The sequence below is a fragment of the Erigeron canadensis genome, chromosome 2, assembly GCF_010389155.1.
Source record: "Erigeron canadensis isolate Cc75 chromosome 2, C_canadensis_v1, whole genome shotgun sequence".
Lineage (NCBI taxonomy): Eukaryota > Viridiplantae > Streptophyta > Magnoliopsida > Asterales > Asteraceae > Erigeron > Erigeron canadensis.
In genome coordinates, this window is record NC_057762.1 from 22,169,056 (window position 1) to 22,229,438 (window position 60,383).

Below are 60,383 nucleotides of genomic sequence, written 5' to 3' on the forward strand. Positions count from 1 at the left end.
ACAAATCTAAGTGGATTCCACACACTTAAATGTTGTTAGATCGTGATTTAATTGGTCCAAACCGCACTTTGAGGTCGGGGTTCGAGTTTCTTAATGGGGATTGGGTATTGGGTCGGTTTTGGGTAATATTTCATCCCCGATAAGGTACCCGATGGGTTTCAGGTAGACTTTTCCTTTTCGGGTTCGGGTAGACAAAAGTCCTATGCTGATAAACGCCGTAAACCTTTAGAGTTCCAAGTAGGCGATAAAGTCCTATTAAAAGTTTCCCCATGGAAAGGTACTGCCCGTTTTGGCAAGAAAGGCAAATCGGCGCCTCGGTACATCGGACCCTATAAGATCATTAAACGTATTGGACCAGTTGCGTACAAACTGGAACTACCCCTAGAACTTGGCAATGTTCATGACACATTTCACGTGTCCAATTTAAAGAAGTGCTTGGCTGACGATCCGACCGTCATTCCTGTTAAGGATGTTCATATCGACGAAGGGCTTGAGTTCACTGAAGAGCCCGTTGAGATCATTGACAGAGATGCTAAACAAACTAGGCAGAGCAGAGTACCACTAGTTCATGTACGTTGGAGTGCTAAACATGGATATAATGACACCCGGGAACGCGAGGACTTCATTAAGAAGAAGTACCCTCACCTTTTTGATCGACAAGACTCTTAATTTCAAGGATGAAATCCTCTAAGTGGGGGAGAATGTAACAACCGTCTTAGAAATGTTCTAAATAAGTTCCTCAAATCGTACTTTCGCCATTAGAACGGCTAGACAGTTCAATTTATTTAAGTTCTTGACGTACTTTAGACCCAATTATGTGCTTATATGAAGGTCAATTTGATCTTAAATCTTGATTTATATGACGAGTTTACAATTAAATACGATGAAATACTAAAGTTCAGTTCGTAAACGTTCGTGTTCATGAAAGTTCTAGTTTAAAATGTTCATAAGTAGTCCTTGCACTTATTAAGTTCATTTATTATGGGAAGACTATAAATAGATGAGTTTAGAGAGAGAAGACCCTAGTTCATCATCTTCTCCATCTCTCCACTCTCTCACTAAAACACACACCAAAACACCATAAAGCACACACTAGAGCATCTCTTGATTTTGGAACGTTTAATCGAAATCGTTTGTACTTTTAGCATCCTTGTGATAATCAAAACACACTTCTTGAATCATTTCTCAGGTAACAACAACATTTGATGGGTTTTTAAGCAATTTAAAAATGTACTTTTTCAAGTTCATGTTCTTGATGATTTGGTCCAATTTTTGAATGAAAATTGTGTTAAAAGTTAATGGGTTTGTGTCTAAATGTGTTTAATAACATTTGTATGAACAAATTTGGGTCATAACATGCTTTAATCTACAATACCTATTTTTGAAAATGAAGGTACAACTTGTTCTTGAAGGCCACGACTTGTTCATGTTATATTCGATCTTGGAATCATTAAAAGTGTTATTGGTTAGTGTTATTGAGTATATTGTACTAGTGCTATGTTCCAACAAGTCCTGAAAATCGATCTAGACATTCATTATTGTGCTTGTACTTATTAAGGCTGTTCTTGAGCTAGGACGATCTCCCCAAGATCGTCCCAGGCTCTTGGTGTGTTTGGTTGTTCATTCGAAGTTGTTGTGTTTGGGGAACACACACTTCTTGGGTAACTAATCTTCTAGATTGGTTTTGCTCAAACAATTGATCTTGGCACCAGGAAGATCTTGGCGCCAGGAAGATCTTGGCACCAGGAAGATCTTGGCACCAGGAAGATCTTGGCACTAAGAAGATCTTGTCCCTAGGACGATCTTGGTCTAGTTTTCCTAGGACGATCTTGGTCCTAGTGTTCCTAGGACGATCTTGGTTCAGTGTTCCTAAAACGATCTTGTTCTATAACTTGGCATGCACGAACTTAAATCAACTAGATCTTGTACTTAACCACTAAACCAGTTCTTAGCTTCATTACATTGCAATAATATACGCCAAAGGCTGTACAAACATCATTGCTCAATCCTTGACCAAAGTACATTAAAATCATGATTCATCTTAATCATTAAAGTACAAGTTCTATGAACAACCAAACTAAGTTCTTAAGGCTAAAGATCGTTATTAAAGACATGTTCAACTACTTAACATTATAATTACATGTGTGTGAGTTCAAAGACGTTCAGATCAAGTCCAGTTCAAGTACCTAAGTTCATTCAAACTCACTTTGAGTCAAAACATTCAAAGATCATCAAGGGCCAAATCATCAGTTCATCAAGGACATTTCAATGATTAATTAATCACATGAACTAATATGTGTACTTATTTATGATCAATGACTTGTACTTAGGCTTCCATCAAGACGTGCTTGGATTTTGATAGATATAACTTATCTATCTCTATGCTTGATGTGACTAATTTATACCCATTACCCACATCGTTATTGGCCATTTTACTATATGTTTTAAGTCGTTTTTGTATGCATTTGGCGCGTTTATGGTGTGTGTTAGTGTTTACAGGCTCTAAACAGGATACGCGTTCATTTGGTACATTTTCGGATGATTATTGGCCCGGAAGTGCGTTATGATGATGAGAGTTGATTTGAGTGGAAGAGATGACAGAGTTTGGCAAGTAATCGAGATCGAAAGGACTTGGCTCTGTACATATTTGTGACTGCGCCGCAGTGGAGGTTGCCATGCCCACTGCGCCGCAGTCCTGATCCACGGAAATTAATGGACAAACCCCCACTGCGCCGCAGTGGGGATGGCTAGGAGTGACTGCGCCGCAGTCTGGGTAAGAAGAAAGGAGGTCGTGGAAACTGGCTGCGCCGTAGTGGTGGATACACGAGCTACTGCGCCGCAGTCCCCCTGAAGTCAAAGTCAACAACACCTCACTGCGCCGCAGTGAGGGAAGGCTCAACCCCACTGTGCCGAAGTGGGTGCACGGGAAAACAAGACTTTCCTTGTTTTTGCATCAGATTTTGGAGGAGTATATATAGCAAACCCTAGGTCGAAAACCAGGCATCAAAAATCTTTCTAGGAGCTGTTCTACAAGGGTTCTTCTTCCTCCAATCAAGATTATTTCTTAGGCAGATTCGTTGAAGATTCACGGGCACCCATCTAGATCGTATCTACTTATTGTCTTGCAATTTACTTTTCATCAAACGATTGGTACATCATGTTTCTCTTCTATTTTATTTATTATTGTGGATTGATCATGAGTGGCTAAACGTTTAATCATCCACCTTGATGAAACTAGACGGATAATGTGATTGCAATATTTTTAATTCAAAAAGGTTTATTTAACTATCGTTGTTCTGTGATCTTGATGATGTTAATTCTTTTCATTAAATAATTTTGATATTGGTTGCATATGATTCTTCGTTGGTGGTACCAGTTGAATATGTATGTGATTTTAAAACGGTTACTTGTCTATAAGTAATTATCACTAGTTCATGGTATGATAGTGAATATCATTTTAAGAAAAGATTAATTTTGTCAACGTGATTGATATTGGTTGGTGGTACCACGCTATTGTCACATAGGTTCAATTGATAATTTGATAGTCAATAAAACTGATTGTTAGAAGAATTGTCTTAGTTTTGGTGGTACCGGCTTGGGTAATTTAACTGGCAGTTAGGTGATTCGATAATTTGTTCACGGTTGGTGGTACCACGTGAGTATCTTAATCTTGTCACGATTATCTTTAAACTCTAGAGAATTTATTCTTCATTAAATGCAATCACATTTGAAGTTGAGGGAAGTCAAGGTGGATGACTTTTAATTATATAGTTTGAAATCTTTTTCAGTTTATGCAATTATTTTGCAAACCAATTTACTTTATTTGTCAAGAGGATTTTCGAAGCAACACCCGTTTTCCAAACCATTTCATAAGAAACTAATCATTTCCAATCCCTGAGAACGAACTCAGACTTATCTCTTAACTATATTACAAACTATCGGGTCCACTGCCCGTGAGTGCGTAGTAGTGAGTTTTTGGGTAGTTTTAGTTTTATAAATTTAAAGCTCGATTTTGCACATCAAGTTTTTGGTGCCGCTGCCGGGGATTGTGTGCCGATTTAGTTGTGAATCTAGTGGTTTGATCCTTCCTCACGCGTGAGGGAGTTATTTGCTTTATAAGTTTAGGTTTGTTTACTTGAATTATCACAGGTGCATTTGACGTGTGGTGTTAGTTGTGTTTTGCAGGATTCTTTAATAGTTGATGATTTTGCATTCTTCGTGACAACCTCTTTTTAGTCCATTGAAAACTCCACCTAGACGCAGGATCAACTTCACAGCACCACTCGATTCGGACGAAGAAGGCTTCTATCTAGAGGAATTCTTTGAGCTTGCACTTGTGAAAGAAGAAATGGATGACAATCCACCAAGAGACCCAAACGACATCCGGTATGGTGACCGAACCCAAACTATTCCTACGGCTCGTGGTTCCGCTATTAGACCACCGGGTGTTGATCAAAATTTCAACTTGAAGCCCAACCATCTCAAAAGCATTGAAGAGCAAAAATTTGATGGTAAGAAGAAATGGGATCCTTATAAGCATTTAGAGTGGTTTGAGAAGTTAGCAAGGCTTTATCAATATGGCCAAAACCAAATGAGTGCAGTCAAACTTGAAACCTTTCCTATTACCCTCACCGGAGATGTTGATGAGGAGATTGTGATGGAAGATCAACCGACTGTGAAGACTCCGGTTACTCCACCGAAACCGGCTGTGACACCCGAGGCTAAGCCATATAAGCCTAAGGTTCCATTTCCATAGCGGTTTAGGAAAGCTAAGCTGAAGGAACAGTATGATAAGTTGGTTAACATGATTAAAAATGTTCATATTAATGTTCTGTTAGTTGATTTAATACAGGGAATGCCAAACTATGCCAAGTTTATCAAAGAACTTGTGACAGATAAAGGAAAGATGGATGGGGTGAATGCAGCTTATTTGAATGCCGAGTGTTCTGCTATCTTGCAGAGCCAACAGATTCCACCCAAGCTTGAGGATCCAGGGAGTTTCCTTATCACTTGTTCTATTCGTTCTTTGACTTGTAAGGCACTTGCCGATTTAGGTGCTAGTATAAACTTGATGCCTTACTCGGTATGGAGTAAGTTGGCTTCCGGAATTTTGAGACCTACTCGCATGAGTATTCGTTTAGCTGACCATTCTTTTTAGTATCCCATTGGGATTGCTGAAAACATGACTGTCCAAGTAGGTCATATAGTTTTTCTGGTTGATTTTGTGATCCTCGAAATGGAGGAAGATACTAAGGTACCTTTGATTTTTGGTAAACCATTCCTTAACACCGCGGATGCTATCATCCGGGTGAAAGATAAGGAAATCTCTTTGGGTGTGGGTACTGATAGAATTGTGTTTAATGTTGAAAGATCTATTAAGCATTCTTATTCTAATGATGAGTCTTGTTTCAGGATTGATGTCATTGATGATGCTTTGGATCAGGAATTTGAAGAATTGATGGAGACTGAGGTTGATGAAGAGCTCACTTGTTTAGGAGCTAGTGATATTGATGATGATGAGCTGTTTGCAGAGGTTATGGCACTGAGTTTGGATGAGACACCTCCAGAAAATGAGAGCTTTGAAAAAGTAGTTGCTGATGGAAGCTCAAGGGTACCAAATTCCGTTGATGTACCCCCTACTGACCTGGAGCTTAAGCCATTGCCTGCCCACTTGGAGTATGCTTACTTGGCAGGTAAATCCTTTCTACCAGTTGTTATCTCGTCTTCACTCTCGAGTGACGAGAAAAATCTTCTTTTGGTCGTGCTCAAAGCTCATAAGCGGGCTTTTGCTTGGAAAACTACCGACATTCCAGGTATTAGTCCTAATTTATGCATAAGATAGATTTTGTTGATGATGTTAAGCCCATTGTCCAGAGACAAAGGAGGCTTAATCCAAATATGAAAGAGGTAGTTAAGAAAGAAGTGATTAAACTGTTAGATGCAGGGATCATTTTCTCGATTGCCGATAGTTCTTGGGTAAGTCCCGTCCACTGTGTTCCCAAAAAGGGGGGCATGACGGTAATTGAAAATGAAAACAATGAACTTTTGGCTACTAGAACAGTTACAGGTTGGCGGGTTTGTATTGATTATCGTAAGCTTAATGATGCCACCCGTAAGGATCATTTTCCCCTCCCATTTATTGATCAAATGTTAGAAAGATTAGCAGGCAATGAGTATTTTTGTTTCCTAGATGGATTTTCAGGGTACTTTCAAATACCCATTGATCCAAGAGACCAGGAAAAGACCACTTTCACATGCCCTTTGGTACTTTCGCCTACCGGCGAATGCCTTTTGGCTTGTGTAATGCCCCGGGCACCTTCCAAAGGTGCATGATAGCTATTTTCCAGGACATGCTTGAAACCTCAATGGAGGTTTTCATGGACGATTTCTCGGTATTTGGGGATTCTTTTAGGTCTTGCTTGCATAATTTAGATAAGATGTTGACTAGGTGTGAAAGGGCTCGTCTAGTTTTGAATTGGGAGAAATGTCACTTCATGGTGACCGAGGGGATTGGTCTAGGTCATAAAGTGTCTAGGGCCGGGATAGAAGTTGATAGGGAAAAAATTGATGTAATAGCTAAGTTACCCCCGCCTTCCAATGTGAAAGGGGTACGTAGTTTCCTTGGCCATGCCGGTTTCTACCGGAGATTCATTAAGGATTTTTCTAAGATTACTCGTCCGATGACCCACTTGTTGGAGAAGGACGTCCCTTTTGTTTTTGATGAATCTTGTTTAAGTGCTTTTCAGGTGTTGAAGGAGAAGTTGACTAATTCTCCCATTATGGTTGGACCGGATTGGAATTTGCCTTTTGAGCTGATGTGTGATGCAAGTGACTATGCTGTTGGAGCAGTGCTTGGGCAAAGGGATGATAAGCATTTCAAGCCAATTTACTATGCTAGTAAAACCTTGAATCCCGCCCAGCAAAATTACACTACTACAGAGAAGGAGTTGCTTGCGGTAGTCTTTGCATTTGATAAGTTTAGGTCATATCTAGTATTGCGCAAAACTGTTGTTTTCACTGACCATTCTGCTTTGAAGTATTTCTTTTCTTAGCAAGATGCAAAGCCTAGGCTTATTCGATGGATTTTGTTGTTGCAAGAGTTTGATATCGAAATCAAAGATAAGAAAGGTGCCGAGAATTTAGCAGCTGATCACTTGAGCCGGTTGGAGGACCCAAACCGGGAGGAGTTTTAAGATGGGGAGATTAAGGATAACTTCCCCGATGAATATTTAAATGTCATTTCTAACTCTGATGAAGGTCCTTGGTTTGCTGATATTGCTAATTATTTGGTTGCAGGTGAAGTACCAAATGATTTCTCGGGTCAACAGAAGAAGAAGCTCATATCGGATGCTAAGCACTATTTCTGGGATAACCCATATCTGTTTCGTACTTGTGCAGATGGTATGGTGAGAAGATGTGTTGTAGGAGCTGAAACTAGGGAGATATTGGATGCTTGCCATTACGGACCAACCGGAGGTCACTATGGTCTGTCGGTTACAGGTAAAAAGGTTTTTGATGCAGGTTTCTATTGGCCTACAATTTTCAAAGAGGCTTAAACGTTGGTCAAAACTTGTGACATTTGCCAACGACAAGGAAGCATCACAAGACGGGATGAAATGCCGCAGCAAGGAATTCAGGTATGTGAAGTTTTCGATATTTGGGGCATAAACTTCATGGGACCATTTCCACCGTCTAACAAGTTTCAGTATATTCTAGTTGCCGTTAACTACGTGTCTAAGTGGGCCTAAGCCAAGGCTTTGCCTACAAATGACGCGAGGGTAGTCATTGAATTTTTGAAACAGTTGTTTAGTAGATTTGGTTGGCCTAGAGCCTTAATTAGTGATCGTGGAACACATTTTGCTAATCATCAACTAGATAAGGTTCTTAAGAAGTATGGTGTTTGTCATTATTTTTCAACTTCTTATCACCCACAGACCAGTGGTCAAGTGGAAAACACCAATAGGGCATTGAAAAGAATTCTAGAGAAAACAGTCGGGGATAACCCCAAGGTTTGGTCAAAAAAGTTAGATGACGCCTTGTGGGCGTTTAGGACCGCCTTTAAGACGCCGATTGGCACTACGCCATACAAGTTGCTCTATGGTAAGACTTGTCATTTACCAATTGAATTAGAGCATAAGGCGTATTGGGCGTTGAGAAATTTGAACCTAGACATGATGGAGGCCGGTGAACTTAGGTTATTGCAACTTCATGAGCTCGATGAGCTTAGGTTAGGTGCATATGAAAACTCAAGACTTTATAAAGAGAAAACCAAAGTTTACCATGACAAAAGGATCCGTAGAAAGGAGTTCAAGGGTGGAGCAAAAGTTTTGCTATTTTTATCGAAATTTAAAATTAAACAACCAAAGTTAACTTTTAGGTGGATAGGTCCTTTTGTGATTAAACATGTGTATCCGTCCGGTTATGTTGAACTTTTTAAAAGTGATGGAAATGGGTCTTTCATTGTCAATGGTCATAGGCTCAAGTTGTATTTGGAAGAAGAGCAGGATGAGGGGATGGTTGAAGAAATCCCCATTTTTTATTCACAAACTTGAATATGATGATCGAGCCTAGCTCACGACTCGTAAATAAATTAAGCGCTTCTCGGGAGGCAACCCGTGTTTAAGTTCGTTTTGTTAAATTTGATTTTCATTTCGTTATATAGGTTTAATTTGTTTTGTCAAGAATGTGCAGGTTCAAATGTGGTGTGAAGCGGATTGAGGTAAGTTTGTGTTTAAAAACGAAAAAACCAAAAATTTTTTTTTTTCTGGAAAAGTCCCCCACTGCGCCTCAGTGGGGGTGGTGACATCGACTGCGCCGCAGTCCGTTTCCACGGCCTATATTGACCATCACCACACTGCGCTGCAGTGGGGGTGTGAGGAGAGGACTACGCCGCAGTCCAAAAGCTCGGCACTAGTAAGCCTATGACTTAACAACAAGTAAGTCCTATAACTTAAATTACAATTTATCACTATTTTGGATTTCTAACATTCTCCCCCATAGTGATATATTGTAAGGAATGAAGTACGTGTTATTTTGTCTTGTAGGAATGAATTTGATGAGCCAGGTGGTGAAGACAATTGGTGTGTTGAAACAAGTCTTCAAAGGTTTCTCATTGTCTTTGGAGAACTTGATTCAGTCTTGGTCTTGGACTTCTTGAAGTTAAATCATTTATTGATTCTCAATGTTCTTTTTAAACAGAGAATGATGAGTGTGTGTGTCTTGAATCTTAGAGGATTGGTGAATCATGAATCAGAGTTGTCTTTTGAAATGCGGAAGGTATAAACTTGTCTTGGATTCTTCAATCTTCGATTCTTGAATGAAATTCAGCTTCTTGATTCTACAAGGAGAACAATGAATTTGAACAAGTCTTTATGCTTTCTTGAATTTTGATTTCTTGGAATGAATTTTTCAGAAATATGTACTCTCCCCCTTGATGTATGCATTGGAGCTTCTTGGTAAGATGTTATTGTATGACTTGAGGATCTTGAATGACATATGTTGATGGAGACTCTTTTGAAGCTTTACTTCTTTGACTTGAATCTTCAATCTTTTGACTTTTGAAGTTTTGATCTTAGTCACATGATTTTGAACACTTTGGAGAGTATACATTTGAATGAGATTTTGAAAAGTCTCTTATGAAAGTAATCATGCTCCCCTTCAATTCATGAGTAATCACAGTCTTTGATTGGAGCATCTCTGATCTCATTCTTATTTCTGAACTCAATTCGGATTTTCTTTTTCAAGTCAAGATCTCATTTCAACTAAGATCTAGTGAAAATTTGAGCTCAATTGACTGAAATATTATAAATTGAAAGAACAAATGATCTACTTTCGAGATGAAAGAACTTCAAGTTGAATTTGGAACCCTTTCAAAATAACTATACGTTAACGATCCAAAGAGGTGTTTTTCTTTTCTCCCCTTAATACTTTTAAAACAACCAAACACAAATTTTTCTCCTTGTTGTCCTTATTAATCATTCTAATTTCTTCCCCTAATCAATCATAATATTCTCCCCCTCATAATGACAAAGTTGGGAACCAATGTCATTATGCACACATTGATCGATTAAATGTCAAAAGAAATAATATGACCAAAAGTTAGATATTATGCACACGAAGAATTATCAACCATCAAAACTACAACCTAGACCATTAAGCCAACCCAAATAATCCTATGGGTGACTAAAATATAAGATTGAAGTTGTTGATACAAACGTTTTTGCATGGTGTTGGTGTTTTCTGTGTTGGGGTGAAGAGAAATAAAACCGGATAATAATAATCCGTTAACATTTGCAAAAATCGAAAGGATTAATGAAATGACCGAAAGAAATGAATACCATTTATCGGATTTCCTATGTATCATTGAGAAATGCACAAAGCAAACTCTAACATAGTTCGGTCTTTTGGCTTTTCAACCTTAAGATTGCTTCAAAGAATGTATACCATGCTCAGTGTCACCGAAGCGTTCGATAACCATGTTCTACTATCCTTAAAGACTTTTTAAGAAAAAAACCAAGGTCACAATAGACTTCTTGTTAACTCTATAATCACACTAATGTAATTATGAGACCTACGTTCAAAGTTGGCAAAGACGTTAACAATGGTAGGATTTCCATTTGATCATCGTGAAATATCAATTAAGATATCACTACAAATGTTCTGGCTATATCACAAAGATAAGCAATTATATCACAAAGATATGACTCGATTGTGTCCTAAAGAATGAATAATGATCAAAGGACTGATCAAACAATATAGCTCTAGACACAATGTGATCAAATGAAGTCGGGGACTGGAGCAGAGTGTCGCCCTTTTTCAATATCAACATCTTCCAAATGAAGAGTCAATAGAAATAAGACAATCTCCGTGAGAAATAAAACAAGCATTTGTTAATAAACACTTGAGTGGTTAGATAAAGATGTGCATCGCTTCACTGGGTCCATAAAGACTTCTTCAATATCGAGATATCAACAAATGACATCCGATAGAAACGTGTTTAACCCGGAGATTTGAGAATTTTAGGGAAGGGTATCATTTCTTTTAATCCTTTTCTCACAACATATCACCATAACCTCTCACTTTTCGACTTAACTCCCTCCATCCTATTTGCACGAAATCATCATCACTCTAAATACCCTCACTATCTAATGAAGAAGTGAATACTCCGGGGTTAGAACTCATCGGTGATGATGAAGTTCATGGAGTGAATTTTGAGAAAACCTAGTCGCTCATGTGCAAATTAATCACCGAACTCCCATTGGATAAAAATCATTGGAAAATCATCAAATGTGAAAAAATTGTTTTAAAAACACATTTGAAGTTTGGAAGAGGTTTGAAATCACTAACACCCCCTTAATCTATGGAAAGGCGGAGCAAAAATGAATTTCACAAAAACCATAATGATTTTACTCATGTTAACTCAATCAATTGTTCAAGATGAGACAACTCGGAAGTACACAAAGGCGTTCGATCCTTCGCTTCTCATATCAATAATTGAGAGTTTGAGAATTTATTGTCGGAAAAATTTCATGAATTGTTTCATTTCAAGTCACACCTTTGTTCAACAAACTGTCAAAATTACTATTACACATATATATTCATATAAGATCACTTGGAAGTACACAAAGGCCTTCAATTCCTCGTTATCTTATATCAATCTATATGTATAACAACATGAATTTATACCAACTTTGAAATATAAATAATTTCAATTAAGAACGGGTTATGCACTGAGTATGCATAAGCCATTTTGAAATAAATAGCACAATGAAGAACGGGTTACATACATAGTATATGCAAGCCATTTTTTTTAAATTTTTTTGTTCCTTTTGAAAATTTATACTTTTGTATTTGATTTTATCTTTTCAAATTTTTTTTTTAATTTTTGAAAATGTGTCAAGAATTCCTTCAAGGGTAAAGTGATTTAAGGATCAAGATTTAGCATACCAAGTTTAGAGATTAGAAAGTTAAACCTCTTTTCATCCAATGGTTTTGTGAACAAATCAGCAAGTTGATAGTCAGTTCCCACGAAGTAGAGCTCGATGTCACCTTTCTCAATATGATCCTTGAGAAAATGATATCTAACATCAATATGTTTTGAGCGAGAGTGGTTTACTGAGTTGACTGCAATTGCAATGGCACTTTGAGAATCACAATAGATAGGGACACGATCATATTTCAGACCATAATCAGTAAGTTGTGTCTTCATCCTTAACACTTGAGCACAACAACTAGCCGCAGCCACATATTGCTTGGTAATGTAAATCAGTTGGAGCAGCTTGATACCTAGCACACATATATGTTGCAAACATTATATCTGGGCGAGATGTTGTAAGATACAACAACGAACCAATCATGGTTCTATATCTCTTTTGGTCAAATGGTTTCCCATTTTTATCAGCATTAGTGTTTGTTCGAGCAGCCATTGGGGTAGAAATTGAAGAACAGGAAGTCATGTCAAACTTTTTCAACATATCTTTAATGTACTTACCTTGTGATATAAAAATACCATTTGGTAATTGTTTGATTTGAAGACCCAAAAAGTAGTTCATTTCCCCAATCATGCTCATTTCAAAATGATTGACCATTAGAGATGAAAAGTTTCAGCAAAAAGTTTGACTGGTCGATCCAAAGATAATGTCATCAACATATATTTGAACAAGTAAAACATGCTTACCTTGCTTGTGAATAAACAAGGTAGGGTCTATCGTGCCTTTGGTAAAGCCACCTTTGAGTAGGAAAGTAGTTAGGGAATCATACCATGCTCGGGGTGCTTGTTTCAGACCGTAAAGAGCCTTGTCTAACCTGTAGACATGGTTCGGCCTCTGAGGATCAATAAAACCTTCTGGTTGCTCCACGTAAACTTCTTCTTTGAGATCACCATTCAAGAACGCAGTCTTCACATCCATTTGAAACACAATGAAGTTTCTGAATGCGGCATAGGCTAAGAATATGTGAATGGCCTCCACTCTTGCAACTGGAGCAAAAGTTTCATCGAAGTCAACACCAGGTTGTTGGCAATAACCCTTCGCAACTAGTCGAGCTTTGTTCCTTACTACGACTCCATTTTCATCCTTCTTGTTTTTGAAAATCCACTTGGTACCAATTGGTTCTTCTTTCCTCGGATTTGGAACTAATCTCCATACCTTCAGTCTTTCAAACTGTACGATTTCATCTTGCATCGCCTTAACCCACTCTGGATCACTAAGAGCTATAGAGACTGTTTTGGGTTCGATATTGCTAAGAGAAAGCGCAACAAGACACTCATTGACTGAAGTACGAGTAGTTACTCCAGCTTGTGGATCTCCAATTATCTGCTCTGTAGGATGATCTTTCCGCATACGTGTCCATTTGTTGTCATGAGGAAGAAGATCTTGTTGATGAATGTCAACATCATCATCATTAAAACTGGAGTTTTGTTGAGAGATAGAATCATAACTTGGAAGAACTCTTTCTTCAAAATCTGGATGATCAAAGTCCAGTGGCACATACACATTTGGAGTATTTGATGGGTTTGTTGTCTGAGTTATCTGAGAAGGTTGTTCTTGAACATTCTTTTGAGAATAAATATCAATTGAAGGTGATTCTTCTTGCTCTGAAGAACTTGATGATGGTTCATGATTGTTGTCAGGAACTGAATCATTGGTCTGAATTGGTTCATTGATTGGAATAGGTTCATTGATGACTTGAGGTTCCCTTTCATGAATCGGTTTTGAATTGTAGAATTCTTCGAAAAGAATATCTAATTCTTCACTTGTTGGAGTCGGATACTTCTTGAAATTAGAAGCTAAGGTAGACGTCCTTGTAGGAGCACTTGAAGTACTTGGATCACTGATTGTTGGTAGCAAACTTTCTTGTTCAAAAATCATGCCAGACATCTCATCAAACCAAACATTCATTGTTTCTTGAATTGTGTTTGTTCGGCGATTGAAGATACGATAGGCAATTGATGTCTTAGAATAACCAACAAAGTAACCTTCGTCACCTTTCTTCTCAAACTTTCCAACATTTTCTCGATCATTCAAAGTGTAACAAACACACCCAAAAATGTGAAAATAGTTGATGTTGGGTTTGCGTTTGTTAATAACCTCATAAGGAGTCTTCTCATGACGCTAATTAATGATAGACCGATTCCGAATATGACAAGCAGTGTCAACAGCTTCATCCCACATATTCGAAGGTAATTTGGAATAAGCAAGCATTGTCCTTGCTGCTTCTACCAGCATTTGGTTTCTCCTTTCAACGACACCGTTCTGTTGTGGGGTACGGGCAGTAGAGAATTGGTGAGTAATGCCTTTTGATTTGCAAAATTCATTGAAAACGACATTCTTGAACTCAGTACCGTTATCTGATCGGATGTAACGGACTGTAAGTTGAAGATTTACTTGAGTGGAAGTGATGAAATCGATCAAAATTTGAGTTGTTTCATCTTTGGATGCAAGAAACTTGAACCAAGTATATCTTGAAAAATCATCAACGATAACCAAGATATATCTCTTCCCGATTCGGCTTTGTACTTTCATAGGCCCACAAAGATCCATGTGAAGCAAATGAAGAGGTGCCAAAGTGTGTGGAATTTTCTTTGGTTTATGAGAAGTTCTTTTGATCTTCCCAACTGCACAAGAAGGACAAACATGCTCACTTTCATACTTGTAGTCAGGCAAGCCTTCAACAAGCTGCTTGTTGACCAAAGCATTGATGGTTTGAAAATTCAAGTGAGAAAGCCTTCTATGCCATAACCAAGAATTCTTCGAAGTAGCCTTTGAAACGAGACAAATGTTATCAGTTGGTTGGTTATCATCGAGATTAACGGTAAAAAGATTATCACCATGATCTCGGCAGAGGATATCAACTCCATCTAGAGTTTGGACTTTGCACAGGGATTTTTGAAAAAGAACTTGAAGGTTGTTGTCACAGAATTGTCCAACGCTGAACAAGTTATGACTTAGACCTTCAACATAATGAACTTTCTTGATGACAATTCCGTTACGTTCAATATCTCCATAACCTAGAATAGGAGCGAAGTTGTTGTTTCCAAAACGAACAGTTCCCATGAATCGTTCAACAAAGTTCTTGAGCAATGCTTTATTGCCAGTCATGTGTTTCAAACACCCAGAATCGAGTATCCAAACACAGATGGTTATTTCCTGCAATCAAAAATTTTAACCGACTTTAGGTACCCACTTAAAGACGGGTCCTTTGTGGTTAGTTAACACAGGCAGGGGGTATAACTTAGGAAATGCATACAAACATACTTTAGAATCAATATGAGCATTAACAAGCACACCATCAATAAGCACATTTGTATAAAAGGTATGCACATTCACATTCGAATCAAAAGTAACATGTCTAACATCATTCAAACAAGCACGAGAATTAACATTGTTTACAGACCCACAAGGCATAGCCTTGGAATTATTAACATTGTTTTCCAAAGATGAATTGTTTAAACCAACAGAAACTTTCTTTTTTTTATTCCCAACATTCTTTCTCCTCCTCCTCTTCTTCTTTTCCTCAACATGCTTACTAGTGATCTTAGGTTCTAATGACTAAGGAACCCATTTGGTCTTTCAACCTGTTGAATTGAAACTAAGAAGATTAGAACGAGGGGTTTTAAACACTTCCATCTTTTTGGTCTCTTTTGGGGGTGAGGAAACTTCTTGCTTCTTAGGTTTATCATGAGAAAACCATCCATATCTATCCCTATATCTAGTTGAACCATTCGATGTGTCCTTATTTAGCAACACTGAGCTAGACTTAGACACCTTAGGTAAAGAACTAGATTGAGAGTTAGACGAAGAAACATTGGGATTGTCTTTTGGAAGTTTCACTTTTTGATACTTTGGTCTTGGTAAGGTCTCAGCTTGTTTCTTCTTGACATGTTTGACAGGGGTAGGAGGGGTAGGACTCTTTTGTTTAGTCTTGACGAGTTTGGGTTTAACTCGTTCCTTAAAATAATATGAAGTTGGGGCTTTGGAATTTGATTTTTGAGATTCCTTTTTAGTTTCTACTTTGATTTTGATAGATTCAATCTTTTTCTCAGTTTCTGAGTCAAAAACATATTCTCCTTCCATGAATTTGTCAAAATCATCTTTGGTGAATTCTTTTGAAAATTTAGAAAAATCAGGAATCTTGTTGTCCAACTTCACATCACTGGTAGTCTCAGAAATTAGGTCAACTTGGATTGACACATCTTTGGTTTCACAGGAGAATTGAGTAAAAGTTTCAACACCTATACTAGCACTAAGCTTAGGGTGAACAACTAGCTCATCAACACTATTGCATGTGAAAAACTGATAAAAGTACCATATCAAAACTAAACTATGAGCAAGATCTTCATCAGATAAATCAGATTGCACATAATTTTCAGCTATTGAAGTAGCAGTAGTTTGATAAGTACATGCAAGAAAATCAGTCAAGGTTTGGGTGGATGAATTTGTAGATGAATCACCGGTAGTCTGAGTGGAATGGTCTAATAAGGAATTTAGGTCAGTTTGAGTAGAAACATTCACACAAACTTTCTTGATATCAACAACAACTGATTCATCCTCTGAATTCAGACTTTGAGAGTTTAGGTCATTAATGAGTTTTTGTTGAGAATCCACCTTTTGTTGTAAACCTTCTATTTGTTTTTCCAAAAATGTGGATGGAACATACAATTTAGTTGGTTTAGGTGGAGACCTGACAGATTCTTGGTTTTGAAAATTAGATGCAATTTCTTCTAATTCAAAAATTGATGATTCTTTTGTTTCGTAAGAAGTATTTAGAGCATCATAATTAACCAAAAATTTATTGTTTTGAATTTTCTCAACTTCATCAGTCTCAAATTCGTCATCCAATGGACGAATGAATTGTTGTACCATACCAAGTCTCAGAAATTTTTCATCATACAAAGGTTCAATTTTTTCTTTGGCTTTTTGCAATGGAGTGATATTCTCAAATCCCAACCCGAGAAGAAGTTCTGACCTATCAATTTTTGACTTATTGAAATAGGCAGTGAAGTCCAAGAGAGGATTTTGTTCAACTTTATACAACTTTTCTTGATAGAAATGTATATTCTTTTTAAGTTCCTCAACTTGTTTTTCAAGATTTTCGATCTCAATGCCTTTTAGAAAGCAATTGTGATTTAAGTCAGAAACTTTTCTTTCAAGTTCAACAGTTTTTGGTTTAGCTTCTTGGAGCTTTTTATTCAGAATATCAACATCCATTTGTCTAGCATTTGCCCGAAGCCATTCATTGGTCTTTTGAATTTCAAGATCTTGATTGGCCTTTTCAAGATCAAGAATGGTCTTTTCAAGATTATGACACTTTTCTAATAACTTAAAATTAGGAGAGGCATTCATCTCACATTCTTTAACCAACATTTTTTCTTTATAATTTTGAAAATCTTGTTTCATAGCATCATATTCAAAAAGTACTTTTGAATGTTCTTCAAGAAGTTTTGTATACTCACTTTTAGAAAATGAAATGCTATTTTTCAATTTTTTGATTTTGTTGGCTAGAGAATTGAAATGTTTTATCAAGTTTGATAAGACAATTCTACAAGACTCTTTATCCTTAAATAATGAAAAAGTAGAGTCGAGATTTACCTCATCATCGGGATATTCCTCATCAATGCTTTCAGCTTCCAACACTTTGTCCTTGCTCAACCTCGCCATGAAACACACATTTGCAGACAAATCTTCATTTTCATCATCAGAAAGCAATAGCCACTTATCATCCTCAGCAATTAAGGCTTGTCCGGCTTCCACTTGCTTGGCCAAAAGCATCTTCTGCTTATAGTATTCATAATTCTTCTTGCCAGGTAGCTTGCAATCCACAGCAAAATGACCAGGAACTCCACAGTTATAGCACTTTTTGTCAAATGAATTACCCTTCTCCACAATTTGTTTCTCACTTCCTTCCTTCTTGTCCTTATGCTTTGATCCACTAGATTCACCTTGCTCAAAGTTCTTGTGATGATAGTGTTCCTTCTTTGGAAATGCACTTGTTGATGAAGTACGGAGATTGTTGTTGGTTGGCCTCGCTTTGTAATACTTTCTTTTGAAATGCTTAGTTACCGCGGCAAGAGCTTGATATAGTTCATCTGAGACACCATCTCTTGTAGCCATCATATCATCTCCCTCCTCATCAGATGATATCTTTAAGAAGGTGACCATTTGGTTTACATTCCACATAGTCCATGAATCTTTTCTTCCATAGTCCATAAGAACCACGGTAGAGAACTGGAGGTCTTGTATCGGAACCTAATGCCAATGCTTCACGAGAAGTCATTTGAACTTGATTTGAATTAAGAATTGAATTGAATTTGGTTGAAGAAATGAAATGATCTTGATTAGATTGGAGATGAAACGATCTTGAATGGTATGAAATGAAACGGTCTTGTAAAAGAGATCGTTTTAGGTTTCTTGAATTTGAGAAAAAAATTTCTAAGTATTCTGAAACGATTTGGGCAGAGTAACGGTATGAGATGGAATGAAATGAATTGAGCAAAACCAATCATGAAGATCAGTTACCCAAGAAGAGTGTGATTCCCAATCACAACACTTCACAAAATCAATCAAACCAGAACTTGTTCAAAGAAAACTGGGACGATCTTGAATGAGATCGTCCTGGTATCAACAGGCTAAGACGATCTTGATTGAGATCGTCTTGGTTTTTCTTTCCAAAACTTTCAGTAACACAGCTATTTCCAAGTAATTGAATTGACCAAACCAATCCAAAAGGATTAGTTAGCCACAATCAATACTTCACAACACAACCACACTTGTCAGAACGATCTTATGAGGATCGTCCTACAAGCCACAACACTGAAATGTGAAAAACAAGTATGAAGACTGAAACGATCTTTGCAGGATCGTCCTTGAGTCATCTTCTTCATCAGTTCAGTTTCAACATAAAACTCCATTGATGAACTTGAAAAACTTCAATAACTTTTGATTTTCTGGGAATTAGAACATGAAACCACTTGCAAACAGTTTGAAATCACTTTAACTACGATCCGATTAACAAATATCAACACAAAACATAACAGAACCAAATCCCAAATTTTAGCGCCAAAAAACTCAAAATTCGAACTCGTGATCCAGATCGAATTAGAACTTGAAACTTGAAAGGATTATGTTATCAACTATCACGAATCTAATGGTGAACAAACATTTGTGATTTTATGTGAATTATGAGGTGAATTTTGAAATTTCAGTGATGAAAAATGACGAACAAAAAAAAAACAAAAATAATTTTGATTTTTTGATAAACTGTGATTGAATTCGGTTATGGATCGATATCAAAACGATATTATGCTCTGATACCACATGTAATAACACGATTTATATCACCGAATTCACATTAACAATGGCAGAATCAAGGTGTTTGGTTAGTGTGTGTGTTCTTGGTGTTTGTGTGTGTATTGAGAGAGAATTAGAGGTGAAATGGTATTAAGTGTGTGAAAAATGAATCAAGGATGTGTGTATCGTTATGATTCCTAAGGTGATGAGGGGTATTTATAGGCTAATTTAAACAATTATGCTAATTATCACAATTAGCCCCTCAACCTTAGTAATCATAAGCCTATGACTTAACAACAAGTAAGTCCTATAACTTAAATTACAATTTATCATTATTTTGGATTTCTAACACATAGCCTTAGTTTAACTAAACAACCACCCTTAATGCCTATTTTGACGATGTACTTGATCCTTGCGCCTTAATGGTGAAGTGACGATCCTGGTTCAAGCCAATGGTAAAAGAGTATACATCATGACTGAGCTATGAGTGATTCTTCATATATTCAACCCCGAAAGTAAGATTGTTGGAGTAGAATGATGTTGATAGGATCGTTTGTTTTCTCTTATGCTTAGTTGATTATCGTGGCTTGCGGATTGTTCAGGTATTGTCAAACATTTCGAGTTTTCATTTAAGATTAAAACTGCTTTACCCGTTTTTGTCATTTCACATGCTTGGTGTTGCTTCTTTTTAATACTTGTCACTTGTTTAATGGTTTGATTTTCAAGGATTACTCTTTCTTAAATTCCGGATTTGCTTGAGGACAAGCAATGCTCAAGTGTGGGGGGATTTGATGTGACTAACTTATACCCATTACCCACATCGTTATTGGCCATTTTACTATATGTTTTAAGTCGTTTTTGTATGCATTCGGCGCGTTTATGGTGTTTGTTAGTGTTTACAGGCTCTAAACAGGATACGCGTTCATTTGGTACATTTTCGGATGATTATTGGCCCGGAAGTGCGTTATGATGATGAGAGTTAATTTGAGTGGAAGAGACGACAGAGTTTGGAAAGTAATCGAGATCGAAAGAACTTGGCTCTGTACATATTTGTGACTGCGCCGCAGTCCTGATCCACGGAAATTAATGGACAAACCTCCACTGCGCCGCAGTGGGGATGGCTAGGAGTGACTGCGCCGCAGTCTGGTTAAGAAGAAAGGAGGCCGTGGAAACTGGTTGTGCCGCAGTGGTGGATACACGAGCCACTACGCCGCAGTCCCCCTGAAGTCAAAGTCAACAACACCTCACTGCGCCGCAGTGAGGGAAGGCTCAACCCCACTGCGCCGCAGTGGGTGCACGGGAAAACAAGACTTTCCTTGTTTTTGCATTAGATTTTGGAGGAGTATATATAGCAAACCCTAGGTCGAAAATCAGGCATCAAAAATCTTTCTAGGAGCTGTTCTACAAGGGTTCTTCTTCCTCCAATCAAGATTATTTCTTAGGCGGATTCGTTGAAGATTCACGGGCACCCATCTAGATCGTATCTACTTATTGTCTTGCAATTTACTTTTCATCAAACGATTGGTACATCATGTTTCTCTTCTATTTTATTTATTATTGTGGATTGATCATGAGTGGCTAAATGTTTAATCATCCACCTTGATGAAACTAGACGGATAATGTGATTGCAATATTTTTAATTAAAAAAGGTTTATTTAATTATCATTGTTCTGTGATCTTGATGATTTTAATTCTTTTCATTAATTATTTTTGATATTGGTTGCATATGATTCTTCATTGCTGGTACCAGTTGAATGTGTATGTGATTTTAAAACGGTTACTTGTCTATAAGTAATTATCACTAGTTCATGGTATGATAGTAAATATCATTTTAAGAAAAGATTAATTTTGTCAACGTGATTGATATCGGTTGGTGGTACCACGCTATTGTCACATAAGTTCATATGATAATTTGATAGTCAATAAAACTGATTGTTAGAAGAATTGTCTTAGTTTTGGTGGTACCGGCTTGGGTAATTTAACTAGCACTTAGGTGATTCGATAATTTTTCACGGTTGGTGGTACCACGTGAGTATCTTAATCTTGTCACGATTATCTTTAAACTCTAGAGAATTTGTTCTTCATTAAATGCAATCACATTTGAAGTTGAGGCAAGTCAAGGTGGATGACTTTTAATTATATTGTTTGAAATCTTTTTCAGTTTATGCAATTATTTTGCAAACCAATTTACTTTATTTGTCAAGAGGATTTTCGAAGCAACACCCGTTTTCCAAACCATTTCATAAGCAACTAATCATTTCCAATCCCTGAGAACGAACTCAGACTTATCTCTTAACTATATTACAAACGATCGGGTCCACTGCCCGTGAGTGCGTAGTAGTGAGTTTTTGGGTAGTTTTAGTTTTATAAATTTAAAGCTCGATTTTGCACATGCACTATAAACTGTGCTTGTACCAGATCACTGTGAATTCACTAATCCCCCTTTCGTACATTTTGTTCAAGTTCTTTTATCGGGGACTGAAAAGCATGAAAACTATTTTGTACTTATATATATGTCCTTGAACTATTTTACGCACTATTTTATGATCTTGTAAGATACTTATGATATGATTCTTAACTATTTAAAAAGGGTATTTAAGTCTTGAATGGGCAAGATCCTTAAATACATTTATACTACTGTACTTGTTCTTTACCATGTTTTAGTTCTTACTTGTTCTTGTTCAGTTCTTATTCACTGCTATCGATTCATATCCCACAGTTCAGGGATTGAACCGTAGATAATTATGGACAGCGCTGTTTAGGGTAGGCCCACCCTCATTCTCCGAAGTTCTGGAGGATGCATATTATCTGTTCTTGTTCTGATCTAGATCTTACTTGACTTACTTGATTATTATGAGCATATTGTCACATTACAGTTCAGTTCTGGCCAATCGGGTTAGCAATGACAATACATCTATAGTTCATTAATTGTTTTTGTACTGTTCTTACTATTGTAAAGTACTTTTGTTAAATGTACAGATCTTATGAACTTGTTCTTACTCTACATATTAATTATATGTATACTAAATAGTACTTTATGTGAATCTCACCAACTACTTTCGTAGTTGACCTTTTGAACTTACATGCTTTTCAGGCTAGACTAGTAGATCTTTTAGAATAGGAGTCTTCCTCTTTACGCTCATCTCATTTGGCGACTATTCGAGCATTCAAGACCAGGAGCTGTGAAGGCTTTCCTTTGTTTATTCAGTTCAAAACTTCGGTACTTTGAGACAATTGTTCTGTCTTCTGAATATTATCTATTCTGAGTATACCCCCTATTCTGTAAGAACTATTATACTTCTTATCTTCTTAATGTTATTGGCTGTGTTGGAACTTGTACTGTGTGCAATTGTGCTTATCTGTACATCCCGTATATTCCGCTTTAGCGGGGTGTGAAAGTTGGTATCAGTAGCCATGGTTATAGTGAACATCGAGCTTTTTCCTAAGGAAAACTCGAGCAATAACTTGAATCCACTCTGAGGTGATCCTTTACATGACCGGTTTGAGTAGTAAGTACTCTTGCCCTAATTAGATGTAACCTGATCAACTACATCTAATTACGGATAGAGTACCTAGGACTCAAAGTGTGTCATTAAAGGCGTCATCCTTTTCTTAGAGCTCCACTAAGAACTTCGTGCAATCTCGTTCTTCAGTTATATCAGTTCTAGTTCACTCGTCCTCTTAAGACATACGTTCTGGTAAATCGATTATAGGCTTTAGAGCTAATACGACTATAGATACTTATCGTGCGATCAACGACTGTTCTTGTTCATATATTGTGCTAACGACGATCATTTATTAACGTACTACGTGCTTGGAGCTATAGAGTTGTGCGAAACGTAATCGAGTTCATATTTCTATCTTATTAGGGGGTATAAGGAAGAATGTCGGCTAAACGTGGACGAAAAGCTAAGGTCGCACCAACTATTGAACCTACTGAACCTAGTGCTAATGTTACTCTCAACTTTACCTTGGAAGATGTAGCAAACCTCATCACTGACCGCATGAATGCGATAATGCCAAATCTTGCTACTCAAGTTGCTCAAATCCTGGAAATCCCACTAACTGAAGGTACTAGAACTACCAGAGCCACCAGAGTTACTCAGAATAAGAGAACTCAAGAAGAACCTGAACAGAACCAGGAAGTGAACAGTGATTCTAATGGTGCTAGTCAGATCAACACTCGAGCTACCACCGAAGGCAGAGCCACCCGAAGCAGAGGGTGTCTATTCAAGACCTTCACTCAGTGCAAACACCCAATCTACACAGGGGAGAAAGGAGCTGCAGAACTGTTGATGTGGTTCGAGAATATGGAAGAAGCCCTGTACCACACTGAAACTTCTGAGGATAAGATGGTGGAGCACGCGACCAGCCAATTCGATGGAGCTGCTAGGTCCTGGTGGACTGGCATCGTCACCATTATTGGCAAGAAGTCCGCTTATGCTTACACCTGGGAAGAACTTCAGAAGATGATGAGAGCTGAATTCTGTACAAAGGATGCATTGCAAGAATTGGAACAAGAATTTTGGGATCTGAAGATGGAAGGTTTGGAGATTGAGAAGTATATTTTGAGGTTCAATGAGCTCTCCAGACTTGTACCACATTTAGCTTCTACTGAAGAGAAGAGAATTGATCGTTTCATTTGGGGCTTGATTCCAGAGATTCGCCGTGACCTCACTAGTAAAGGCCCTAAGACCATGTCAAGAGCAACTGTGCTGGCTAAGACCTTGACCAAATACATAATCAGATCAGGAGGTTTGACTGAAAATGCTGATAAGGGGGAAAAGGAAGGCTGAAGAAGTAGTGGAGAAGAAAGTTGAACCCCCAAGCAAGAAGGGGAAGACCTTGAAGAACTATGTGGTGACCACAGCGACTGAACCGACAAGGTACTCTGGAGCTTATCCCAAGTGCACTCGCTGCAATCTGCATCACACTGGTGCTTGTCTTGTCTGCTATAAGTGCCAAGGAATTGGGCACATGGCCAAATACTGTAGTGCTATCACAGCAAATCTGATCAGGAACAACCCACCGCCAGTCAACAGGAATCCACCAGTCAGAAATCTTCAAACCTCCACTACCACCTGCTGCCCCAGTTCAAAGGAACCAGAACCAGAACGCCCAAGTTCAGCGTGTTGCTTATCCACGCGGGCCAAGGAACCAGAACCAGCAGAACAATCAGCAACAGCAAAACCAGCAAGGCCTAGCCAACGCCCGTGTTTTTGCTTTGAACGCTGAGGAAGCTCGTCAGAACCCTCGGGTTGTGACAGGTACCTTTCTTCTGAACGATCATTATGCTTCTGTACTATTTGACTCCGGTGCTGAACGTAGCTTTGTTGCATTAGACTTTAAAGCTAAGACTGACATGATAACTGGCAAACTAAATGACAAATATGTGGTAGAGTATGCAAATGGCCAAAAGTACGGTACCAACGAAATTGCTCTAGATTGTCCTTTGACCTTAGTAGACAAGAACTTTACAATTGATTTAATCCCTGTCGAGATTAGTAGCTTTGACATTATCACGGGAATGGATTGGTTATCCAAACACCACGCGACTATTTGTTGCCACGAGAAATCAGTTCATTTACCGCTCCAGAACGGCGAGATCTTAATGGTGCAAGGCGACAAGTCCACGAACGAACTTAAGATCGTCACAGCCATGAAATTCTGTAAGTACTTGGACAAGAAAGATCATCTAGTGTACCTAGCTCACGTCATCGATAAAAGTGCTAAAGAAAAGAAAGTTCAAGACATCCCCATTGTACGGGACTTTCCAGATGTCTTTCCTGACGACTTACCAGGTATCCCACCTGTTAGACAAGTCGAGTTCAATATTGATCTAGTTCCCAGTGCAGCACCAGTCGCTAAAGCACCGTATCGTTTAGCTCCTCCTGAAATGCAAGAACTGTCCAATCAATTACAAGAACTTTTGAGCAAAGGCTTTATTCATCCTAGTTCATCTCCTTGGGGAGCACCAATCTTATTCGTCAAGAAGAAAGATGGCTCCATGAGAATGTGCATAGACTATCGTGAACTGAACAAATTAACCGTTAAGAACCGGTATCCCCTACCTCGCATAGACGATCTGTTTGATCAATTGCAAGGTGCTTCGTACTTCTCTAAAATTGATCTACGTTTGGGTTATTACCAGATCCCTGTTCAGGATGGTGACGTCCCAAAAACAGCTTTTCGTACTCGTTATGGTCATTACGAATTTCTCGTTATGCCATTTGGTCTGACTAATGCTCCAGCGATCTTTATGGACTTAATGAACCGTGTCTGTCGTCCATTCTTAGACAAATTTGTCATAATGTTCATCGACGACATACTCGTTTACTCTCAAAAAAACACTGATCATGAACAACATTTACAATCCATTCTTCAGCTCCTTCGCGATGAGAAGTTGTACGCTAAGTTCTCTAAGTGCGAGTTCTGGCTTCGTCAAGTACAGTTCCTTGGCCACGTCGTAGACGAACAAGGCATTCATGTCGACCCGGCCAAGATTGAAGCAATTAAAAAGTGGGAGGCTCCGAAAGCTCCTACTGAAGTTCGTAGTTTCCTTGGACTGGCTGGCTATTATCGTCGTTTTATTGAGAACTTCTCTAAAATCGCACTACCCTTGACTCAACTGACTCAAAAGACCAGAGACTTTATTTGGGGTGAACAATAAGAACGGGCATTCCAAACCCTAAAGGATAGATTGTGTGAAGCACCCGTTCTAACTTTACCTAAAGGCACTGAAGACTTCGTCGTGTATTGTGACGCTTCACATCAAGGACTAGGCTGTGTACTGATGCAAAGAGGCAAAGTGATCGCCTACGCATCTAGACAACTCAAAGGGCATGAAAAGAATTACACCACCCACGATCTAGAACTTGGAGCAGTTGTTTTTGCCCTAAAGATTTGGAGGCACTACTTGTACGGGACTAAATGTACTATCTTCATCGACCATAAGAGTTTGCAACACGTGTATAATCAGAAAGAGCTGAACATGAGACAAAGGCGTTGGGTGGAGTTACTAAGTGATTACGATTGTGACATCAAGTATCATCCTGGAAAGGCGAATGTAGTAGTTGATGTTCTAAGCAGAAAAGAACGAGTCAAAATCTTATCTATCAAAGGAGCAGATCGTACAGACTTAAGACAACGTGTGATCACAGATCAAGAGATCGGATTGAGGCCAGAAAACCTAAAGGCAGAACGGTTAGGCCCAATCGCTCAAGAATTTGAAGTTGATGACGAAGGAGTCAAGAAGTTCAGGAACCGAGTTTGGATCCCTGCAGTTAATGGTGTTAGAGAGATCATCATGCAGGAAGCTCACAGTTCAAGGTACTCGATCCATCCGGGTGCAAACAAGATGTACAAGAACCTGAATCTAGACTATTGGTGGCCTGGCATGAAAAGAGAGGTCTACGAGTACGTCAGCAGATACCTGACATGTTCTAAAGTTAAGATCGAACATAAGAAACCTTCCGGTTTATTGAAACAATTGAAAGTCCCGATGTGGAAGTGGGAAGATATTACCATGGATTTTATCATGAAACTACCTCGTACAAAAGACAATCATATCTCCATTTGGGTGATAGTAGACAGACTCACGAAATCAGCTCGTTTTCTTCCAATTCGTGATGACTACTCATTGGAGAGACTCGCTGAGATTTACATAGAAGATATTGTGACCAAGTACGGCGTCCCTTTATCAATCGTGTCAGACCGAGATCCTTGCTTCACATCTGACTTTTGGAATCATTAAAAGTGTTATTAGTTAGTGTTATTGAGTATATTGTACTAGTGCTATGTCCCAACAAGTCCTGAAAATCGATCTAGACATTCATTATTGTGCTTGTACTTATTAAGGCTGTTCTTGAGCTAGGACGATCTCCCCAAGATCGTCCCAGGCTCTTGGTGTGTTTGGCTGTTCATTCGAAGTTGTTGTGTTTGGGGAACACACATTTCTTGGGTAACTAATCTTCTAGATTGGTTTTGCTCAAACAATTGATCTTGGCACCAGGAAGATCTTGGCACTAAGAAGATCTTGTCCCTAGGACGATCTTGGTCCTAGGACGATCTTGGTCTAGTGTTCCTAGGGCGATCTTGGTCCTAGTGTTCCTAGGACGATCTTGGTTCAGTGTTCCTAAAACGATCTTGTTCTATAACTTGGCCTGCACAAACTTAAATCAACTAGATCTTGTACTTAACCACTAAACCAGTTCTTAGCTTCATTACATTGCAATAATATACGCCAAAGGCTGTACAAACATCATTGCTCAGTCCTTGACCAAAGTACATTAAAATCATGATTCATCTTAATCATTAAAGTGCAAGTTCTATGAACAACCAAACTAAGTTCTTAAGGCTAAAGATCGTTATTAAAGACATGTTCAACTAATTAACATTATAATTACATGTGTGTGAGTTCAAAGACGTTCAGATCAAGTCCAGTTTAAGTACCTAAGTTCATTCAAACTCATTTTGAGTCAAAACGTTCAAAGATCATCAAGGGCTAAATCATCAGTTCATCAAGGACATTTCAATGATTAATTAATCACATGAACTAATATGCGTACTTATTTATGATCAATGACTTGTACTTAGGTTTCCATCAAGACGTGCTTGGATTTTGATAGATATAACTTATCTATCTCTGTGCTTATAAATTATGCTTGTACCAGATCACTGTGAGTTCACTAATCCCCCTTTCACACATTTTGTTCAAGTTCTTTTATCGAGGACTGAAAAGCATGAAAACTATTTTGTACTAATATATATGTCCTTGAACTATTTTACGCACTATTTTATGATCTTGTAAGATACTTATGATATGATTTTTAACTATTTAAAAAGGGTATTTAAGTCTTAAATGGGCAAGATCCTTAAATACATATATACTACTGTACTTGTTCTTTACCATGTTCTAGTTCTTACTTGTTCTTGTTCAGTTCTTATTCACTGCTATCGATTCATATCCCACAGTTCAGGGATTGAACCGTAGATAATTATGGACAACGCTGTTTAGGGTAGGCCCACCCTCATTCTCCGAAGTTCTGGAGGATGCATATTATCTGTTCTTGTTCTGATCTAGATCTTACTTGACTTACTTGATTATTATGAGCATATCGTACATTACAGTTCAGTTCTGGCCAATCGGGTTAGCAGTGACAATACATCTATAGTTCATTAATTGTTCTTGTACTGTTCTTACTATTGCAAAGTACTTTTATTAAATGTACAGATCTTATGACCTTGTTCTTACTCTACATATTAATTATATGTATACTAAATAGTACTTTATGTGAATCTCACCAACTACTTTTGTAGTTGACCTTTTGAACTTACATGTTTTTCAGGCTAGACTAGTAGATCTTTTAGCATAAGAGTCTTCCTCTTTACGCTCATCTCATTTGGCGACTATTCGAGCATTCAAGACCAGGAGCTGTGAAGGCTTTCCTTTGTTTATTCAGTTCAAGACTTCAGTACTTTGAGACAATTGTTCTGTCTTCTGAATATTATCTATTCTGAGTATACCCCCTGTTCTGTAATAACTATTATACTTCTTATCTTCTTAATGTTATTGGCTGTGTTGGAACTTGTACTGTGTGCAATTGTGCTTATCTGTACATCCCGTATATTCCGCTTTAACGGGGTGTGAAAGTTGGTATCAGTAGCCATGGTTATAGTGAACACCGAGCTTTATCCTAAGGAAAACTCGAGCTATAACTTGAATCCACTTTACATGACCGGTTTGAGTGGTAAGTACTCTTGCCCTCATTAGATGTAACCTGATCAACTACATCTAATTACGGATAGAGTACCTAGGACTCAAAGTGTATCATTAAAGGCGTCATCCTTTTCTTAGAGCTCTACTAAGAACTTCGTGCAATCTCGTTCTTCGGTTATATCAGTTCTAGTTCACTCGTTCTCTTAAGACATACGTTCTGGTGCTTCGATTATAGGCCTTAGAGCTTATACGACTATAGATCCTTATCATGCAACCGACGACTATTCTTGTTCATATATTGTGCTAACGACAATCATTTATTAACGTACTACGTGCTTGGAGCTATAGACTTGTGCTAAACGTAATCGAGTTCATATTTCTATCTTATTAGGGGGTATAAGGAAGAATGCGGGCTAAACATGGACGAAAAGCTAAGGTCGCACCAACTATTGAACCTACTGAACCTAGTGCTAATGTTACTGTCAACTTTACCTTGGAAGATGTAGCAAACCGCATCACTGACCGCATGAATGGTTTTTACGAAGTCTGTTAAGAAAAAAATCCAAGAAAACTCTAAAAAAAGGAGTCAATGTTAAACAAAGGACGTAGAAGGTGAAAGTAGATGTTCTTCCATCTGTTAGGATTAGGACATCTCCTAATTTGCTTTTTGGAGTTTTGGTAACCTGAAAGAACCACAGAAAAAAGTTATAAGAGATGGGTTTTGGTAGGTTTCTTGATATAAAATTGACAGTTTTCCCAGTTCTTTAGGCTTTTTTGTTGTTGATAAACTAGATGCAGAAGGGTTGAAGATGAGTTTTGATTTTGGGTCCATCAATATTGATCGTGAGGCTGTTCGTGATATTCTTGGGATCCCAATGGGTGAGACAAATCTTATGTCGTTGCCATTAAAGCATGTTAATGATGGTGAAGTCTCTTATTCTGATCGTTGGAAATCTGAATTTGATTTGGCGTACGTGTTGGAATATGATCACGTTAAATAAATGCATGTCCGGGAAATATTTAAGCCTACGGGGTCACACGTATTGACATAAATACACTATGTAATTAATTAATATGTTAATGTAATATATTAATTAATATGTTCACGAAATAATTAAATAAACGTTTGTTAAATTGTAACACCCATAACTTGTTTTCCCGGGAAAGGGTTCAGATCTATATCGCAATACAAAGCCCGTAGTGGGGTGGGGAAGGCTGTTTGGTAAAGGCGGATCCTCCTGTAGGTACGTAGACGGATCAAAATGCAGGCTCTGTCAAGACCTGTTGATCCCTTCTTTTCATACCTGGTCTAGTCTCTCTTTCTTAGGTCGATTCCATCCGCAGTAGAGGGTGAAGTTGACCTGGCTTATTCAGCTTGTCAATTATTGGTGTAGTGCTAGACTCCTCCTCTCCTCTATTTTTTTATGAATGGAAAAAAGAGTCGATTGTTACTAGCCCCTTTTTGCCCACCCACTGAGTTGAGCCCTATGACTAGAGACAAGAAAGGCAGAAAGAAATTCCTATTAGCTGAAAGTGGGTCTACAAGATGAGGACTCTCTATGGTCAGATCGTTGGCAGTCTGGTTCTGCTTTCTCCTATCTTAGTCAGTCAGTAAACTCGGGGATCCCAAACTTTTTAATTAATGATTGACTTGAGTCATTAAGTCAACACAACGTGTCCATTAAGTCTCTAGAAGATTTAATGTTTAGATGTGTTTGAAGTGCTTAATGTGTTGAAAGTATTCCCTATAGGTATTTTAGCCTAAAATGAGCCACAAGGAAGTCTAGGGACTAGTTTTGACGTAGGTGGGAATAAAAAACGGGATTAAGGGTTAATAAAGCCCTAATTACAATCAAAATTAGTTTCTCCCTCATTCTTATCAAACCCTAACCGCCTTGATCAATTCTTGTGCAATTCTTCCGATTTAAGGTGATTTGATAGAGTTTTGGCCTAGATATTTCATCCCCGTAATCATCTACAGGTATATATGATGTTTCCCTTCTGATTTAACATTCTTTTGATCTAATTATGTCAATCATTTTTGGTCAAAGGGTTTCGGTTTGGATTCGATTATGTTTGAGAGTTGATTTAGGTCAAATCGGGTGTCAAATCAATTGTAAAATGTGTTTAATGAATCCGTGAATCAATATATGATTTCTTGTGTCAATTGAATCATATTTTGGGTGTATATGAACTGTAGGTGTCATGGTTAATTTCCATGGATGTTTGGTAGTCGAGATCTTTTGAAAATCAAAGAGTTTATAAGTCTGAAAATTCAGTCATATTCCAAAAATCGCATCTCCTTTAGAATAATGAGTTAGCAGATGAATCTTATATTTTTGAAAAGTTCTTTGAGTCCCCTACATTTGTTAAGAACTAAGTTTTCTCTCATTTGGTCGTCTTGTATGCCAAAAGTAGTCTACAAAACTGAATATAGTCAAAAGATGAAAGTAGTCTACAGAATATGAAAGTAGTCTACAAAAAGAGTCAAGTAGTCTATAAGTGAGTCAGGTAGTCTACATATGGCGAAAATATTCTACAAAAGAGTATAGTAGTCTACAAAGGATTAAAGTAGTCAGAAATAGACTAGTAGTCTACAAATAGAGGAAATAGTCAACAAAGACTATTATTCGACACACATATATGGATGTAGGTCGTATAGCCTCGTTTACACTCGTTGATTCGTCCTATGTTTGTTATAGGTAGTCGGGAATACTTGCTTTGCACGATAACTTTAGTTATCGTTTGCTTACGCTTCTACGAGGTAAGATAAACTACTTTTATACGCTGAGGGTTCAACAAAAGCAGGGTTTTTATAATTAAACTTTCCTAACGATATCTTGTTGCTTATGGGTTTTCGGGATTACACGGGAGGTTACATGGGCAATGTAATTGACCATTAAGACCTGAAATGCAGTCCCAATGATATGTGATATAATGACATGTAATGTCTTGCGATGTACTGAAATGTGACACATGTTGATGATTATTGAAATGTGCATGAATGTGTGGCTTGTTCATCTAGTTCACTAGACTCTTTAAGTTTCCATGTCACGTGCACGTTTAAGGGCCCAAATGTAAAAGATGAATATGTGTTATGTTTAGGTAATGTGGATACCTGAACTATATGTGATGTAAGTCGAGCTCGTATATGATATGAAAGTGTTAAGCTAAACCTGTACTTTCCCTTGCCCGGTGAGTGCGTATATGTAGTTGCTTGGGTGGCTCCTTGCAACATAATTACACGGTTTGAGTATCTCCGGGTGGAGTGATTACCCACCAATGTCTTTGCACATACAGACTACTCCTAGATTGGCTTGCCATTCCTTAACGACATTGATGGACCGTTGAAAGGCTTATCCATCCGTTTGGGTGTGAGGTTCCCGTTAGGTCTTATGACCACTTACACACAAACTTACACCTTATATGATATGTGTGACTTATGTCACACCTGAAATGATGTTATATGTGATGATGAAAAGATGATTAGGCACAACTAAGACGAACGATCCTATATGAATGATGTTTATGGCTATATGAGTTGTTTTGTGATGATATGTGCCTTAATGATGAAATACAACTTTCAATAAGTTTTAATTGGACAAATGTTTTTATAAGCTTGTGTTATCTTACTTAGCTAATTCGTTAGCTAAGACTTGTTTCTTGAAATGTGTTGTCCCATCAGGTTTAGCAAGCTTTAAATGTTGATAAGGCATGGGTAGATTGCTTGAAAACGATCATACTTTACCCATAGTGGCTGCACCTTTGAATTATGTAAGACGTTTATGAATTGTAATGACTTGTGATCGATTGTTTTATGCTGGGCAACCGATGGATTTTCATTTAGACTCGTTTCAATGATAGGACAAGTAACACCATTTTGATGAATAAACCAAACTGAAATTATTGGTTTGGACTTTTAAATGTTTGTTCCGCTTTCTTTGTCACCGTTAGGTGAAAATTTTTGGAAATCCATTTTTCTAAATGATGGGTGTTACATAAATGTTAAATATGCGTTTATTATTAAATGTTTTGAAAAGAGAATGACTTAAATGAAAATTAGGAATTTGGAATGTTTCCTAATTCTAATTAAGGGGCTGGTTTTACAAGGCTTTTTGTAAGCCTAAACCAAACTTGTTCTCCAAGTTTAAAACCCTAACTATTTACCTTATATAAAGGGGATAAGGGTTATGGTTTTTGTAAAACAATTAGAAAGGTAAAAACCCTAAATAATTCTCTTTCTTTCTTCTCTCTTTGGTTCGGCAGAAACTCACAAAAGAAAAGGGTTATGGTTTCTTGGGTTCGACTTCATCAAAGGGTATACACAAAGGGTTGTGAGTTCGTGATCGGGTACTAGCATACATACAATAGTGGTGTCAGAATAGGTGTATTAAAAATGGTTTAGTGTGTCAAAATGAACTATGTCCAAAAAGTTATAGTGTGCATGAACTAAGTCCGATCTTTATCTTATGCACGAACTTAGTAAAAAATGTTTATATCATGCAAAAAGCATGTCTGACCAATCAAAAACTTGCACGTGGCAGATGATATAGGTGCCACGTAGTTGATATGAGTTGCCACGTATTCATTTTGCATGATATAAACATTTTTTACAAATTGACATATCTATGATACATTATGCAATTGACATATCTTTTAGTCTTAACAAACTCTACTTTCTTCAATTTTTGTTTGGTCCTTTGAAAGTCCTCCAAAAGAACCGAAGCTACATATCTCTTGCAAAAATAAAAGCAAGATGGGGAAGGCAAGTCTTTCCACATAAGTTAGTTTCAAAATTGGAACTAGTTTCATAATTAGATGCATATGCCATGTCTGGGGGGATCTAATGTGCTTTTAGATGCATAGTCATTCTTGGTAAAAGTTAGGACACGATAACCTGATGAATTTTTTTTTATAAACTCATAAATAGTGGCTTTGTTTAATATAATAGTCCAGAAATATATATATATATATACAGTAGAAACTCTATAAAATAATACACTTGGGACCACCAAAATTTATTAATTAAAAGAGTTATTAATTAATCGATAAATTAATAATTATTAATTTATATATTAATTAATCTATACTCCCTTATAAAGCAAACTGGCTTTAAGAGAGTAAGAACTTGAAATGTCCAATCTACCCTCCAACTTATTACATGTATACTTCCATTAAGAACTGTTACGAACTGCTTAGACAAATATGCCCTGGCTAATATTGGAAAAAAAAAAACCCTTTGTAGAACTACTTATTTCCACAATTGTATATTCAAAAATATCTAAAATGTCTAAAAGTAAATTTGCTTTTCTCGGTAAGATACCAATGGATATAAAGAGGCTGTCAATAGATATACAGAAATGAAAGCGAGGTTCCATGATGATGCAACTAAACCAGAATAAGATTATCGATAGTCGGTTGATTATTTAGCTTTGTATATAATAACTTACAATTCATTTCTTTTTTTTTTTGGAAATACGGGTAGACAAGTTTGTTTACATGTTGATAAATAAAGAAAAGTGGGTGATTTTTGATTGTTGTGTTTACATATTGATATTGATAACCCATCTTATTCGTCGTCACCATCACCCGTTGCCTCTACCGTCACACCGCTATCATCATCGTTGCCGCATCGCGCGGACATCCATCTAGTATTTTATTAATTTATAGTAGAATACTTAGTTTACAAACACCTTTCAAGCTTCCACTTAATTATTGTATATAATGCATGTATATCAAATGAACGGCCCAATTTGAAAGAAACCTTGAATCTCCCACCTTATTATGTTTCTTGTGTTCAATGTATCACTTTATAAACATTAAAAATATTTTCTATATAAATACAAGATCAAAATAGGTTAACATAAACAAATCATATACACAACATGGCTTCCCATCTTAAAGGTGTGAAAAAAACAACAATGACAGATGAGATTCGAAGAGCATTTGCAGGTGAGTCAAGCGACAATATCGAATACAGTTAACCGGTCTTTAGAGTATCTCTCACTTGCTCCCGAAAGAAGTGTGTTAAGCGACACAAACCGGCAAAATTTCCTGACCTAGAAAAATCTCTCTATGAATGGATTCTTCAATATCAAGAACATGTGAATATGACAGGTGAACTAATCCGAGAAGGCGAAAAAGTTCATGAAAGATATGTATCTAGTGGATACTCCAGACTTTGCTTTTTCTATTGGTTGGCTTGGAAAGTTCAAAGCAAGATATGGAATTAAAAATTTCCGGCGTTTCAGAGAGAGTGGATCTGTTGAAATAGAGGGCATGGAGGACAAATTAAAATCCATAAGAGACAAAGTTGATCAGTTTGAAATGAAAGACATCTTTAATATGGATGAAACAGGGTTGTTTTTTTATTATTTAATTTTATATTTTATACTTTAGTGATGTAATTGTTTACATGTTTTGATCTTAAATAGGTTTGTTTTTTAGACTTCAACCGGATCATTCCCTTGCAACAATGCAGCTTGAAGGGAAAAAACAAGACAAAGAAAGACTAACTATTGCTATTTGCTGTAATGAGGACGGTTTGGAAAAACTTCCTTTATGGATTATTGGGAAATATGCTAAACCAAGGTGCTTCAAGAATGTAAACTTGAACAGTCTGAACTGTGAGTGTCGTGCTAACAAACGAGCTTGGATGACTGGTGTGTTATTTGAAGAATATGTTTGCCCACTATATAAAAAAAATGGTTGGAAGAAAAATTCTCTTGATTGTGGATAATTGCCATGCTCATCCAAAAATTATTGAAGGATTACGAAATGTTGAATTATTTTTTTTCCACCAAACACAACTTCAAAAATCCAACCTTGTGACGCGGGGATCATACGAGCTTTTAAGATGTATTATCGTCGTCGATTTTATAGAAGTCTTTTGGAGGGTTATGAATTAGGGGTTCTAAATCCAGCAAAAATAAATGTATTAGATGCAATGAATCTTGCAATTTCAGCATGGACTATAGATGTTCGTGCAAATACAATTGAGAACTGCTTTCATCATTGTAAACTTCGATCAACAGATAACATGACTTTTGAGAACTCAGATGAAAGTGGTGAAAGCACTTAAGAACTCCAGAATTTGGTCAAAGAGTTGGGTTATCACAATGCAATGGATGTCGAAGATGTTCTGACTCAGAAAATGTAGTTGCACAGTTGTTGACTGATGAAGAAATTATTGAAAGCGTTATTGGAGTTAATAAAGATGATATCGATGAAGAAGATGATTAAAGTTCTACAATGGACCCCCCTTCGCGAAACAAAGCTATTAAAGCGGCAATCACATTGAACAATTTCTTGTTGAGCTATGAGAAAACAACACCAAAAGTTCTTACCATGCTAAGGAAAATTAGAGACGAGATTCAAGGGGAAATTGATTTCAACAAAAGACAATTGAGTCATTTTTCAAGAAATCTTCATAAATCATTCATGTAATATGCTATATATAAGGAATTATTAATTTATATTTTATATGGGGTCTAAAGAAATTATCAAAAATGTATTATCTTATAATTTTAGCGAATTATTAATTTAGCACCCTATCCCCGAGTCAGGACCGACAAAAAATATTATCTTAGAGAGTTTATTAAATAATCGAGTATTAATTTATCGAGTTTCTACTGTATATTTATTCTTAACAAGCTCACTTTGGGTCAAATGGGTGGATAAGCACCCTAAGTGCATCTACGGGAAGAAAAAAGGACCCCTTAATTGCTCTAGTAAAACACAAAATACTAGTACTGTAACACATTTATAAAATTTTAAAAGTAGAAGGTAATTTTTTTAAGCCAACACAGACCAATTTTGGTCCATGCTACAGATTTACCCAATTTGACTTGTTATCCAACCAGCGACCCACCCATGTTAGCCACTTATACCAATCACGTTAATACAAGAGAACCTTGTGGATAAAAGCACTAAAATAATGCACAAATTGGTCTCTAACTTTCACTTCTTTTTATTAAAGTCAATAGATATACAAAGTAGAAATTTTGCAAATTATATGGGATGGAGAAGGTATTATAAATAAAGTTGTTGAGAGTTGAGACCACTGGACTGGCTGACATTTTGACTACATAGAGCGGACGATTTTTAAGCCCTTACCTATGGACTAAATCCATGTTTTAGTCAAAATAGAAAATGGGTCATGTGTCAAATGTTACCCTAAGTATGATCATTTTAAGTGCATGAAATAATTCAAAACATTTCATAAAAGAAGTTATAATTATTACTAAAACATTGATAATATATATATATATATATATATTTCTGGACTATTATATTAAACAAAGCCACTATTTATGAGTTTAAAAAAAAAAAGTTCTTCAGGTTAATGTGTCATAACTTTTATCAAAAATGGCTATGCATCTAAAAGCACATTAGATCCCCCCAGACATGGCATATGCATCTAATTATGAAACTGGTTCCAACTTTCAAATTTTGAAACTAACTTATGTGGAAAGACTTGCCTTGCCCATCATGCTTTTATTTTGCAAGAGATATGTAGCTTCTGTCCTTTTGGAGGACTTTCAAATGACCAAACAAAGCTTTCATCACATTAGGAATGGGGCCAATAGCAACAACCTATGAAACAAATTGAAGAAAGTAGAGCTTGTTAAGACTAAAAGATATGTCAATTGCATAATGTACATATAAATACAGTGTGCTGATGAGCTTTTGGTCAGCCGAGCGATCAAATTTGATATCCCGGTACATTGTCTTCTCTATTATTTGTTACAGTTTTTTTTATATGAAAAACTTTTTTGATTTAGTTTTTTTCATTTTCCAGCGGCTCGCAAGAGCTCTAGTCGAGGCTGATCCAAATCAGCACCACTATGAAAGAACAGTGGAGGTTGTGTACCGCAGCTTTAGCAGGCAAAAATTTTGGTATTTTGTGGTTCAAAGAATAGTCACATTACTATGTTAGCTGCTGTTCTTGAGCTTTCCCGGGATGATCTCCTCAAATATAGGAATGTTGAGGTACTTATATCTTTTTGACCTGCTGAGTGTACCCTATAACTTTTTATGTTTGGTATAGGTATATCTAGGGATGATGAAACCAGCCCGAAAAAAAACCGAGCCTGGCCCAGCATGTTAAATATATGGTCCGGTCCATGAGCCTGTAGTTTATGGAATCTCGGTTTACGGGCCGGTTCAGGCTAACCCTGGGAAAAAGTGATGACCCGACCAACCTCTAGCAACTTTGTTGTTAACTTGTATATTAGGACTCATAAATTGTTACATATCTTGTTATATTAGGACTTTGTTGTTATATCAAATATGTTGTTGTATTAGGACTTTGTTGTTATATATGCAACCCATGCACTCAAATTTGATAGTGAACAGGAGATGAACCACATATTTGATATAACAACAAAGTCCTAATATAACAAGTTACGTGATAGTCTATGAGTCCTGATATAACACGTTAACAACAAAGTTGCTACAGGTTGGTCAGGTTCTCGCTTTTTCGGGGGGTTAGCCTGAACTGGCCCGTAAATCGGGATTCCATAAACTACAGGCTCATGAACTGGACCATATACTTAACATGCTAGGTCGGGCTTGGTTTTTTACGGGATGGTTTGATCACCCATAGATATATCTATACCAAACATAAAAAATTATAGGGTACACTTAGCAGGTCAAAAAGATTCAAGTAACTCAGCATTCCTATATTTGAGGAGATCATCCGCGGGAAAGCTCAAGAACATTAGCTAACTTAGTATTGTGACTCTTCTCCTGAACCACAAAATACCAAAATTTTTGTCTCGTAAAGCTGCGGTACACAACCTCCAGTGTTCTTTCCAAAGAACCATAGTGGTGCTGATTTGGACCAACCTCGAGCAAAACTCTTGCGATCCGCTGGAAAATGAAAAACTAAATCACAAAAGTTTTTCATTTAAAAAAAACTGTAACAAATAAGAGAGAAGACAATGTACCAAAGTATCAAATTTTATCGCTCGGCTCACCAAAAACTTAGCCAACACTGTCAATCTTTGCAACATACTAATACAACATCAATAAATAAACAAAAAAAAAAGTAAATGCAAACCCAAATTTACAAAAAAACATAGAACATAGGAGAAATATAAAAACAAAATACTAAAAACAAAAAAGTTTCAAACTTTCTAAATCGTATGAATGGGTTAATCAAAGTAAATGTACACAACCAATGAAAAGTAATACAACTAATTGGGAAAAATAACTTCCTAGATATAAATGTGCCAACAAACAATTTCCGTTTAGATTAACTAAATACAATCGACACAAATGTAGATATGAACTAAAAGAAGAAATCAGCACAAATACTAGAATATATGTATATATATAGAAAATTCTACCTACCTACTCACCCACCTACCCACTTACTCACCCACCCACCAACCTACCTACCTAAATTACTGTAACAACCCAAAAAAATCGCCACGTAAAAGCCAACAGTTGGTGACTGACTGTAAAAAAAAAGGTTTTATGCCTCTTTTACCTAAGAGCATTTCCAAAGGAAAAAAGCTTTTAAAAGCCTTTTTTGATTGCCACCTCATATGTCATTAGCTTCAACCTTTATAAAAAGTCTTTCACTCCAATTGTGGTTTTGTTAATAGCTTTTTTTGATTGAATCCATATCTATTGCTAAATATATATAACTTATCCTCATCTATTTTAAAATGTAAAACATAACCCTCTTTTTCACAGCTAGAGGGTTTTCAACAAACAATGTAGTGGTTCCTTAACAACCATATACACAGATAGAGGACACGAAACGATGCTATTGAACAAGTAATTTGAAATTGTCTTAAAAACAAATATTACGTAACATTAAAATCTATATTTAACAAGTAATTTGAATGATAATTATTTAACAGTAGGCTAAAATGGAAGTTAAATACCCAGTTTTTTCTTTTACCGTTTACATTACTATTCTATGTTTCTATTTTTTAATATCCATATTTTATTTTTAATTATAATATTTTTCATTATATCAATCAAAACTTTTACTAGCATGTTCAAAAAGGTATAAAATGATATTATTATATATAATATTTGAGAACATGCTTAGCTATAGTAATCTCTTAAGGTTTTTAATTATTATCACTAATCTTTTAGTTTTTTAACTTTGGCCACCATTTGCTTTCTTTTTCTTTTTTTTTTTCTACTCATTATATAAACTTTTAACATTTGAGAACATGCTTAATAATCTTTTAATCTTTTTAATTTTTTATCACTAATATTTTGGTTTTTCAACTTTGGCCACCATTTCTTTTATTTTTTCTTCTTTTTTTTTTAATTTTCTACTCATTATATAAACTTTTTAAATTCTAAATTTTACCGTCAAACTCTTAAAATTTTCAATTTTGGCCACCCATTTTTTTTCTACCCTTATAGTAAACTATAGGTGTTTCTAACTTTTATCACCAATTTTTTGAGTAATGTTATGCGATGACGATAGTGGCAATGGTGATGGTGTAGTGATGACGGCGACGACGAGTGGTATAGGTTATTAATTTAAAATTAATTGATGTAAAAATGGTAATGTAATTATTTTTAAAAACTTGAGAACATGCTTAATAATCTTTTTATCACTAATCTTTTGGTTTTTCAACTTTGGCCACCATTTCTTTTCTTTTTTTAAAAAATTTTTCTATTCATTATATAAACTTTTTAAAATTCTAAATTTCACCATCAAACTCTTAAATTTTCCAACTTTGGCCACCCATTTTTTTTCCTACCCTTATACGTAGTAAACTTTAGGTGTTTCTAACTTTTATCACTAAATTTTTGAGTAATGTTATGTGACGACGATAATGGTAGTGGTGGTGTAGTGATGACGGCGACGACGAGTAATATAAGTTATTAATTTAAAATTAATTGATGTAAAAAATGGTTGTGTAATTATTTTAAAAATTGATTTGTATCTTTTAAATAAGCTTTTGTACCACACTTTTTCTTTTTCGTGTTGTATTTTTATACATTTATGATACGCTTTTGTAATATACGTATACCGTTTATATGTATCGATAATTTACTTATCGTTATATTTTCCAGGACAACGTCCGGGTACAAAACTAGTTACAAATAAATAAGGCTAGAAATAGAACTTAAAGAGAGGGGTAAAAGGGAATTTTGATTAAAAAAAACTTTTCATCAATAGCATGATGTTTGTCACGCTTTTAGTAAAAAAAAAAAAAGCCTTTATACCCATGACAAAAAACTTTTTAAAAAGACATTTTTCTTAAAAAAAGAAGGAAAAAAAAAATAAAGCAAAGGTTCCATTCCAGTTGGTCTATAGTATCTTTCATCTACATCTTTTTCTTTTCTCCTGCACTCACAAAACAATGCAGCCATCAAGATCTGGAAAATGGAACGGAGCTCATTCATCTCCTTTTTCATCTCCTCATCTGAATCCCACTATCTTACCGGCGTTAAATTCTCTCATGATCTGTATTTTGTTAGTTTCCACTATATCCACCCATCATCACTGTCTCCCTCGCGGCCACCACATAATCTCCCACCACCAACAACCACCATCGCACCTCCAGTTCAAAATCTTTGCCGTTGACGCCGCCAACCTTTCAATTACGAATCAAAAATTTCAACCCACTTTGCCAAACCAAAAACCCGCAAAATTGACATTTTGGGGTTTGGAAATTGCGACCAGTTTTGAGCTAAAACCGTCCTCGCACAATATCGTGTAGATTGCTCAAGATAACCCAAGGTAATTTTGTGCATTACCATTTTATTATCAGCTGATAAGGTACTTAGATAGTTAGATTAGTACCATTTTATTTCAACGTGTCAGAAGTTTTTTTAATGTGTTTGTGACATAAGGTTGTGTGTGTTCAATATATGGGATTTTGATGATAGCTTGTCATTGTGTATTGTTTGCTTTGAAAATCCTCGTTTCATATTAACTGCCATGTTCTTCTTGACATAATTTTCCTACAGTTTGTTGATGTCATCAACTACACCGAGTCTTGTCATGGATCCGGTCATTGTCAAATTAGCGGATTATCTAGTTTTTCTTTCCCTTATTGTTTTGTTTATTCCTGAAATTCTGGTAACCTTCTGTTGATGTTAATCATCTCAAAATACGTCATCTCCCTGGAAATGAAAAGTTTTTATTAGCTTCATTGGTGTGGCTAGGGAAAGGGTTCGGATATGATCACAAAGATGCTCTGGTACGTGATTAGAGAAAACTTCCTACTTTTACCATTTATAACACAATAATTAAGCTACTTACTTTTCGTGGTTTACTTTGTAATATTACGAATGTTACTCTTGGGTCTATATATCTATGTCTACATTGCCTGTGGAAAGTTTTGATTTTTATTTCAGGTTACATGGGAACGGCTTGGTTTCCGAATTCTGCCAGGAAAGATAAATTGCAGCTATATCATTGGGTACGTTATTCACTGCACCTTTTTGATAGACAACTTTGATTTTTATTTGAGAGTCTTCTAGAGTTCTATACAGGTTTTATCTTTATACGCGAGAGTTTGAAAGTAGAATATTATATAGCACACACTCATTTGTTAATTTTCATGAAAGCCTACACTATGAAAGTTTCATTTCTTTTCATCTTTTACTGGTTTTTCTTCATTATAGTATGATTTATCCATATATATTTTTTTAATTTTCTTCATGTCATCGCCAACTCTACTTTGTTGTTACCAAAAAAAGAAAATTATATTTTCTCTTACAAATAATGTTCTTTCATTCATGTAATCTAAATTCCAACTTTTTTAGAATCAAATTTTATTTTATGCACGATTAACAGAATTTGAATACGTCAATGAATTACTGGTTAAGATTATACATGATAGGTGGTACATATGGCTGGGCGTCTGAACCTAAAAACACTTCCTTATTGGGGTAGTATAAGCGGATAGTACTTGGAAAAAACATCAATTAGAAGAGGCTATATCGTATTTTTACATTCAACTATATTTGTTTCCTATCGTGATAAATACTCAAGAGTGATTGTATCTGTCTATATCTTTGATAAAAAATTCTGAGGTGACATGGATTGCTTAAGGCTAATACCTCCATTCTATGATTCAACATAATATCCTGCCTTTCTTAAGACTCGACCACCACTTATGTTAAAAACTTTCAGTTTTTAAAGTTCTAGCATATCTATTAAGATCTACCTTTGTTAGCTTGTTTTTTGGGTTTTCAATTTACTCCGGTCTTGTTGGAAACTTCGACTACAATAAGCAGCAGCATCCGCTTACACTTCAGTAGATTCTGTTAAGAGATTCCAAGGTGGGTAATTTGTTTTTACCTTAATTGAAAGACATGTTAAATGCACTAAACATCCTCTACTTGGAATGTGGGCAGTTCTACTAGTTGGGTAATGGGTCAATACAAGTAGTTTTGGAACATATCAAGGTTGGTTATCCAAAACATTCTTTTGTTAACAAAAACTATGTTAATAAAGAGGTTATGTTTAAAATTATCACGAAAACCCAACTATAAATTAACACAATGAACTGTATAATGTCGGAAGTAATGGCAAGTATGCTACCTACATGGTTGTAAAATAGGTAATGTTGCATGTATTGGTAAATTGAATAGTACCTTGCATTTTTCTTACGATTTTCGTTACCAAGTTAAAATATTTGGATAATAACAATAATATATACTATTTTGTGGTATCCACTTGACTATCACTATAACTCTGCTTTTGATCTTGACTACATAGTAGTGACGAGAATATGTGAATCAAGGCTCATGAAAAGGTTACACCAAATAAAGTAGCAGCAATAGTACTGACACTAACGGTACTAACACTAACGGACCGAAAGCTCCTAATATCAAGGTGACACATGTACAACAATATGTGTTCCTACTGTTTTATATTAAGGTTTGTTATACAATAGCCACTTTATTTTTTGTTTCATAGTTCCTGTATGTTTTGGTGCAGTATGCTTCAGTGCCGGCTTAATTGTTTTGGGGGCTTTAGGTGAGACCAATTTTGGAGGCCTTGTTCATTAACATATAAATTAAGTGTAACGGCTTTTAAGATTCACAAATACATTTTATTTCATTAGCTTTGGGTAAACTAATGACACTGATCACTAATGCTCCAAACTAGGTATTTCAATTGCTTAACACTTTCATTCTAGCCGCTCTGACTTTCCATTCACATGGAACTTTTTTTTTTCTTATTCTTTTTCTTTACCTGCACTTAAGTTAAACATTAACCGATACTTATCAACGAGTTAGATAACTATTTTAAACTCAATTTGAATAATCATGTTGTTGTAAAATCTAAACCAACAATTTAATAAACTAAAATTATGCTCATATTTAAGTCGTTAAGGATTCAAATCTTAAAAATAAGAAAATACAATAAAGAAAATGAAAAACTAGCCTATAACAATAAATACAACAACCTTACATAACAATGAATATATCTAAAAATATACTCTACATATGTACCATCAAAATAACCTACACACATGTACCATCAAATATAAACACATTTATCACATGAGTAGATATACCACGTATTATAAAAGATGGGCCCGAAAGTAGGGGTGGGAGAGTTATTTTGTATTTTCCTTGGATGTATATAGTGTAAAAGGAAACTGCTTAAAAACCTTGTGTTATAAAATTTAGGGGCCTTTGTCAAGTGGGGGCTCTAGGTATGAGCCTAGCCCACTAATACTTATGAGCCGGCTCTGTATGCTTATATTTTGATGCTCATGTGTTTATAGTTAAAGTTTTAGGTGTGGTCTTTTTCTGTGATAACATTTTATAGTTTGGTCATGTCCTTTGATATTTGGGTTTTTTTTTTGTTACATTCGTGTTGCTGAATTATACTTTTCACGTCCATTAATGTTTGGTTGAGATGTATAAAATCAACCCATACACATCTAATTTCACTTCTGTTTCTGTGTGGAATTTCTTCCACCATTATCTACAATAATTTCTTGATGTAATCTTCTAGACCTTTAGTTTTCAATGTTTTTAAGGCCACTGTATCTATGTTCTTGCTAATCTGATGTGTTTAGAACATAAAATTTATTAGTTACTCTCTCTTGATAAGATATTTATGTCTGACCAACCCATTTCAATGCTTTTTACTAATTGAATGTTGGTGTTTTTTAATTTTCACCTATTTCCTATACAAGTTGATGTTTTATTACAATATATGATCATTTTTACAAACCTCAATAACGAGCATCTATAATCATGCGCATGGTATTGATAACGGCGAAATACACGCTAGTATATGTATAGATAAAATAAAATGTGAAAACGCACCTGTCAGGGTTCAGATGGACTTGGGCCGGGCTTGATTTTCTATTAGATGGGCCTAGGCCTAAGTGGGCTAAGGCTGTAGTCAAAGAAATAAAAAAAAGCTCGTAGTCAAAGAAATAAAAAAAACCCTTTTTTTATTAATATTAAACGAAATACATACGAGAATGATGAGCGTCCATTTTGTGATAAAAACCCCTAAAGAAAGGCTTCATTTCTATGCTTAAATGAGTTACTATTCCGGAACTATTGGTACTTAATGAATGATGTGATTATGCAGGTTCCCGGAAGATGCGAGAGAGGGTAAATGACATCATGTGACTCAAGAAGGAAGCCTATGAAGTTACAAGACACAAGGAAGTGGTTCGGGAGCCAAACGAAGACACAAGTGCAAGACAGCAGCCACCAGCGGCCGCTGGCCACCTAACCAGCGTCGCTGGTACTCGCCAGCGTCCGCTCCTCGACCAACCAGCGCCGCTAGCCCAAGGAAGCCCAGGACCAGCGCCGCTGGTCAGCCCACTAGCGTCGCTGGTCGGCCCAGATCTGAAACCGACTTTAACACCTATTTAAGTCGAACTAACCCTCAAAACCCTAAGAGAGAGCCGATTCAACAGCCCTAGCCGCCCAGGAATAACCCTAGATCGAAATTGCAGATTCCAAGAAGGTTTTGGAGCATCTAAACACCTTCTGATCTTCACTTTTGGTCTAGATCTTTCATCTTTATTTACTCTTTGTTATTGAACTATGTCTTTTATCTTCTCAGACTTTGTTATTCCTTTAATAATGCTAGGCTAGTAGGTTGAATACTTGTTTGGATCAGTGTGATCATGTAGACGCTTATTGTTTTACTGTGTTTGTTTAGATTCTGTTGGAATGAGTTTTACTGTTTATCGTAGATCCATGTTTATTAGTGATTCATGTTGCTATTGGTTTTATATCTGAACATATTAGTTTAATTCTAATGGTTGTTTATGATCATGCACTAGGACTAATATGCTAGGACAGAAAACAACTAGTCGGTCTATAACTAGAAGTAAAAAGTGATTCACTTGTAACCGAGGGATCTAAAACCATAGTAACTAGGATGAATTGAACATGAAGCTTAACAATACCAGACGCAATCCTTTGACTTGGAAACGAGCACTATGGTCACCGGTGGGAATTATATCCGGTCATGGCTTAAGATCCAAGTAATTAAAAGATGAATTAGTAACACAAAATTTAGGTCATAATGCTTAAAACAATAATCTAGCGAGAATTTGTTTTAATGGGTAGTGTGAGTCTAGCGACAGCACTACTAACTAGGTAAAGTGAATCTAACGAGAATTTTGTGTTTCGGCATGAAGTAGTTACGTTTCAGTATTTCATTTTAGGTCAAATTAAGTTAAATAGAAAATTAGGTCAAATTAGGTTAAAATTAGGGTTAGCTTAATTAGTTTGCATTTTCATTTTTCTTTAAATTTAAAAATCCAAAAATATTTTCTTTTTACTGTTTTCTAGAAGTAAGACTAGATTGTTTGCATTTAAGTTAGTTAGGATTTCATTTTGTTTTAACAGTTACTAATCGTTTTTGTGTTTCTTTGTTCTTTTTCATTCTTGTTTCTTTTTCTTTAGTTTTTGTTTAGTTATTTCAGTTAAGATAGGAATAATGCATTGGGGAGGAGCTGAAAGCTCATATTTGGGACCAAAGGAAAGCAACAAGACTCCATTTGGAAACGGAGAATTCTGCTCCAAATCAGCCCGGCCGCTGGAAGTAACCCAGCGCCGCTGGGAACCCAGACCAGCGCCGCTGGGTAAAGCTGACCAACCCTCCAGATTTTTGTTCAAGGCACCGACAACTTCTGGACCTCGAGATAACAGCCATCGAAGAAAGGCAACTATCGTGAGGATGGCGAGATAAAGGAGGTCAAAGAGGAGCAAAAGTGTGAAGCAATGTGCATGAGGATGGAAGATGAAGAGAAATACCCGAAATACGTTCAAATGGAAAGAGAGTTTCAAATCCACTACGGAATTAAGGATCCGGTTCTGGAAATGCAGGAAATCAAACAAGATGAATATGAGGAGATAGATGAGTCATGGGAACGTATGAAGCTCATAGCTGAAAGGATAAGGAAGAAGACACATTGCCATGATCTAGAAGTCACGGATTTTTTCTATTACGGGATGGAAGATTATACCCGACGTGCCCTCGACCAAGCCACTTATGGATGCTTCCACACTCAGCCAGCTGAATTTAGGATGAAGATTTTGGAAGAAAGATTCTATGAAGCGGAACTTGAAGAATCAGGAGACGAAGAGGAGGATGAAATCCAAGATTAGAAGAGAGTGCAAGTTTTGGCGGAAGCAGTTAGGAGAGGAGACGAAATCCCTTATTGTGTGAGGTTACAACACCAATTTCAGTTACAAGAAATGTTGGAGAAGTTTAGACAAGGTAAGGGAGAGTCAGTAAAGACGGCATGGAGAAGAATTAAAGTAATAAAGGAACATTGTTTGATTTATGAGGTTCATCGTGCTACATTAATGAAGAAATTCAACAACGGATTGAGAAGGGAGAGTGCTGCTATTCTCGAAAGAATGCTAGGAAAGGAGCTCACAGAGGTTGGTGAGTTCATGGCCTATGGGTTCCTAGAAAATGAAGTATATGGGAAAATTGAAGAAAAGATGGAGAAAGACAAAAAGGAAAACAAGATTCGGAAGGCGAGGTATTTGGAACAGTTGAAGGAATTTTATATTGATCAGAGGATTAAAAACAAAGAAGAAATCGAACCGTACAAGAAGGCGAAGACCGAAACTGAAACAGAGCAACCAGCGCCGCTGGGGACAAAAACTAGCGCCGCTGGTCACCCACCAGGAGACAACCAGCGGCGGCACTGCTGGAATGCAACCAGTGCTGCTGGTACGCCTACAGGTGAAAATCAGAGCCGCTGGGAACCTACTAGCGCCGCTGGTACCCTACAGGACACTTACCAGCGCCGCTTGGACACCACCAGTGTCGCTGATGCCCCCCGCAGCTCTGATTTTTGCGAAATTAAGCCCGTCTTCAACCTAACCAACCCTGGACTTCATACACGGATCGATGTGGAGGTAAATGAAGCTACAGAAGTGAGAAGGAACTCAGAAAACTCGGAGGAGAAGAAAGGAATTAACGTTAAGGAAGCTATAAGTCACTTCGAACGTTCACCAACGGGTGCCGACCCTAATCCTAACCCGTACTCCTCAACCTAGTTCCCAGACCGAGTCCGGCTGAAGACTCGTTAAACTTAGTGCTTCTTGGGAGGCAACCCAAGCAGTAACTTTTATTTTTATTTTTATTTTCATTTTTCATTTTTAGGAAATTGTGACTAATTGCAACCAAGTGATTGTTTTAAATTTTATCATTTATGATATTTTATGAAAATGTTATGAGTATCACAGATGCAAGCTTTCGAAGATTGAAGAAACAAGTAACTTATTTCAATCGTATTTTATGTTTTTTTTTTTCGTTTTTGTTTTACTTGTATTTTTCCATTTTGATAAATTGATCGAAGTGTGCAGAAGTATAATGCTTTGTAGTCCGAAGGAAACCATGCACTTGGCCAAAAGCTAAGTGCGGGGGAGTTCGAGCATCAAATCGCTGAAGAAATCAAATTTTGGAACATGTACAGGGCCACGAGCGCCGCTAGTCAAGAACCAGTGCCGCTGGACATGCACCTGTGCAGTTCCAGCGCCGCTACTCACCACCCAGCGCCGCTGCATGCTCAGCAACAACAACCAGCGCCGCTTGGAACCTCACCAGCGCTGCTGGTCACCACCAGTACCACTTTTCGCCCCATCAGCGTCGTTTACAACTCCGTTTTGCACACCAGATCGCCAAAAATACAAAAAAATCAGAAAACCCAAAAGTCCAAAAAAAATAATTAAAAATCAGAAAATTACAATAAGAAAAGAAGATGGAGAAGCAACCATGGATCGCCATCAAATGGAGACGATTAAAGTTATCAGAAGTTCATCATGTTCAAGTCGCTCCACAAAATGCCATCTTCAAACAATAATCATGCAATTTCAGACCCGGGAAGTTTCGTTAATCCTTTTACTCCTAAGTTTTACGTGTTTTTCCTATTACCCTTTCTTATGTATGTCTAGTACAACGAGGGCGTTGTACAATTTAAGTGTGGGGGATGTAATATGAAAAACCCTTGGTCAAATTGTTTGATTTTAAACAAGTTTTCTAGTACTTATTTCATGCAAAATTTAAGTTTTAAGTGTCTGAAAACTATTTTGAGAATATAAGCTTTGTAAGTAGACAAAAGATGACGATAATTAAGCAACATTAGCTTGGTAGGATGAACGGTTAGTTAGAATTGGTAGCTTAACTATAGATTTGTGGTTGTTCATGCTTCCAACTGGATTAGAGCTTAGACTGAAACTGTATGCGATTACGTTTGCCATAGCACACTTAACCGGACTTTAATATACCTAGCAATTTAGAGCTATCTAGTCATTAGCATAGGTATATTAATTGGACTTAATATACGTGCTTATGTAGGAACTAATTTAGATGTATGGTTTACCTTAAGTCTTACACTATTTAATGAGAACTAGTTGCATGTGGAGTAGGATTATGAGTCATCTGGGATCTCTGATAATGTCTAATGCATGAATAATGTAGTAAATCTTGAAGAGAAGGGCAATCAGCAGATTAAATAAAAGTTCAAAGAACTATTAACGAGTAAAATCTATATAAATGCATCAAGTTATGTCGCTCTGCACGTGGGGAACCACCGACCTGTCACCGCTGTCTTGATGTAAAACTTTTAGTTGAGTTATGTCGTTCTGCGCGTGAGGAATCACTGAGCTGTCACCGCTGTCTCAACTATTAAAGATGATAATATTGTATGACTGCTTTTGTATCTAGCTAGCAAACATGACTATAGTGTAGGAGTATATCTAAGTAGTGATTTTGTCTAAAGCTTTCTCAAATCATTTTGCATGACTATACTTTCAAATGAATTAGATATAGTAGAATACTTTAACACTTAAAATGTCCACTCATCAATTGTTTTATTTTTCTTGGACTATTTGCTTGAGGACAAGCAAAAGCTTAAGTGTGGGGGTATATGATGAGCGTCCATTTTGTGATAAGAACCCCTAAAGAAAGGCTTCATTTCTATGCTTAAATGAGTTACTATTCCAGACTTATTGGTACTTAATGAATGATGTGATTATGCAGGTTCCCGGAAGATGCGAGAGAGGGTAAATGACATCATGTGACTCAAGAAGGAAGCCTATGAAGTTACAAGACACAAGGAAGTGGTTCGGGAGCCAAACAAAGACACAAGTGCAAGACAGCAGCCACCAGCGGCCGCTGGCCACCTAACCAGTGCCGCTGGTACTCACCAGCGTCCGCTCCTCGACCAACCAGTGCCACTAGCCCAAGGAAGCCTAGGACCAGCGCTGCTGGTCGGCCCAAATCTGAAACCGACTTTAACACCTATTTAAGTCGAACTAACCCTCAAAACCCTAAGAGAGAGCCGATTCAGTAGCCCTAGCCGCCCAGGAATAACCCTAGATCGAAATTGCAGATTCCAAGAAGGTTTTGGAGCATCTAAACACCTTCTGATCTTCACTTTTGGTCTAGATCTTTCATCTTTATTTACTCTTTGTTATTGAACTATGTCTTTTATCTTCTCAGACTTTGTTATTCCTTTAATAATGCTAGGCTAGTAGGCTGAATACTTGTTTGGATCAGTGTGATCATGTAGACGCTTATTGTTTTACTGTGTTTGTTTAGATTCTGTTGGAATGTGCTTTACTGTTTATCGTAGATCCATGTTTATTAGTGATTCATGTTGCTATTGGTTTTATATCTGAACATATTAGTTTAATTTTAATGGTTGTCTATGATCATGTACTAAGACTAATATGCTAGGACAGAAAACAACTAGTCGGTCTATAACTAGAAGTAAAAAGTGATTCACTTGTAACCGAGGGATCCAGAACCATAGTAACTAGGATGAATTGAACATGAAGCTTAACAATACCAGACGCGATCCTTTGACTTGGAAACGAGCACTATGGTCACCGGAGGGAATTATATCCGGTCATGGCTTACGATGTAGGTAATTAAAAGATGAATTAGTAACACAAACTTTAGGTCATAATGCTTAAAACAATGAATCTAACAAGAATTTGTTTTAATGGGTAGTGTGAGTCTAGCGACAGCACTACTAACTAGGTAAAGTGAATCTAATGAGAATCTGAACCGTGATTAAGTTTCCAACAGGCTAACAAACCAGTAAGATAATATTTGGTCGTACCATGAGATCGGGGATGCCAAACAAGTATTTTAATTTAATTACTGTTATTTGCTTTTTCCAAACTATTTTCAGATTAGCCTCTCGCTGCAAAGCGCGTGGTTAGATTTTTTTTATTTTACTGTCAAAAGTATTAGTTTATTAGGAGTTAGTGACAAACCCCCAAACAAATTAGAATTACACGTACTACTAGATTAGGTAACGCAACGCGCCCCTGCGAACGATCCTGTAATTTACCACTTAGCTATATTGCATTGACCGGGTTCTCTGCTCGTTAAAGTGTGTGTTAGTTTAGATAGTTACTTGTACAATATAAATTTAAAGGCAAGAATAAAACACCACCATCAGAGAACAAGAAAAATAAGTAAAGTTTTTTTAAAATTAAAATAGAAATACCTATACGAATTCTTCTTGTTTTGAAGAACAAATAGATCTATTAAAAAAATACCAAGAACAAAAGAAAAAGATTTAGATCCATCTATCTATACTCACTTATAAAACATATTGAACATTTATTTTAGAAAATTAAGTACTTTTTCAGCATTCCCATAATACCCCTTACACCCTTACTTAAACATAAAACCCTTATATATCATCTTTCCCCCATTCTTTTTAATTATTACACTCTCTCATCAACCTTCTTTCACCTTCCACGACGCCCTCTTTCTTTACCGTCTCCCTCGATCTCCACCACCGCCTCCCTTTTATAGTGTCATCGCCTTCTAACCGCCGTAACGCGCGGGTACTGTGCTCATTTTTTAGAAAAATAAAGCTTTTTTCAGCTTTTAATTTTTAGTAAGAGGCGTGATTTCTTGAAGTTGTGACCAAACACAACAAAATCAAAAACAAAGCAAATTTCATACATTCGAATAGATCAATATATCTTCTTCCTTTTTTTTTCCGAACACGGATATACACACAAGGACCACCTTCTATTCTTCCTTCCTTTCACAGGTCTTCTCTCCATGGGCCTTCGTTCTTTCACGGGCTCCTACCCACCCAAGCCTCCCTCTTGTGTTATTACTAACGGGCTCCTACCCACCCAAGCCTCCCTCTTGTGTTATTACTAAGTCCAATACAAACCTAAGGGCGCGTTTGGTTATAGAAAACACCACTTATTTTCCATTTTTGTTTTTCAAGAAAACATGAAAAACATAAAATACATAGTTTTCGAATAATGTTTTCCGAGAAAACAAAAAACAATGTTTTCAACTTTTCAATAGAAAACTTAAAAACATGTTTTTATTGTTATCCATTTTCATTTTTCATTTCCTCTGTACCCTCCCCTTACATATCAAACATGTCTTTTAGTTTTCTATTTAGACGTGTTTTTAAAATTTTTCTTTGTTTTTAGAAAATAAAAATCTTTTTCATTTTCTAGAGAATTAGAAATGAAAAACTAGAATACATTTTATACAACCAAACGAGCTCTAAATATTCCATTGTCTAATTAGAACACGTGACTTTGACAAATCAGAAGACGCGTTTGTCAAATTAGACTTTAACAAGTGATTTTTACTAGCATATCTCATAATTTGCCATGCTATTTTTTTCCAACGTGTCGTTTGTATATTGTTCGTCTTTCAGAGGTTGACACATAAGCTACCACTTATGTATGTTGTATATCATCTCTATTAATAAAAACTAGAACAATGCCCGTGCGTAGCTCGAGTTACACTTGATAAATGACTTTTATAACTTACATTTAAATTGAACATAGCTAAATAGCAACTCAAATCGAATGTAATATCTACATATTATCTCATACTCCAATTATGTTCATATATCAAATTTATTACTCTTTAATCTCCTTTTGAGTTTCAAATGGCACTTATATTTCAATATTGATTTTAAGTTTCAACAATACATTAAAACTATATTACATCAATAACCTAAACTACTCGCCGCCACATCCACCATCACCACCACCCGTCGTCACCTCTGGCGTCACCTCCGTCGTTCCCGCCACCGTCAGAGTGCCACCACAACTTGTCAACGCCGCCATTACACCGCCACATCGCATGGCATAACTCAAGTTATAAAGAGTACAACTTTATAATGAAAAATGTTCATACTATATAAATCTGATTGAGCATCACAAGCTAACTATTGAAGTATCCATGGACACGACGTGTGTCATATGCCATTAGATTATGAATTTATATTCGAGCCATCATATAAACTCAAAAGAATAATCAGAAGATTTAGTTGTCACCAAATGGTAATCTAAAGGGTTTAATCTAGAGATCAAAGACTTGATGTTATCCGGAAAGAAACTAAATAGTATGAAAATATGAGGAAATGCTTTTTTTTAAATGTAATGTGAAACTCAATAAGAAAACCAACCTTATTCTCGATTCGTACCTTTATTTGCTTAACTTCTTTTCTTGGACTAATCATCTTATGTTGTTTCAATGTATTAAAAAATAAAAGTCTTTACCACTCTCACATTAGCACCCTTGCCTAATTAATGATGAACCGTGTAAATGTAAATTTAACTTAAGTAACGATCTACTTGGAGATTGATTTAATCACATGAGGCACATTAGACAAATAATCTAATATAAGTCATGTATCTTCTTCATGGCATTGAACTTGCGGTGCTTTCAAATTATGTCACCATCTTTAAATTCAACTCACATGTATATGTCACCGTGCTATAAGTATTGTGAAGCTGAATTAAACCAGCATCATCATTGCCCTAGGCAATTTGGTTTTCTAATGAAGCAATCTCCGACACATAATCAGTGGCGGATCCAAGAATTTTTAAGGTGGGGGGCACAAAAAAACTTTTGAAGACGCAATCCTGTGGCAAAAATAACCATAAATCTGCACTACTAACAGCATAAAAACAACCATACTTGTGCAGCAAAGCAACCACAAGTCTGCAATTATAAACACCAAAAAAAAAAACATCTAGCAAAACAACAACAATTGAACAAAATCAGCAACAAAAAAAGCAATTATGCACCAAAATACAGCAAAAACAACATATTTTTGTTGGGTATTACTTTTTGTTGAGGGGCTTGGCTTAGAATGGGCTAGAGTTTAGTCTTAAAAAAATCATTGGGCTTTATGTTTGAGAGTGGGCTATTGCCCCATCCCCTGCTACTCACATGAGCATGACATAAAAAAGTCATTGTTGACTTGCCTAGATCGTTGACATATAAGTTTTTCTTATGTCATGGGGACTTCTCCTGTTAGTGGATTGTACATTATTTTAGAGTTAATTACAAAAATCGTTCATGTGGTTTGATAAAGTATACGGAGTGCAGCATTCCACAAACACTTTTTCGCCCAAAACCCCCGCAAAACACCAGGGGACGCTTGACACACCGCCCCGCGGGGCGTTCTCCTTGGTTTGACTATGGTCAACGTCACAAATTCATCAGGGTAAATCCGACCGTTCCAACGGCCCATCCAAGGCAAAACTCGTATGTTTTTTTTTTTTTGTCTTTTTTACCCTTTTAACTCTTAACTTTTTCATTTTATCTCTACTTTTGCTTTATACTTCTTCTCCTCCTTTTTTTTTTCTACAAGTTTCATTCTTTCTTTCATCTTAAAATTCCTAGTAGAAATGTATCCATACTACACCCCAAAATCATGCACGGAAACACGTTAAACCCACCCGAAATGAACATGAATGATCCAAATCTTCATAATAATCTGGGTTTTATCACCATGATTGGTAACATGAATGTTTGTACACCAATGACACCGAGATGAGGATTCATTCCATGAAATGCTACATGAGGCGCGTACGGATTGGGAAACATCGCCAACTTGTCGTCACCAACGTTTGGTATATACATCTTTCAGTTCTCTTTACACAAATATATATATATATATATATATATATTGGATAGAGATCAAATGAGAAGATACCTTAAGGAGAGAAGGGAAAGAAGATTCGTTTTTGATTTTTTTTAGCTTGTTTTCTTTAACTTTTTTTTTTTCACTTTTTTCATTCTGTCTTTAATTAACTAGATCCATATAAAAAAAAATTTTAAAAAATTTATTTTTCAAAGGGCGTAGCCCGTAAGCTATATGTGAAACCTCTCGGTCAATGGAGGAGTCATAGTTAGGGGCGAAACCCGTTAGGTAGATCACCCCATCACCGATCACCCCCTATGACCTCTATGACCTATCACTCCCATGAGCTACCTCTTATTAATATCCTTAAGGTCGAAGCACGTACCGTACTCTTACATGTATTAGTCACTAACTCGGGTTAGAAAACTTTTTATTTAGTTAATTTTTTTAATGGATTGAGTTAAATAAAAAAAAATGAAAAAGTGTCAAAAAATTTTTTAAAGAAAAGCTAAAAAATATTAAAAAACGAATCTTTTCTCCCTTCTCTTCTTAAGAACCTTTTTTCTGACTCTCTACCCTATATATATAGGGGTAAGATAAAATGAGTCCAACTAAAAATAGTCCAAAAAAAGTCCATTGATTTTCACAACTTACACACCACCATCATCATCTACTACGATATACAAGATTTTTTTGTAAAAACACTAAGACTATCCGGCGATGGGCTCACCGGAAAATCATGTGTAAGTTAACTTACACATGATTTTCCGGCAATGCGGTGGCCGAAAAATCATGGTGGTGGTCGGAGTTAACTTACACATGTGTAAGTTATGTAAGTTACATGGACTTTTTTTGGACTTTTTTTAGGTGGACTCATTTTATCTTTCCCCTATATATATATATATATATATATATATATATATATATATTCGGTTCATTGATAACCGAAATATATATATATAACTATATTCGGTTTATATATGGGGGTGAGAATATAAGGTTATCGGGTATCTAAGTTTAGGTATGGAACACTCACATATTTTTTTTTAATCCATAAAAATCATGAGGGCCCATGCATAATTTCATTAAACAAGAAATAATAAAATATTAGTATGTGAGGGGTTCCACACCTAAGTTTAGGTGTCGGACAACCTTATATTCCCTTTTCCCATATATATATATATATTCAGTTACATATATAAATTAAGTATATTTTTGTTTTTAGATCAACCAAGATCGTCTACCACACCAGATGTTACACCACTTTCCGGAGGTTGAAACGGTTTAAGAAACACAACTTCAAGATTTCGACCCGACTCCATCACAAAGGAGAAAACGGAATCACAAGAAAAAGGAACCCAATGAATCACGAGAGATACCGAATCAATAATCTTGGTCACTCGAGCATCAAATGGCGTTAGTGAGAGTGCGGATAGAGGGACGGAAAACCCACAAGAAGGTTGTTTGGGTTTTAATTGTTTTTTTTTGAGCTTTTTTTCGGCTCTCGAACAAATCTGACTTTCCGCTTATCCAATATATGCAAGAGTGGTTGTACCTAAAAGCAAGCTCAAAATGGCATCTTATTCGTGATTGGGATCCATGTAGCACTCGCGGTCAACCGAGTGCTAAACAGTCAAAAAACAACCTCAAGTTCGGTTGATCATCAAAGTATGGGGTCGGATGCGCGGATTAATATCGACCTAAATGAGACCGAGAAGGTGGAGGAGAATCAGGAGCCTCGTTTATCTAACCGGGTGGTAGAGACGCCTTAAAAAGGGTCGTACCTGGGTCGTCATGGGGAAGGGAAAGTATTCAAATGACTTTGAGGTGTTAGGGGAGATGTTGGAGGGCTTGATGGAGGTTGGCAAGAAACGGGCCGAATTCAATCATCAACGTATTGATATCCAAAAACAAAATCTTGAAATGAAGAAAACAAAAACAATACACCAAGGATTGTAAAATGTTGACCGTTGACACGTCTAGATTCCCGATGGTGAGAAATAAGTGGCTGAACAAATGAAGCAGCGACAAATTCGGCGTAAGTATGATTCTAGTAATAACTAGTTTTATTTAGTTTAATAATGTCGTTTTAACTAGTTTATGTAGTTTTTTTGGTGTTACATACTTTTATTTTAGTTAGTTGTTTTAAGTAACTCAGTTTTTAGTTTATTTCATGTAATAATGTGTGTTTATTTAAGATTTAGTGTGTTAAAGTTTTTTGTATATATAGTTGTAGTAGATTAATACAAGTAAAAACGTAGATAAGCATATAAATATAATAATAAGTCAAACACAACAAAAAAAAAAAAAAACTCCGACTCGAAAAAAAAATCCATTGTTGACTAGGCGGATACATTGCGTAAGATGGGCAAAAAGGGTTTCCACTCCTGATGGGCAAAAAAATCCTTGTGGTTTACCTAAATTGTCTAGGATCGTCCTTAATTTTTAAAACTGTCTATTATCATCCTTATTAGAGGGAAAACAATCACGTATCATCCTTCCTGGAAACGGACATTTACTCCATGCCGTTAACCCCATCACGTGCTGCTCACGTGAGGGCATTTTTGTATTTTCCCCTTTTTGTTGACTGATCCACACCACTTCTCTCTTTCTTTATTCCTTTTCCTTTTCTATATATTCCCCCAAAATCTAATTTATTCCCCCAAATTTATAAACCCTAAATTCAATTTTTGATTTCTTTCTTCTCTCTTTCTAATTAATCCTCGGTATTAAAATTGAAGAATGGTATTTTGTTGGTGTGGTAAGCAAGCAATAATAAGAACATCATGGACCGACAGAAACCCTGGAAGGAGGTTTTATGCTTGTCCCAAACAAGTGTGTATTCAAGCTTTTTGTTTTTGCAATTAGTTTACACGAATTCTGCTAAATTGGGGATTGTTTGTGTAATAGGGTTCGAAATGTAGATTCATTGGATGGCTTGATCCAAAAATGTGTCAACGTGCCATTGATATTATACCCGGTTTACTGAGGTCAAAGAATCGAGTTGAAGCTCAACTAAGCAAAAAAATGGAGAAGTGAAAAAATTGAAGATATTGTTGGTGATTTCTGCTTTCGTAATTGTGTTGTTGCTATCTATGTTACTAGTTTGAAGCAAGGATATATAGATTCAGGAAGTTGCTTTTGTAATTGTGCTTTTGCTTTTGTAATTGTGTAGTAAAATAAGTAATATTGTTGTGAGTATTTTGTAAGTTTTTCAAGTATGAATGAGAATGCAAGTTACCAGAATACATAATTTACCACACATTGTTACTAGTTTTCAAGAATCATTACGACAAAAATAAGTAGCATTACATACCACAACTTGCATTATACATAAATAAGTTACCAGAATACATAGGCATATCATAACTTGCTATAATTTACCAGAATATGAAAACACAAGTTGCATTACATGAAAACAGAAATAAGTAGCATTACATAAGCATAAGTTACCAGAATACATAAGATAACAATTCTGCAAAAGACATAGCAAACTTAAGTAGCATTAAAACACAATGTAGCAAAAGACATGAGACAGTTTTGCAAAAGACATAACTAATCTAAGTGAACTGCTTTGAGTCCAGTCTTGGTTTTTACCCATCTTGTTTTACCACTAGGACTTGTAACCATCTTGCCTTTCTGACTGGGTTGACTTGGGGTTGCTTGAGCTTGACTTGGTTGAGTTTGAGTTGGTTGACTTTGCCTTGCTTGACTTGCCTGACTACCTTGACTTGACTGGCCACCTTGACTTGCTTGAGCAACTTGATTTCCACCTTGTTTGCATGACCTCTTGTTGTGACCAGAATTCCCACAATTTTTACAAACAACTGACCTAAGTTTCCTAGACAACTTCCCATTCTTTGCCATTTGAATCTCTTCTATTGTCTTTCTTCTTTTCTTTCTGGGCCTCCCCACAGGTGTGTGATACTTAGGGGGGATGATCATGGTTGGTATCTGACATTGTCCCACATGTTAACACCATTGGTGGGATTGATCTTGAACTTGTACATCAATTTCCAAGTATCAAGCTTATAAATAGGATCACACCATGTTTCAATTGCACCAACTGGCCAGCGTAACAGTCTACAATTTAAAAAAAATAAATAAATACAATAATAAACCCACATACAGATATTCATATAAATATATAAAGAAAAAGGTGATATAAAGAAAAACATAAATACATATACTCACGATATATATTGTCAAGATCCCATTCTTCACCAACAACACGAATGGTATATAATGGACACCCCATAATAGCTATTAGGGTTTACATAGATGAATAAGGAAGAAGATGTGGGTGATTTTGTGTATAGGATTGAGTGTGATTTTGGTTTTGGGGATTAGGGTTTTGAAAGAAAAAGGGGGTTGGGGGGAATAAATTAGATTTTGGCGTAAATATATAGAAAAGGAAAAGGAATAAAGAAAGTGAGTAGTGGTGGGGATCGGTCAACAAGAAGGGGAAAATACACAAATGCCCTCACGTGGGCAGCACGTGATGGGGTTAACGGCATGGAGTAAACGTCCGTTTCCAGGAAGGATGATACGTGATTGTTTTCCATCTAATAAGGATGATAATAGACAGTTTTAAAAATAAAGGACGATCCTAGACAATTTAGGTAAACCACAAGGACGATTTAAGTTGTTAACTCTATATTTTATCCATTCTTTTTATAAATTATCGTTTTTTTTAACGGCAAAATTTATATATTATAATAGATGAACTAGCAAGTTACTAGTTGTCAGAAAGTACAATTAGAATTACAAGAATTGTCTAGAATCGAACCAAATACAAGTAGCTCTATATTATAAATTATCGTTTTGATTCTTGATCTTGACCCATATCCATACTTTTGGTCCAAAAATCAATAATTTAGTAAAAAATCAATATTTTTGGTAAAAAAATCAGAGATCAAAGCCGTCGTTATGTAAAACAAGGATTAAACTTGTAATTTTGATAAACCACATGTATGTTTTTTGCAATTAACTCATTTT

The 60,383-nt window shown here is 36.4% G+C and overlaps 1 protein-coding gene, 1 long non-coding RNA gene and 1 pseudogene across 6 annotated transcripts; all 3 read left to right on the forward strand.

Moving 5' to 3' along the window:
• The first annotated feature begins 23,170 nt into the window (after nucleotides 1-23,170).
• On the forward strand, nucleotides 23,171-25,956 carry LOC122587868. Its single transcript, XM_043760029.1, has 3 exons — nucleotides 23,171-24,041; nucleotides 24,305-25,160; nucleotides 25,242-25,956. Exons 1-3 carry the CDS (start codon nucleotides 23,171-23,173, stop codon nucleotides 25,954-25,956), a joined length of 2,442 nt encoding a protein of 813 aa, XP_043615964.1.
• An 8,933-nt stretch (nucleotides 25,957-34,889) lies between these two features.
• Nucleotides 34,890-36,450, forward strand: LOC122587869 (annotated as a pseudogene).
• Nucleotides 36,451-41,278: 4,828 nt separating this feature from the next.
• On the forward strand, nucleotides 41,279-45,587 carry LOC122589708. 5 transcript variants are annotated; one of them, XR_006322315.1, is made up of 5 exons: nucleotides 41,279-41,728; nucleotides 41,959-42,413; nucleotides 43,718-43,834; nucleotides 43,940-43,978; nucleotides 45,560-45,587. It is a non-coding gene; the product is annotated as an uncharacterized LOC122589708 (long non-coding RNA). The 5 variants fall into 5 exon arrangements; XR_006322314.1 differs by lacking the exon at nucleotides 45,560-45,587 and having other exon boundaries at nucleotides 41,959-42,191; nucleotides 42,349-42,413; nucleotides 43,940-44,065; XR_006322312.1 differs by lacking the exon at nucleotides 45,560-45,587 and having other exon boundaries at nucleotides 41,959-42,191; nucleotides 42,349-42,413; nucleotides 43,721-43,834; nucleotides 43,940-44,065.
• The last annotated feature ends 14,796 nt before the right edge of the window (nucleotides 45,588-60,383 follow it).

Coding starts and splice junctions, on each gene's coding strand:
- LOC122587868 (XM_043760029.1), top strand. CDS start 23,171: ATGTCGGCTAAACGTGGACGAAAAGCTAAGGTCGCACCAACTATTGAA. Junction 24,042..24,304: donor ATACATAATCAGATCAGGAG/GTTTGACTGAAA, acceptor AAATCTGATCAG/GAACAACCCACCGCCAGTCA. Junction 25,161..25,241: donor GCACCAGTCGCTAAAGCACC/GTATCGTTTAGC, acceptor TATTCATCCTAG/TTCATCTCCTTGGGGAGCAC.